Here is a 72089-nt window from a genome sequence, read left to right on the forward strand (position 1 = left end):
ACTTAAACATTCGAACTGCACCGAGTACCAACATTTCGTACACTTCGATTGTTCGAATGCTTCTTAAAGCACAACTCAAGCTACCCAAATTTTCTATCTACTCAATCTACTCGAACAACCCCAGTACTCAGTTCAGTTCGACGAAACTTCCACTGACTCATCGTGATCCTCGACAGCTCCACGCAATTTCTATTAGTCTACAGCTACTTTACTCGTCTTTTACCGAAGTCGTCTAATCTCCCCGATACTTTCTACACCATTAGTGCATATTTATCGAAACCGCGTGAAACGCGTCGGGAATTCCCTCTAAGAAAGAAAACGTTAATATCGATTCAGTCGATTGCTTTTCGCTTCATTCGATGAAGCTGACGTTCAGCCACGACAGTGACTCGTTCGAGATGATTCGTGATTTCGGCTCACACGTTGACTGCCAAACGAATTTTTTGTTTGTTTTTTAACTACATCAAATTTTATATTATACGGAATACTTAATAGCAAAACATTAAGTTGGTGCAAAAGATTTATCGTATTTGTAAAATATAATCGAAAGTGAAGTTGTATAATTTCGATGTAACTTTGATCTTAATAGAATTAGACATTAGTGGATTGCTTACTCCCTTATATTGAAGAAGTTTTGAAATTAAAGGAAACGCAGAAAATGGAATTATGGAGGAATAAGTAAAACTTGGCATTCGTAGAATTCGTGGAGTCTGGAGGCACGTATGCCTTCTTTAGATTTTTTTTACGTTAAAATATAATACAAGAATTTGCAAGTCAAACTTGAATTAGTTTAACAAGGATTTCCAACTTGAACGAAATCTAAACCGAATTATGAATTTCAACATCGAATTTGATTAAATGAATGAAGAATGCTAGATTAAAAATATTTCCTTAAAATACAGCTTCATACGAAAATGACAAATCTTTTACACCGACCTGTTATATAAAATTGTTAAATTGAGCCGGTTGTCATAGCTTGTACATTTATTTTACGGAAAGTTTCGACTTATCTTGTAGTATTAACAGTATTGAAAAGTTTACAAATGTTGTCGTTTATCTGACATACGTATTTTAACCATGGAACGACAGAATCTCGGACAGATGGTCCAAAGATACATGTAATTGAATCCAAACTGACCCAACTGTGCCGTCGAAGAATTAATTAATTAATTTTGACATCGTCAGTCATCGAAAATACGCCAACTGGTAGATGAAATGCTGTAGATGACTCCTATTAGAGTTAACGTGTTGAATGACGGTCACCAGTGACCCCTATTAGAGTTAACGTGTTGAATGACGGTCACAGGTGACCCCCATAGCAGTCAACGTATTGATTGACGGTCACTAGTGACGCCCATTAGAGTCAACGTTTTGAATGACAGTTGAATGACGGTCAAATGCGAGTGATCCAGAGGAACCAGCGTTCCTTAGGCCGCTGTAGAAAAATCCATCGGCAACGTGACTCGTTCCGACATCTTTCGTGATTACGTAAGTACGTGTTGTTCCGTTCGAGTCGTTAAATGTTCGATAAGCATTCAGTCGCGATTGCGCTCGATAATTATAATGGCACGATTACAATGATCGTTGTGCGTTCGTTTCGTATCATTGCTTGTTCGATCGATGTTCAATGCTCGATGAAATGATTACGGATTCATGGTGGAACGATTGCAATTCGTTTTCGACCGCTCTGTTCTCTTAAAAAACACGATTTAAAATTGCACGATTCGAGTGGGTATAAAATGCTGGATCGTCCGAAAAGTTCGTAGGATTTCTTACGCTATCGTGTGACATTTGCGTGTTGATCTTTGTTAATTGCAAATCGATAATTGCGAATTGATTTTCGTGCAACTATCAGAAATGGTGGGTATTGAAATTTCTTTTTTTTTTTCGGTATTGTGTTACTTTATTGCACAGGACGTTTCTGTTTTTTTTACCATCACAGAAACTATGTGGCAAGATATTTATATTAATCCTTTAGTTGTCAGAGACGTACATATACCGGGTGTCACAGCTAACGTGACCACCCCAATCCTTTGTTATTAATAATGACACAAGGAAATAATGAAGGGACCATTTATAACGTTTATGCGGATTAATATTAAGGTTGACAAAACAATTAGATAAAAATTATATGTTTGTACATTTCAAGGTAATTGTTTTTCTTTTTTTTTAATGGAACTCTATATTTCTTATCACACCATGCTGTAATAAACCTGTAGATATATTTAATAAAGTATAACAATATGGTGTGACAGAAATACGCTTTGTGCTCGTTCACAATTTTCCCGTTATATTTCTTATAGAAAACAATTAAATTTTTTATCGTCTAATAATATTTAATTTCTTATTTGTCTACTAAAAAGACAATAAAGACACTGGCATATGAAACGCTACGAACTTTTCAAACGACCCAAAGCAACGTTTAAAAGTGTTCGTCTGAAAACGACCGCACGGAATCTTCGTTAAAAAACAATTTAAAGACGAACATTCGAAAAATCACCAGGCAAAAGCGTCATGAAGAATAATTGATTAGACACGTTTTACAGTTTGGCAGCATCGTGTTCGCCTAACTCGATTGAATTCATTGATTGATCGAAGACATTGCCATTGTAAAAATTATGACAATGCATAGTATCAAATACGTGTATACATCTCAAGTATATGTATATATATATATATGATTTAAGAATGTAAATATAGTATATACGTATATATATATACATATATATAATCGACAATCTGAAAGCCACGTATATCCGGTATACGCGAATTATAGTTCGTTCCTCCGCAATTGATTAAAACTTTCGATCGATTTTCATCGAATACCGGCCGAGTTTGATAAGTCACGACGTTACCTGGTACCCAAGAAATTTGATTAACCCTCTCTTAACCAATGTTGGGTCACTTCTGACCCATCCCTATATTTTTAACGTAACGATAATAAATAAGTTACAAAATACGTGATATATAATTCAATTGACGAATCAAACACATATGTTTTACAAACATATTCTGGTTTTCGTATATTTTAAATATACGATGACTTAGAGCTTCAAATGCTGGTTCTAAGGTATGTATAACAAAAATTTCGTCACGGGTGACTGCTGACCCGATATTCGTCTTCCGTGTAGTTTAAGGATCAATGCGATCCTCAAAGTCCTCTAAACCAGAAATTGTACAACAAATTTTGTAGATAAATACGTATTCACACAGTTATGTTTAGGAAAAAAGGGTGCATAAAATAGTTATACTTGCTTAATATTAAAAATGAACTTCCTATAATTTTAATGTAAAATATGGACACAATAATGTGATAAAATAAATCTACTAAGAGTTCACTGTCATTGTGCAACTCCCTCTAATGAATACTTTATGATCACCGCAATGATGGGTCAAAATGACCTCACACTCGTTACGCAAGGGTTAAACAAGATTTCTTTGCGACATTTTGAATGATCTGAATATTCGTTCGATTTTCACTATTCTTCTTTAACCCTGCCACGACCAACCGATCTTCTTCAACCCAGTAGCATTTCATGGTTTCCAACCCTTCTGTGGTCCTACGGTTTGTTCAATACTTCAGCTTCTTAAAATATTTCTCTAAGTTTAAGGAAAATACAAAAGATTCTTAACTAATGCATGTATCTTTTGTTCCAGAACATTGCATAAAATGTATAACGGAACGGAGGTTCGTAGCAGAGTTAAATCGACCGCTGAGAAGATAGATCCTTCGAAAATCGACTTCTACGATTTCTCAAGTCACGTGACGGAGGTTTAGACAAGGATATGATCGTGGAAACTTTGAAGAAAAGTAGAATCCCCTATCACACGGTATATAATGCTAGTAATTTACAAGCAACCGCGACCGATCAAACATCTGTTACGTCCCGTCGAGATCCCTCGCGACCCAAGCGGGTAATACGTAAACGCGCCACGCTGATCGATCCTTCCGACCGTTACAATCGACAACCCAATGATAAATGATTCGTTCTCGAAGCTCGCTAGCAAGATCCTACATGGTTCCCTAGCTTCCTGGACTATGCAAGAACTTAAACAGACGGGAAATAATGAATAAAACGATCACGATGAAAGTCACGAGCTTCGTCGAAGAATGCCTCGAATGAACGACGGAAAGTAACACGGCTTTCGTTTCGGCCGTGATCTCCATTTCATGGTTGAATGTTCCGTTCTTTTCTTCCTCGTTTCTCCCCGTATGGGTTTCATTTTGGAAAACAAGCTACCCTAACCTATGTATATACAATCATTACGTTCGTAGAAGAGACACGGCCTGACGCCGTGGCTCAGTCGACAGTTCTGACGCGCTTAGATGGCGCCACGGGATTAACAAAATGGCGCGACATTATTGGCCGTTCTTGATGTTGTTCGGTTGCTTCACGGAGTCCATGTTCGGTATGTAATCCATCGCCATCAGGCAGGCGAACACCGTCATCACCATCTTCGGTTTCACCTCGGTGATGTCCTCAGGCAGCGCGTAGACCCGCGCGCCGCATTTCCGGGCCAAGGATATCGCGTATTTCGCGTTGTCCAGGTTCGCCTGCAAAACGTACCGGCAGTCGACGATTAGTCACGCCGATTCGACACGGCTAACGTTGGAAACACGACAGTGACGACATACACGCACACCGATGGGAAACGTCTTCGCGGGAACTTCTAAGGCCGTACGCCTACTGGTTTTCGATTTGTTTATAGCGTTTGCTAATGTCATAGAGACTTTGACGTATTGCTTCGATGCAGTGGTTGATTAGACCGAGGGTCTATGCGACAAGAAGATTAATGGATCTTCTGTGTTCTTTTTGTCTTGAAAATATTGTAAGTTGAGAAATGAATGATCTTCGGAGAGTTTGGGATCCATGAGCTTCATTCCAGAGAGTTTTCAGAAATGGCGGTTTTGGATAGCAGGTTTTGGTGGATTGGTCCGGAGACATCAGCTTTGGAGGATTCGTCTAGAGGCATCAGATTTTTGGGAATTCGTCCGGAGACATCAGATTTTTGAGGATTCGTTTCGAGGTATTAGATTTTGGAGGACTCGTTCAGAAATATGAAATTGTCCAGGATTTGTGCGGAGACATCAGATTTTGATAAATTGATCCGGAAACTTAAGGATTTAGAATCTCAGAGACGAATAGTCTCTTCCAGAAATGTTCGAGCCAGAAGGGGGTTAATTTCAGTCTCGAAGCACTCAGGAGTGTAGGTTGCAGATATTAGGTCCCAAATAATTGATCCAGGAACTTCAAGATTTAGTGTGTTAAGAATGAAGCTCTCATTCCGAAAGTTTAGTAGCTAGTAGCTTTATCGTGAGAATGTTATTCGCTGGTATTAAATTTCGTAAGTGAACTGGTAAACTTTAGAATTTAGAATTCCATTAATAATCTATCTTCACACAGCAACATTTCTACTGATAAATTAGCTTATATGACTTGTTACGTATTCATAAAGATACAGATTTCTCCTGTGATTCATAAAAAACTTCTCCAAATAATAAACCTTCTGCTGTTATCTTTAGCTCAATAAAGCTTGTATTAAAGTCCCAACGAGACGTTTACGACGGTATCGATCAAAAACGAGTATCACAATGCCTCGATAATGGTTAAGGCTAACAATTCAATGATTGCAATCTGAAAACAACGAATCAACGAGCGCTAACTGCGGCCATGAACGTTACGACTTATTGAATGAAAACTTTGTGGAACTAGTACAGAGAATGGGAACACATCTGGACTAACCATTTCTGGATCCCCTTGGCTTTCGAATTCTTGAATCCTGCTACATTAATAGAAGGTGCCACAATATCTTCTTTATAATTGCAGTACACCTTTTTCATCAAGAATATCATTTAACAATGTACTGTTATTACTCATTATAACGGAAGAATAGAATTGCCTGTAGAACAATGGCAGGAAGGCATACATCATGATGAAGTGCACTTTACCAATTAAATTCCGTTTTCGTTACTCATATAACTTAATACATTAACGTTCTACAATACATAGAATCTCATTATTAGACTACAGATTCTATGCCTTCCCTCATACTCAGATCTCTAAGAGTCAGTACAGTAAAATGTTTAATAAAATAGATCAAGATTTCTATTTTACTTAGATATTTAAAGAATCGTTAATAGAGTAAAAACATTTCCATTCGACTCTAGTTTCTGAAAATTAATCCAGAAAAATCTACATTAGCATTATCCCCAGTCCAATCACTATACTAGTTCCAGTCTAAACGATAAATGGAAACGACCCCCGCCTCCACAAAACCCTCATCCATCTCACCTCCTCGGTGCCTCCTTCCTTGACAAGGTCATAGTTCACCGATCCCGGCTTGATCGCGTCGATCAGATCGATCACCACCTTCCCGTCCGATATCGACGAGTCCTGGAAGCCCTTCATGCTACTCGTCTTCCCCGCCCCGTGTAACTTCGAGTTCACCCATTGCACGATCTCCTTCTCGACCATAGTGCTACCTTGCGTGTCCGCGAGCGACGTGAGGATCGACAAAGTGTACGATCTCATCAGCTGCCAGATCAAGGCCAACGTCAGCGTCGCGTTCCCGTCGTTTAAATCCTGTCCGGCGATACCGACCAGCGAGAAGTTCATCGTCTTTCCAAGCTCGACCGCGTAATTGCAGTTCTCGAGCTTCTCCATGAACTTCCGTAGTTTGGTGAACTTCTTGTGCACGCGGTTCCAATTGACAGTGCCGGGTTTGATGATGTCGTACAGCTGGAAGATGACTAGGCCATCAGCCAGGTCTGAATAGAGCCAATTGACGTGAGGCACCACGCCCATCGAGTTCATCCAATTCCTATAAGTTTTCTCCTCCCTGGTCTCCTCTAGGGACTCTAGACCCTCGATGTTGCTCTCTGGCTTGTCCAGGCCTGGATAATTATTGAACATATTTGCGACGAACGCGAGATTCAGCTTGTAGATGCCGTTGACTACATCGCTGGGCGTCACGAAGCTGCGACAGCCCAACTTAGCCGCTTGCTGGAGCATGATCTCTGCGCGTGAAGTGTGGTTTGGCTCCATTAACGCCTCCAGTGTGACGCCAGAGGTGTGCGGGGCGATTTGCTTGATCAGGTAGGTGTAGATCTCCGAGTCGGTGATGTCTGATTGGAAGTTGTTGCACCGTCTTGCGATGCCAGCGTTCTCGAGATGATGGTTCACCCATCTGAGTAGGATTGACTCTGGGGATAGTTTGAGCAGGTCCTCGATACGCTCGCCGTCTTGGAGGAGTGTGGCCAGGCCTGGACAGTTCTCCAAGGTGATTTGATTGAAGAGACCGATCCTGATGATCTGCCAGAGAAGACCCAACACCAGGTGGGGGGATCCTTTGATGAGATCGTGGGCGTCGATGTTTACTATGTTGCAACCGATCGCCTGGGCGGAGGACAGGGCCAGTGTCAGGTTCTCGTGTTTCTTGTAGAGGGTCAGGTTCTTCTTGTTGATCGTTCTCTCGTCGATCGTGTCCGGGCAGGAGTGATTGATTATTTTACTAGAAGAAGACGTCGAGGGTATTATAATAGTTAATTTTATTTGGGAATATAATGCCCATATACCACCGTGAATACTCTACTTCTCAGAACTATTAGCCCTTTCATTGAAGAAAGTTTTTCACGTAAATTTTACTTTGGGAATTTATGGCCAATCTTGTGAGAAAAACTAGTTTTTTCTTAACAAATCGGGCACATGTTCCAGTAAAATGAATCTAATGTTGGCCATGTACTTATGAGCGTTAATGCAGATCCCAGAAAAATTCTAAAAATCATACAAAAAAGTCTGTCTTTACGTACCAGAGGAGGATTCCATCCTTGACCTTCTCGTACAGACTCTTCCCTTCTGGGTCGATGGGCAGCAGATGTTTCAGGTCAGGATCATGCGACAAATTCGTGTTGATCCAATCGCTGAAAGCGAGCTGTTCCTCCAGTCTGACTGAATGTGTGGTACCCTCGCTGGACGCCTCGGAAATACCGCCCAAGGTCTCGAGGTTCTCCTTCTTCGACACGACCTGCTTGAACGTCGAACCCAGCTCGTTCGCTTTCAGCTCCTTGCACAGCTTCTCGAACTCCTCGAACGACAGTCTGCCTTTGTGCTCCGACCGTTGCTTGTCGTCGTACTCCTCGATCATCTGGCGCACCTTGTACCCGGGCATCTTGAACCCGCAGATGTCCAGGGCGCTACGCAGCTCCGTGAGGTTGATGAAACCGTCCCCATTCTCGTCGATCTAACAGAAAGAAGCTTTCTTCAGACTTGGTCTTCGTTCTTCGGAAATTGGAGAGGATGAATCTTGTGTTGGAAGCTTGGGATCCAGGAGCTGATCTTGGATTGCGAGGTCTTGTGTGTATCCTTGGATATCGGGATTTGCAAGCTTAGTTCGGAAACAGAAGATCTTGGGGGACTGATCTGGAGACCACGGATTTTGACGAATTCGATATTTGGTATTGGATTCCGGAATGCAGGGTTTCATATGTGTAGTTCTTGGGCTTCAGGATTTGCTGGGTCGATTTGGAAACCGCTGGAGTTAGGTCTTAGAGACGATTCTTCTGTTCTGGGAGAATGGAATCCTGGATCTTGAGTTCGGAATGAAAGGTCTCGTTAATGTAGTTCTTAGATATCAGGATTTGGTGGCTCGATTTGGAGGCTTCAGTGGTTAGGTCTTAGAGACGAATCTTCTGTTCTGGGAGTGTGGAATCCTGGATCTTGAGTTCGGAATGAAGGTGAGTGTAGTTCTTAGATATCAGGATTTGAAGGCAACATATTTTGAGAAACTGATTTGGAGAACTCAGTATTCAGCTTTTTAAGGATGAATCTTCTGCTCTTGGAGTCTGGAGTCTATAAGCTTGATTCGAAAGTGCGAAAGGTCAGGAATTTCATTCGTAGAAAATTCATTCAGAGCCTTTGGTGTTCAGTGTTTTATGGGTGACTCTTCTGTTCCAGGAGTTTAGAGTCAGTAAGCTTGATTCCAGAATGCAAGATCTCAGAAATTTAATTTGTAGATGGAGACATTAGAAGATTTATTCAGAGACATCGGTATTTAGTATCTTAGAGATGAATCTTCTGTAGTTGGAGTTTAGGATACATTGCTTAATTCTAATATCGAAGCAGTTAGGAATATAATTTGTGGATATCATTATTTTTTTAATCTTTTAGGTTCATATATGTTGTTCCATATTGCATTCAATCAATATACTAACAACGACAGCAATAATAATATTTAATGAATAAAAGTTCTCAAAATTCAGGATTTTCAGGATATTCTAAACTAAAAGAATATACACTGAAGTCGTAGTTTCAGGGTCAAATATTTCTAATCCAAATTTGCAGGATCTTTAGAACCATCTGGATCGATTTATAAATCATATCTTGTTTCATAAATCAAAACATTACTTTCATTCCAGATTCTAAAAGCTCCAAATTTCTACAATCGTTAAATTCACAAAGTAAAATATTGAATCCATATTTCAAGGCAGCCTCGAAAAATTCCAACTATTGCAGGAAATTACCACCGAAGGCACCGCGTAAATGTAAATTATCTGCTTTATGAATATGCACACGAATTTCTGAACGTTCGAGACCCCGAATATCGCGTGCAATCGTAAAAATTTCGTTCCTCACGCTACGAGCGAGCTCCAAAGTACTTGGAAAAATGATATCCAAAGGAATTACACGTCCATGTGTAGGTCTCTGTCTGTATACGACGTGACAGCTAAAGAGTTAAAAACGTAACGTGAATTGCAGTATTTATTTATTTCCTACACATTATAATATCACGGATGTACTGTCAGTTTTGTGTATTTCCCAGTTCCTATTTCCAGTCCCTACTTTCCAATAACTATTTACCAATAGCCATTTTCCAATTACTACTTCCTAGTACCCATTTTCCCGTACCTATTTTCCAGTACCCATTTTTCTATATCTATTTTCCAAGGCCTATTTTCCAGGATCTATTTTCCAATAGCTATTTTCCAATACCTACTTCCTAGTACCCATTTTCCAATACCTACTTCCTAGTACCCATTTTCCAGTACCTATTTTCCAGTGCCCATTTTTCAGTATCTGTTTTCCAGGACCTATTTTCCAATAGCTATTTTTGAATACCTACATCCTAGTACCTATTTTCCAGTACCAATTTTCACATACTTATTTCCCAGTACCTATTTTCCAACACAACATGAATAATCTAACGTGATCCGTGACGAACAGTTTCCAAATAAACCTGCAATATCGAACTTGTCAAATCCTAGGGTAAAACTCTTATGTACCTCTTATTCGATTAAATTTAATTAAAACGACCTCTCCTGGAATTAGCTGCATCTGCACTCGCACAATTGCAAGCGATATCACACGTGCGAACAACGGGGAACATTATCTCGCGAGCGGGTCTCTACGAGCGAACGATATCTAGGCTGTTTGCGGAATAAAATTCGTACGGGCTGGAAATAATGCAGCCACGATCGCCCGTGATTTCCTCGGGAAACAATGCAATAAGTCCCCGAGACCCGTCGTCTAAGTCATACACGGTACTTTCTTGGAAAACCGCATCGGGGTTAATCGACATGTTGTTCTTTTATCCTCGTTCCCGAGAAACCATGTCGCGGTCGACTAATTAGCATCCCAGTTCTTGCCAGTGAACCGTTCCGCCGCGTAATTACCGATGATAATTGTTTCCGTGTTATCGTCACGAAACCGCTTCGTCTTCTTCTTCTTCTTCCCGGTATGACGCGACGCGTGTCGCTTCGGCAAACACAGATTCGTAATCTGACAACGGAACTCGGGATCCGAGAATAGTAATCGATCGACGTGACTCACTATCGTTCGATTACGTTGTTATTAAAATATTCCTTTTATGGGACGAAACGGTCAGTACGATTACAGTGTGACAATAAAAGAAATCATCGACGTGCATGCTCTCAATGTTGATACATTTTTCGCAGGATGACGATTAGACTGCAGATATTGATGCATTTACAGCGTAAGGGATTATCTAGAATTTAACCCTTTCGGACCAAAATTATTTTTTTTTACTTTCGAACGGGAAAAAATATTTTTTTACATATAGTCATTTCTTAGATGTCGGAAAAATAGAGAATTTACTAAAAGAAATAAACAGAAATAATTGTTTATAAACGAAAAAGAATCGTCATTAAACAGTTCTTAAATATTATTTTTGAGAATGTATCATAATGTGTTATAAATGCTAATTAAATGAATCACTCCAAATCGAATCCTACGATCGGAAAGGGTTAATATACAGAGTGTCATGTAACTGGTTGCATAATCAGTTGATGGGTTCTTCTACATGAAAAAATAAATCGAAAACATAAAATAACCTTTTTTTATTTGAGACTCCATTTTCGAGAAAAACGACCTTGAAGATCTGCTGGATACGCGTGCAATTCGATGGACTTAGTCTAGCGTGTCTGTTCATTGCATTCCGATTCTACTTATTACCATGAATACACGCGTTTCAGATTAATTTTCAAGACGATTTGCTAGAAAACAAAGTTTCAAATGAATATTTTTCCATTAGAATCAAGCCCTACTCGGTTGTACCATCAGTTACATGACACACCGTATAATAATTAATAATTTTATTTTATTCCGATCTTGATGGAATAGTGAATATAGGAAAGAAATTTCAGTTCTTTCTCAATTTCTGTAAATTATCACGTAACAGTTTTGAAGTTTACGAAACATGTTAACTCTCAATTAATCATATCCACTGCATCGCACATGATGTAGATACTGTTACATGATCATCAATTTACGGAACTTGAATTATTTATATCGCTGAAATCTATATCTATATCTAACGTATTACAGGTAGTAACAGTATTCTGAACTCATCAAGCAAAAATAAGATTTCTGCGAGACCATAACGTTCCTCACAAAACCCGTAAAATATTGGAATGCAGAATGTAAAAAATTTATTTCTTACATCAGTTTTGTCGAATCTTAATTGCCTTAAAACGTCCGGTCATTTTTATACACTTTATAGTGATATCTTCCATACATTTAGTGTATAAGAATAAAATAACACGAAATTATGGAACTGAGCTGCGTTATCATACTGCTCACATTTACTTTGTTGAATGTCACCAGTTCACGTTGCAATATTAATAATATCTAAAAGTCCGCAAACATTACCGTTCACTCCATATAAGCGTTTGAATTAACTTTCACGTCGGCGGTCATCGTTGACCCAAAGATTGCAATGGCAAATTGAGTGCGGGTCACCGATGAGCCCCACAATAATTAATGTTTCGTCATCACAAACTGAGTTTAAAATATTTATACAATCAAACGAAAAATGTGGCCCGAAATACATCCAGCCAACACTTAGAACTAGCTCTGTACGGATTAAAAATCGAATCCACTAATTTTTTTCGGTTCACGTAAAGAGTCATAGTCTCCACGAAGGAAGAATCTATCCTCCGAAATTGAGTTGCGCTTAGTGATCGGTAATCAAACTGTTCAAACATGTTTGATCTTCTGGTGTGATGTTCAAATATGTTCTTCGACTCCTGACGTGATACTCAAACATGTTTGAACTCCTAACATAATGTTCAAACATATTTGAATCCTTGACATAAGGTTCAAACGTATTTGAATCCTTGACGTAAAGTTCAAACATATTTGAATTCTTGACATGAGGTTCAAACGTACTAGAATTCCTGATGTGATGTCCAAACATGTTTTTGAACTCCTGACGTGACACTCAAACATGTTATTGAACTCCTGACATAGTGTTCAAACATATTTGAATCCTTGGCGTAAGGTTCAAACGTATTTGAATTCTTGATCTGATGTCCAAACATGTTTTTCAGTACCTAAGATAATATTCAAACAAACTTCTAATGCAATATTATACAAGTTTGAACTCCTAACATGATATTCAAACAGTCCAAACAGAGTTCCACTCGTAGCAATTCATTCAAAACGTTTGATCGGCATTCAGTCGTCTCATCACGACCGAATTTTGCTTGCACCATTCAAACATCTTATATTCAAAAATGTCCAAACATGTTTGGACTTTATGTTCACGGACCCGTTACTGGTTACGCTTTTCACGCCCAGCGGTCAATCGATTCCGCAGTCTGCGAGTCAAGTGGTTTACGTAAAAGGCGTGACGGGGAGATACCCGCAGGCCGTTAGTCCGTCGTCGACGGGAATTGGGAGGAGTTGCACACTTACTAGGCGGAAAAAGTGCGTGAAATCCTTCAGGTACTCGTCGATCACGTTCCACTTCGGGATTTGGCGGATCTCCATGGCGCGATATTAGACGAAAAGTTGTCGCGAAAACCGACTGTGGATCACCGGGTGTGACCGCACGCGAGACTGAGCCTGCGTTTGCCTCAACACATCGTTATCAACATTATCAGCGGCTCGATAAAGGGGACTCGATGACAGAAGAAGAAGAACAGAAAAAAATGTGTCCCGCTGCGCGATTCTTCGACGGCTTATCGACGACGCGACGTAACACTTTGCGATAATCGCGGATGATCGATGGTTTTTTAATTATTTAAATCGCCCGCTTTCGAGGGAATTTAAAGAGTGCTGTTTATTGGGAACTAACTCGTTGACTGGACTTCGATAATTTAATGGGTTGGATTCAGTGTACGATGTCTGTTTGATGTGGAGAGGTTATTGCTGGGGTTTCATCTGGGAAATTAATCGTGGCACGATGATGGAGTTAACCGTTAACTTGATGGAGGGTAAATGAATGTTTGAAATTATACACGGGTTGCTGTTGTAAGTGTAATTACGGTGAAATGCGTTGGGCTTCTTCGATTGCTTGTGATTTGAGTTTATGGAATTGTAAGTAATTGTAATTGGATTCGAGGCTGTTTTTATTGGGATGTGGTAAATATTGATTCAGTGATGGGAATATTGAGTCCAATTTTGTCGTAATAGAATGTTAATTGTGAAGATATGAGTGTGCTTTGTTTTGCTAGAAAGTTTAATGGAGGTCATCAAAGATGATGGAGAAGGTACACTAGATAATTTGATTAAAAGTAAATTACACGTGTTATACAATATTTAATGAGTTTTCTTTTAATCTTATAGAATCCATGGCTTTTAATTTTTATTATCAAGACTTCTGGTACGATTTTAAAACTATGGATTTTATTTCTGTAGAATAGATAATAAGAACATTTATTTGGTTTCTAGTCTAACAGAATCATCAATGGAAAAGGTGAAGTTTTATTTACCTTTGATTCGAAATAATCGATAAGTGTGTTATAATAACGAATTATTCATTTAAACTATAGAAATATGAACAATATAAAAGTAATATTTTGATGCGTCGCATGAGAATAATAATAGCCGATCGCGGAATAAAGTAATAACAAAGTACGAGATCGATATAAAAAAATTTCGAAACACCATTTGGAAACCACGATCGGCGTAAAAAGATTAAAAAATATCCGGCAATGATGACTGAAAGCACAAGAAGATTAACATGATCTTCCATTTTTATTGCGCGTTATTCGCTCGTTGATTAGCTTTAAGAATGTCGCAAATAAACACACCCAAACTATCTTAGTGCAATACAATGGTTTACGATACGGTGACGATAACTCTTGCTCTACGAAAATTCACACAAACTCCCATTTTCATGAATTATTCTACTAATGACACAATGGATAGAAAATTTACTTTATTTCTAAGCTGATTTATCAGGTCGAAAATAAACAGTTTCGTGATTTATCGATTCCAAACTTATCAGATTGAGTCAATATGGATAAAAGAAATGTTCAATGCAATGTAATTTTTTTCTTTTTGAAAGGAGTAGGGGGTGAATAAAATCCAAATTTTTCGTCTTAGGGGGACGGGCAAAATCCAATTGTTTTCTTCTAGAATAGTGGAAAACCCAATTTTTTCCGCCCATGGGGGTCAAGGCCCCCTTGCCCCCTGGCTACACCCATGAACCTAGCACAAAATATTATTAACTTTCCAATGTTTAACACATTCTCCATTTACTACGCAATATAAGAAATGTCTGTGTAATTCTTGTTGTCAGTAATTGATCTAAAAACATGTGACACTACGTGGTCCAGTGATATGTTACCATGCAAATGATCGAGGCGCCAAGCAGTATGCACTTAATGTGTGTTACTGCGTGTACTTAAACGAATGTGCTCGATCAAACGATACGGAACAACGTCACGATGACTTAATCTCCCGTTTACTGGGTTCGAAATACCGAGAAGTCAGACACGGGGCACGTTGACCCCGCGAAATGCAGCGCTTCGATCGTGGGTAATTTGTAACCGGGTCAACGTTAAAGCACACCTTTCCAACCAGCTATTGCGCCTCGTCGACGAGCATCGGTAACAGCCTGTTGTTCTCCGGTCTCTACGTTTCAGCTGCGCTTTTCATTCCACATTTTTCCTCTCACGATTCGTATACATCACAGTTTTCCAACCATTTATAGCTCACCGTCCCCGTTTCAAAGATTCATTTTTTGTTCATTGGGTAAACTATCTCTATTATAAACATTTCTAAGTGTCATTGTGCGTGTAATCTGTGAATAAGTCCGATTGGAAATAAAGAAACTAACTAGACCCACCCAGTTCTTCTCAGCATCTACGGTGGGAACCTATGGTATATATTGTAACTGGGAAAATTCATATATTTTAAAATATATAATAGAGATGTTTCATGTATTACGAATCTACCGGGTGTTAATCAAAATATGGGACATATTCACTGAGTGAAAATACATGTCAAGCTAAGAAGGAAATGACGAATGAAGGTGACTTTGGAATCTCTGAAGTGTCCATCTTTGGAGCAGACAGATGCACCATATGAAACTACTGAAATTTGTTCTATCTTCTACTGTTTTATAATTACAATTTGGCCCAGATCTATCATACATAATATATTATTCAATAACAGACTATACCCATAATACACCTACAAGATGTAATAAATTATACCTGTAATATACCTATGAAAGGGCAATACTGTACAATCTCAGTATCAAGTACAGTTCCATAAGGATCGTGTAAAAAAGAAATTTTTATAACGTTTCTTTTTCAATCATTTTATCGTTTCAATTTTTGGTAGCAATCGAAAGTTGACGCTTCTAAAAATGGTCTGTTAAATTTTCAACTAAACTTATAATTATTATAAAGGAACAACTTCCACCACAACTTGAGATTGTTCTAAAAACAAACTTTAGACCTTAAGGGAGAAACTGCCCTTCCTATCCGAAGTGTTCCCTTTTACCAATTCGTAAAATTATGAGAGGTACTATCTTTGGACCTCTACTTCTCTGCTAATAATTCGAATTTCGAATAACTCGCGTTGCAGAAATGTTTGTCACGTCAAAAGCCGCGAAATAATGCAAACCAAAAAATCCTTTTTTTCTACTTTCTATACTCTATATCTGTCTTCCCCTAGCGAAGCCAAATGAGTGCAAAGGGTTAAAGGGTTAAACACAAGGAAGAACGGATAATTACAGTGCTCAGGAGCCCAGTGAACGCCTGCAACAGTGGTGGAAGTGGGGGAAAAACGAATTGAATGGAAAACAATAATGTCACACGCGCCCAAGCTCTGGTTGTATAATTCCAGTCGCTTACAACGCGCGTGCACGTTCACTCGAGGAGCCTGCAAAAACGCTTCACGCCCCGGCGTTTCTCGCTTTCACGGATTCTATGGACTGCGACGATCGCGATCCACGGGGATTACATGGGGCGCCGCGTGGAAGCGCATTTTTGCATACGAAACGCGCGTCGGTGTTCGCTGGAATCCGGAAAGACGACCAAACCAGTGAATCAATTGCGAGTCCTGGTACGTTCGCCGTTTCGCAATCCAGATATTCCTGGTTCTTCAATTGGAATGGTCGGTGCAGAGGTGGAGAACGCGAGATTTAATTATTTGATGTCGATGTTCATCATCTTTTCACCTCCTTAATATGTGACGCACAGAAAATTGCATATCGATAAATGACGAAGCTAATCGTGTGTAGTCTATTAGACATTAAACAGTACAATAGTTATCTAATAATACTTATGTGCAAGACACAGTCATTGTATTCAAATGTAATTTATACCACAATACACTATTACACTACAATACTACTGTTCTTTTATTTCGGAAAAAAAATAAGGATGATTTTTCAATTAATACACTCTAAAATATGTAAATAAGCTGATCTTTTTACAAATTCTATGTTACATTATTCATGGAACTGAATGTAAATGTAACAATACAAAAAAAAAAACAGATAAACAGACATTTGTATAAATTACAATATTTAAGGAGCGCCCTTCAACCCACACAAAGACTCTCCTTCCTCTATAAAAACTGTAACGGCTTCAGAATCACATGCAATATAAATAACTATTCTAAAAAAACACCTTGGACCAAGGTCTAAAATTTTCCAATTAAAATTCTGCTCCAAAATGTTACCTTAGAATATAAATTCTGTTCACGTGCACCAGGCAATGCCACGAAGTACACCGATAACAAGTTTATTAACAATTCTAATAATTTCCTAACTACCCACGCTAATTAAACAGTTCCTCCATCCACTGCACACAATGGAAACACCTCACGTTCCTAAATTACCGCCAAAAAAAGCCGCAACTCGATTCCCCTTTGATTCAATTTCGTTCGAGGGAACAATGGCTGTTCGCACGAAACACGCTACTCCTGCGGGCCTCCGGGTTACGTTCGAAAATCACGGGCGGTTCGTTTATACACGACTTGCACGAAGAATAACTGAACTTTTGCAAAAAAAAAATAGAAAAAATTCCGAACAGAATCTACGCGAGAACGTTGTGGTCGAAAAATACATCCTTGATTGATATTGTGTCAACGTTTCATTGTACTTGGATTGCTAGAAACAGAATTACAGTAATTAAAATGACACTAGTTTTTGTACTCAGCTTGAAATAACGAGCTTGGAACAGAGAGCCAACCATTAAATTCTATTTTAACCAATTAGAACCTAACAGTGCATTAACGCAACATTTCACTCCCAATTTTTTCTCAGGGAATTTATATTACTAAATTATGTTTTTTATGCTGTAGTTATGAAAGAAGATTTCAAAGACTTGCTCAATATTTTTAAACGCAATTGCAATTTCAACAGCTGTTTTGTTGTTATAAATAAATACATTCCAATATTACTCTCAAACGTCCTGGAATTAAACAATTCTGTCATTCACTGGTTGGTTTACCCTACCAAAAGTTGCCTGTATTCTGGTATTTTTAAAAAGTACTATTTTTTCGGGACAGGCCTTCTAAATACACGATCGTTCGTTTTTATATCATATTATATCGTGAGATTCTGTACGATTCGCGGAAACGGAGGGAAAAATGCAGCCGCGACTCAACGCGCTCCGCAATAACTTTCTCGACTTTTTCGCAGCTAAAGAACACCGTGATCTCATACACCTGGAATTACAAAGGCAGCCTCGGAGCCGAACGAGTGCAACCTTTTGCCAGATCGGATCTATGGTTCGTATTACGTTCGAATATTGCACGACCGGAGACGTTCGTTTTCGTTGTGTTCCGTTCGGGTTTCGTTGAACTACGCGAACGAAAGAGAACACAGGTGGGGCCCTTGTTCTCCTATCTCTTGCACGGACATACATAGGTGGTAAATCCGTCAGCTGTGCTTGAACAGACAACGCGTTTATAGAGGGATAGTACTCTATTTCACGGACAGAATCAGAATTTTTATTCGTACTAAAGTTCATTCAAATGTCAGTGATAGAAATTTCAAACGTTTATGGAAAGGCAATGTACTCTATTTAATAGACACAACCAACAATTAATTACTGCCCCGAAACCGCCATCACTTTTTCGTAAGGAGACACTCCAACTCCCCGAGAGACGGCGTAAAGATATAGAAACTGACAGGAAATATTTCAATTTTGTAAATAAACGACAAATCTATGGAAAGAAAGCCACGAATTAATTTGTACACCAAATACTTGACAAATTCTCAATCTTCTTCAAAAGATATGTGAAAAAAAAGTAACGTAGGGAAAAGGCTTCCTACCACTTGGTATTGGGAATTATTGAAATTTATGCCAAATTATCATTCAATTTAATATTTATTTCAGTACTTGAAATAAATTTACTAAGTAGTAAGAGGCCCTTATCCTACATCACTATTTCTCCTAGAAGACGAGTTTCCTCGCCAGTGTACAAAATGTATCCTTTCTAGTCTTCAGCGCCCCCTTGCTTCGAGGAGTCGCGATAGGTTAACGGACACCCTGTAGACGCGGGAGCACTCCTGGGGTCAGACACATCTCCTTTTATCCTGAGAACTGGTTTCTCTCCCGGCACGTCGCGCATTGCGCTCTCCGGCCCCCACCCCCGTCTGTCTATCGGTCCTCGAGGTTCCCTCCGTATCTGTCCTTTCGAAATCACAGATCATCGGACGACCTAACTCAGACGAGATTGAAGAAAAAAAAAGAAGGGTACCCCGTTGTCATTTACGCACGCTCCGTTAATAGACAATCTGGACTAGGCCGGACAGCTCCTGCCGTGAAACTGGTTAGGATATTGGCCTTAATGCGGCATAATGACCGACTGCGCTGTTTCTTAATCTGACGGACGACGTTGTGATCGCGAACCGTCTCGTCGTGAATAGTGTCCCAACGAGATCGAGGGTTTCTGCCAGAGATTAGAAGTCGTTTTAACAGTATGACATACGTTGGTGATCGATGATGCGACACCTGACGTCGTGTGATTGTCAACTGGTACTTTTCAGATATTGAAAGCTACTGATTTTTTGTATGGTAATGGAAAAGATTTCGTTTTTGTTGGTTTTTGACAAGAATATCTAATTACTGGTGAAAGCTACTTGAGAAAATAGGAGGTTGTCATTGTGTTAATATCTGTGATCAGGTGGGGATCCGTTTACCTGTTAACTGGGTAAGACGAGTTAATTCGACGTTAGAAAAAATTTCCTTGGCAGAGAAAGCAAGTTAACTTGTCAATGAAGAACACTTCTATGAAAGGTAAGGCGAGTTTAGTCGTCATTGGAAAAAACTTCTATGGAGGGTAAGACGAATTATCTCGTCATTGAAAAAAACTTCCAGTCTTTAAGACGAATTGACTCGTCATTGAAAAAACTTGCAGTCAATAAGACGAATTGACTTGACATTAAAAAAAAGCTTCCAGTCAATAAGACGAGTTAACTCGTCATTGGAAAAAAACTTCCAGTCGATAAGACGAATTAACTCGCCATTGAAAAAACTTCCAGTCAATAAGACGAATTAACTCGTCATTGGAGAAAGTTTTTATAACGAATAAGACGAGTTAACTCGTCATTGGAAAGAACTTTCGTATCGGGCAAAACGAGTTATTAGAAAAAGGTTATTCGATGCTCTAAATTAATTTGAAGGTCGGTGATCGTGGAATTGAACTATACAAAAATTCCTATTTTATAACGTTTCATACAAATACGCCTATTGTAAATCTACAAATCCTATAGTCCAGCAATTAAACTCTCAACAGTCTTAGAGTATCTTCGCAGCCTTCGTATACAATCCCAAGGTTCTGGCACATTTGCAAAGCATGAATAAAGAAGTATCTCTGAGTAATCTCAATGGAATGATTAACTCAACCAGCTGCAGCAGCCCTGAACGAAACTGTTTAAACTCAGAACGATAATAACCACATTTGATAGACAAGTAAATGATTCCAACAAAAATCATCAAAGATAAGTCACATCTATCATCATCTTTCAGAGATCATATGTAACCTACAATAAATAGATCCACGGTCGTAAAAAAAATCTGTCGAAATTCAAGACTACCACCTTTAAAATTTAAATTACATCCTCTTCATATTGCTAAGAATTCCAAGAATGCTAGCTTCTCGGAATAAGTAGTCATTATACACTCCCAATGATTCAGTCCATGATCAGTTATTATTCGACGCAGTCTGGGTTAGGAATTACACAGGAGAAAGAAACGACGTAAGAGGAACGAGAAAAAAAAAAGAATCATACAAGGTGTTCTCGTCGGTGTTCTACATTTCGATCATTGATTCAACGGGTTCCCTTGATCTCAAGGCAGCGATAGAGGTGACACAGCCGCGTCACGATGAGATTCCACCTACATGGGGACACGTGCGACGAGAATCTAACTGCTTTCGTGGCTCGGGGATTGAGGATCGGTTAACGATACCAGTAATGGGATCCAGTGCAACATGTAACTCACGAATCTAACAAGGGAACATCCCTGGAAAATCCCTGGAAACATCCCCAAATTTTTTTCCGTTTAAACTGGCATGAATTTGTAGAGAATTAAAAATTATTGAACACGTATTTTTTTGTTTTTGCTGAAATACGGTTTGAAGGGGTGAAACGACCCCTCGAAATTCCCTGCTCGAAACATACTTTTTACGATTATGTATAAACTAATTGTTGTATCGAAAAATATTTGACACGAAAATGGCTCAATTTTTAACGTAGAATAATATTGTATAAGAAGATGTGTTACCTTCGGTTTTTAAAGAAACATTCCCCTCTAACAATTTTTTAATCTTTTTTCAAGTTATTGAAACATCATTACAATTATATTGCGATAGAATTATAGTAGCTTTAGTGCCGTAATAATTATTTTTCATTTTTTCTGATATTCAGTTCTTCGAGGTGAAACCACCACTTAACCCAGCTATTCTCCTCGAATCAATATGACCCGAAGTAAAGATTATATTTCGATAGGTATTATATTTTTAAATATTTACCTTCAGTATCCAACGTATTTAAATTTCACATCTACCTTTCCTGTATCTTCCATTTCTTAATACCAAATAATTCCAAAATTTGAAATCTTGAAAACTACAGCAGATATAAAATAAACCTATTCTCCATAAAGATCCCAAAAATTTACCCTACAATTACCTAAAAAAAATGTTCAAATTTACCCATTATTTTTAGACCTACAAACTGGAGTACCTCACCTTAAAAGAATTCGTTTTTTCCCCACTCGCAAGGTGTTCGAAACTGTACAGTTAGATTCGAAGTTACCTGCATCATTACATGATCCCATCGCTGACCAATACGTACTGGAACCCCCGGTTTTAATTGCATAACGCGAGAGATCGTGGAAGTGTGTCGTTTCGTGCAAACGGGGCGACCGGATCGTGAGACGAGAGATAATTCGCGGGGCGCACCTACTAATTACGGAACACGATCACGGAACGGTGTGACGTTAGAACGGCGTGGATAACGATGACGATGATGATAGGCGATTAGTCACCCGGTGAAACCGTTGACATCGATTCACGAATGTTGCTGGAATTGTTCTCCAACGTCCGACGTGACACGAGGACTTGCATCGTCCATGCCCCCGACACCAGAAATTCATTATCTAGATAAAAAGTTTCGAATAACGAATAAAAGATAAAAGAAAGTATTTCGTCATTTTTAATTGTTTAAACGTGGAAATTTCAATTTTTATAATAAAATAATACTTCTTTACGAATGAATCGACGTTTGTCGAACAATTATTTAACCTCATTAACTGTTTAAAGCTCAGAACAACACCATTAGATACTGCTGCTTTTCATTGTGTATTATTCAAATAAAATTCTGCCCAACAACACAATGTCGCGGCGACTTATCGCGCGGAGGTCGCAGATAAAGCGCAATTAGACTTAATTAGAATACGACTCGAAGGTCAACGGTTGTTAATATGTAAAGAGTAATTGTTTCGATGGAAACTTGGTCAGGGAACTTGATTCCATTTACTTCCGCGAATAATTCTTCCATGAGAAATTGTATCGTTCTTCCGATGGTGAAATCGCGAATGGAAAATTTTGATTTTTCAAGCGAGAAAAGAATCACTGGTTTGTCGGTTAATGTAAAATTGTTTTGCATTGATTTTTTTCACCGATTATATGGTTTGTATTTCTTTACCTTTTCAAATACATAGTTAAAATCGAACCAATCTTCCCTGATATTAGCTCTATACTATTTTAAATCTATAAAAATATTAAAAAAGAACCAATCTTCTCCTCTATCAGCTCTGTACTATTTTAGATCTTTAAAAATATTAATACCAAACGCATCTTCTCCGCTATCATTTGTATGCTATTATAAATCCCTAAAAATAGCAAAACCAGATCAACTTTTTCCAAACGCTAGTTATAGTCTCTCTGGTATTCTGGGCGTCTAGAAATCTTAAAATGGAACAGACCTTCCAAGTACGATCTTATACACGGTGTAAACGCGGCCTAAGATCAACAATTGCTAATACCGTCCTACTAACAAGAGAAGTCTCCGACATTGACCTTTTCACTGCCATCTCCTCGAGATGCACAGACTATACGGTAGCCTTCGACTGCCTGCGGTCTTCATCTACGCATCGATTTGCCTGCAACCTCTGCCTCTTCTACAGAACATCCCGTTATTCACTGGTCTCCGTTAAAGCGAGTAATTAAGGAGGTAAAGTTAAGAGCAAAAAATAAGATAAATATCATGGGAGAGTGACACCGCTCGATTCAAACAGCTGTAAGTGGTTGAATGCGGAAGAAATGTTGAATGTTATATAAATAGGAAGATGGAATACCGTATGATAAATTCATTAATAAAATTTCATTTTATATATTCCTTATTAAAGGCAAAAATAGCCAGCCTGAGAGACCACACAATTTTTTTAGCGCAGCGCAACAAACTTTGATGATTAAATATGCAAATTCAGAATTTTTCGATGAACTTATATGAAAGTCAAAAATCAATAGAATTTTATTTTCTGTGTTAAGAGTTATATTATATTATCAATGAAACGTAACTGGTATTAAACTTCAATAAAATCATTATTTTGCTACGATTTATAGATTAGAAGTCCCCATAAATGCATAAAATGTAGAGAATAGAAGAGAGAATTACGTTCACCACGTTCGCCGTCTCCACTACGCTCGTTTTCGACCGCAAATTGATCTCGCGAGTGAAACATCACAAAGGATCCTTTGAACGAACAATCCTACAAACGCAGAATCATCCAATGATCGTGTAATTCCCACGCAAAACTGCCTGTAACAACCGCAAACACGAGAACACAATTTTCAAGACTGTTTCGACAACGATCGCCTCCGATCATAAATTGATCTCGTGACCAAAATATCCCGAATCGATCCTTTAAACGATCAATTTTACAAACAAAGAGTTATCCAATAATAGAGTAAATTTCACGAAACACGCGTAAACAGACCTGAAGAAATCACAAACTCAACGAGAACATAATTTCCAAGACTGTCCCTACAACGCTCGCTTCCGATCACAAATTGATCTCATAACTAAAATATCCTGATCTATCCTTCGAACCATCAATTTTGCAAACAAAAAATCAACCAATGATCTAGTAATTCCCACGCAAACGCGCATGTAGAAACTACAAATTTAACGAAAACATAATTTCCAAGACCTTCCCGCGGATGTTTGGACTTTCTTGCCGGTCGTTGTTTAATTTATCCGCGACGTACCACGCGATCCGTTGTCACGCTGAATAAATTACGTCTGCGTTTTACACGCTGCTGAAAGCTCGGCAATGATCCCTTAACAGGCGCCAAGAGAGAAAGAGAATAAAAAAGTTTGCCAGCCGCTTCGCAGTTGGCCTCAAGTGGTGATAATTGAACGGCTTCGAGCGAATCGTTCACGCCTTGAGGATACAAACAGGCTCTCTCTTCGTGGCCCACCGCGTCCATTTACTCTAATTCTGCCTCGTGTTTTCCCGGTAAATGACAAGGTACGCCTAAAACGTCGCAGTTAAGCAAACGGAAACAACGAACGCCACTCGCAATCGTGTGTCGTAAACAGAAATGGGCAAACTAATTATCTAGATAAAAAGTTTCGAATAACGAATAAAAGATAAGAAAAAGTATTTTGTCAATTTTAATTGTTTAAACGTGGAAGTTTCAATTTTTATAATAAAGTAATGCTTCTTTATGAATGAATCGACATTTCTCGAACAATTATTTAATCTCATTAACTGTTTAAAGCTCAGGACGACACCCTTAGATACTGCTGCGTTTCACTGTGTATTATTCGAATATTCTGTGTATTATTCGAACCCCCCATTACTGGGAGTCGAAGCTATTTTGGGACACCCTGCAATTGTTAAAATTCATTAATAAAATTTAATTTCTGATATCTCTTATTGTATTAAAACCCTAGGTTAGTCCCAAATTTTTTAGCGCAACGCAATAGACGTGAATGATCAAGTATGTAAATTCAGAATTTTATTCCCTGTGCTAAGTGTTATAATATATTAATAATGAAACGTAACTGGTATTAAACTTTAGTAAAATCATTATTTAGCCTTGTTGTGTCGTAACTGTAGGCTGTTCCCATACTACCTTTACCTGCCGCTCTAGATAGTTTCGCCGAGGAATTCTAGCGAAACGCAATTATTAAAAATCTTTTGAAAGGATGCAAATTTCTCGACGCGGACTTCCGCGGTTCTTGGGCGGACTCGGAACTTTCACGGAACAGTTACGTTGTCTTGGGTCTTGTGTTTCCTAATTTCTCGATATTGCAGAATTCTTGTACACTTTATTCCTGTCTTTCTGATATGTTTCGTTTTTCTGAATTACGTAACTAGATAATTAAGTTAACAATGGGATAATGAGAATACAGATTTAGATAATAGGATGTTACCCCCGTAAGATTACGCTCCTTGATAGCTAAAGTGAGATCTTATAGAAGATCAAACATGTTTGAACTGTTTACACGTATCATGCTCATAAAATATCAGACATGTTTGGACTGATTAAACTTCTAGTATTCATAGAAGATCAAATATGTTTGGACTGATTAAACTTCTAGTATTCATAAAAGATCAAACACGTTTGGACTGTTTAAATTTCTCGTACTCATAGAAAATCTAACATATTTCGGCTGTTTTAACTTCTCATGTTTATAGAAGATCAAATCTATTTGGACTTGTTTGTTCGCGTACCTGGCACTACTGTGTTACACGCCGATTTGATTGTCGTTAATATAAATAACGTTCCAGTTTTCAGAACAACAGCAATCCATGAATCGTCTTTTCTCTGCTGTCTCTTACTACTTCTGTCGTGTCGCACGCCACTCGATTCCGCGCATGATTTGATTTACAACACCGGCGAAAGTGAGACTGGACGCGATCAAGGTTGACGTTACGGATCAATTACTAGCGTAATTAATTGGCATCGATGGAATCGCGAATGTTTGCCGGGGAACGCTACACTAAGCATCCGCGAACTCCCGGATCGATCAAGTAGTAATTTATTTGATTCCGGTTCTTGGGAAGCATCATTAGGATGACAGGTTTCTGTTAACGATTGGTTATTCCGATGCGCGACTTGCAATTTCTATTTAAGTATCGTTATCTAAGGAATAACACGTCTCACATCTGTTTTTGCGGAGACTTCATTGAACTTTGTTGATTGAAGATGTTTCTACTTCTTTCGAATCTTTTAACTGTTTATGGTTTTATGTTGACACGGATTTGACAGTCAATTTTATTACAATGACCTGACTTATATATATATTCAATATACTAAAATAAATTTCAATACACTTACGAGGGAAGGCTCGGAAGTGTCCCCTTCCGATTTTGATGAAACTTCGTATGTCTGTTAAGCAGTCAAAAATAAAGGATACATATTTTTTTTTATCAACTGAGACGCGACTTTAAGGGATGAAACCACCCCTCGAAGTTTCGATCCGAAAATTTTTTGTTACAAATAAATTATATTTTGTACAATTTCTTAGTATCATATTATTCTACATAAAAAACTGCAAACCTAGTTTATTAGAAGTTTTCATCTATCTCCTCTGGTTTTCGAACTAGTACTTCCGGGTCGAAATTTCGAGAAGAGGTTCCGCCCCTTAAAGTCGCGTTTCAGCTGATAAAAAAAATACGTATCCCTTATTTTTGACTGCTTAACAGACATACGAAGTTTCATCAAAATCGGAGGGGGACACTTTCATATTAGCGCAAATGCTAGAATAAAAGAATAAAAATTCTTTAGATTGAATTCTTGAAAATAGCAATCTATAGACCAAGGAGTCTGTATTTTGCTGCAAATTTTAAAATCCGTAGTAGTCGTTATAAAGAACTGATCGTACATTTCTTGTTTGATTTCATTTCACCGTGAAAGGGTTTAACGAACATCATTCTTCTCGAGTTTCCAATTGCGTGCCCATGAGGATACTGCACGGATTTGTCTCTGGTGTTATTTCGTCACGCGATAAATCAACGCTGCCCAGATACGAGCAGTGTACGGTCACTCCAATTTTGGTTACGAAGTTGAGATGTAATAAATACAATTCGAAAGTAGAACGCCTTGAACCTTATAGTCTCGGGCTGTATTACTTGCGCAGAACTAGTTTCTGCGCGGATGGAAAATGGGGCAAATCGCTGTGTGATTTATCCACTCCAGTCTAACTACTGTACATATATTCAAAAGTATAAAATGAACTCCAGTCTGACTACAGTATAATATATTCAAAAGTATAAAATGAATTCCAGTCTGACTACAGTATAATATATTCAAAAGTATAAAATGAACTTCATTCGTCTTTGAAATAAAACTAAAAATGGGACACTCTAACTACTGTACATATATTCAAAAGTACAAAGTGAACTCCAGTCTGACTACAGTATAATATATTCAAAAGTATAAAATGAACTCCAGTCTGACTACAGTATAATATATTCAAAAGTATAAAATGAACTTCAGTCGTCTTTGAAATAAAACTAAAAATGGGACACTTAAGGTCAGTGTCCCTAGGTAAGTATGTAATTCATCCTCAACATACCCTAATTAGCCTTAGTTTGTCCTAATTTTTCTTCACATACACTGTTACTTAATTCTGTCGATATCATTACGTTTAACTTCGAAATAATTATAACTACCTGTACAGATTGATGAAACGACAGAAATGAAAGGAAATGGAATTGAAAGGAAAAAAGAATTATTCCAACGTTGATGAACGAATCATCCAACACTTCAAAGAACTGTTTGCCCGAGTGAACTGGTTATTGTAGTACGATGGCCACGTGCGTGATCCGTACAATTCTCATCTTACGAGTACCCTCGACAGGGATCGGTGACGGGTGAGTCAAGCTCGCATTCTTCGAAGTACGATCACCTTTGATTTTATTTCACCGGCTGATGCGCGCAGGACCTCCTTATACGCGCGTTCCCCTCTAAACATAAACCTGGTCGACGTTCATTCACCACTCGGGAACGCGACGATCGTGTCTGTCGATTTAATCTCACCTTTTACGAAGTATAATAGAGGAGACTATTTTTGGAGTGGACACGTTTCAGTCGAACTGTACCACTCATGCTTCGTTTCATCCAGGTTATAATACCTAGTGAATTAGAAATAATCCTGAATTTGATCAAATTATACCTAATGCACCTAGACTGATTCATCTTAGGTCCTGACAATTGGACCTGAACACTTCCAATACCTAACTTAACCCTGGAAAAACAGGTCCAATGAAAATAAATTTATGATTATAATTTTACTATGTTACCAGGTATTTTTGTGGTTCTCGATGTTCCAGAAATTTGGAGTTCGTACAGGTTAAGACAGACTATAAATTAGAAAACACTCATTTTTTTGGAGAGAGAAGTTTCCAGGCCTTCTAGTATTGAAATTACGGCAGTAGGATATTTGGTGACTTGAAGAGAGTCACAATATTTAAAATAAGAAAAAAAGCAAGGGATGTAGAGTAGAGGAATCAAGTATGACCGAGTGAAGAAAGGACCCTAAATTTCGTACCTCGCATTGGACAACACTGATGGACCTCTCCCTATCAAATGCTGAGCAGTCTTCGAACCCTCACCGAGGATTTACTGTATTATTTATTACTTTATTATTATTATCACTATTATTATTATTATTACTATTATCATTATCATTATCATTATTACTTAGTTTCTCTTCAGCGCTTTCCACTGAGTTTTTTCTCTATTTTACGGGTTAAACCCAAGTAAAATGGGGGTTCACTATTTTTAAGTTAGTGGATTCATAAATTTCCTGACCACGTTGCATGTGAGTAATATCACTCCTTTCTGGATATTTGTGTGTATGGATGGATGTATGTTTATTTTGTGTAACATTTCTGTGAATGATTGTGAAGTTATTACTATTACTATTATCATTATTATTATATCATCGTTACTATTATTATTATTATTATTATTATTATTATTTGTTGAAGAAAAGTAGGTCCCTAAGGCTTGACTCAAGGCGTGTCTTACACGTGACACCGGTGTAATACACCAAGTCTAATTACTCAGCCGATACACTGCAATCAAAGAAACTCCCAGCGCGCCGGTTTCATCTTTCGGCTAGTGTTTCCCATTGAAACAAACTGGATCGGCTTCCGTGGGACGCGAGGACGTTTAATTGCAACGGCGACGATTACTCAGACGGTTTGCGCAATCGTTGGGCTCCCCTAGCCGAGTGACATCGGGAACACAGCCCACTTGGAAATAAAACAATGTTCCGCGAGTCGCGAACCTGTTGCGGTTTTACAGGAAATTTAACGCTGACTCGACCCGTGGGGCCCCTCCCTGTTGCGACACCGCCGACAAAACTGGAAAGTCTACATCGGAAACGAGTCAACGTCCACAATGAAACCGCCGCAAGAAATCACGACACGCGCGTAGAGGGGACTGTACTTAGTGACTCTGGATACGGAACGGTATAACTGGGCTCCGAATGTTTATGCAAATTTAATACTCCTGATGGTCCATTTTAGAGGAACGAGACTGAAACGGAATTTTTTCACCTCCATATGGAATGTTCTGTTGAATTGGTAACCGAGTGAAAACTTAACGCTGGAATTAGCAGTCTTGAATATATAATAAATGAAATTTTAAAATGTACTTTTTACAATAAAAAAAGTTCGTACATTCATATCTGGACCTCGGAGCCAGAGTGTATTCAGTCCACTTTTTTAAAAAAATGACATTTTACATGGTTGCTGTATGTAATATTTCATTCTTTTCGATGGCAAAAATTGCCACAGTTTTTAGTACATAAATATTTATGAACGGTAGATTTTATGTGGATTTATCAGTGCTACAAGCAGGTTTTTTTAAGAATATAAATTGATTGATTAACTTTTCCATTTCGACTTTCCACTGAAAACCACTCGAGAATTTCAAGAACTGCACTATTACTAAAAGTAACTTTTGTAACAAATTACTCAGCAGTCTTTTCGACTGCTTTGCCAGGACCAATGTTAAACTTTGCAGCAGCTCTGATTTTATCGGATCTTGTATATCTGCAAGCACCATAAATACATAAAATCCGAGGTCTGGTTGTGACGATCGATCGCGATAACCAGAAAGGAGGGTGGATGAGTCAGTAAATTGATTATGGTTCCGTGAGATAGCGAAGGGTTGGAAGTCCCTCGTGGACGAAGGGATGTTTTTTATGGGAAGAGGGATCCTAGCATGGGTTTGAAATGTAAATGAGGTGTATGGATGGCAGAATATTATCGACGGGTCGCTTTAAATATTTGTGCCTTGCGATGACACTAGAACAACAAAGTTACGCATATTTCTGACTGACTAAAGTATGACTCACAAAATTTTCATTTCAGGAAAACGATCGAATATTGCTATAAACGGACGACTGGTATTGTAACATAGTTCTTTCATGGTGTTACATCGTTTACTGTAAGCTAAAGATTGAATTGTAAAAATTATCAAGGCAGAGTTTGGAAATTAATAAACAAGAATATAACTTTATAAGAAGAAAGTTTGCATTCAACGTTATTTACCGAGAGAAACGAACTCTTTTTCATGTCTGATGGAAAATTAAGGGACAGAATTTAGGTAATTATCTAATAGAGAGCTGCTATAGTTTTTAGTACTGTATACAATATTTGTAATGTAATTTCAAATGACGAAAGGGTACTGTAATTTTTTCTCAACTTTGACACTATAATGTCGCTAAACGCAGACTACGATTTTCTCATTTCTGACTAAGTTAACGAAAGGCTCACAAATTTTCAGCTGTAATGACGTAAGAAAAAAGTTCACTGGCTCCCGGACTATGCGATCGATCGTGGAAATTAAAACAAGTGAGTCAGTCGGGGTAACGATAGATCGAGTGCTCCGATGATCTGTGATTCACCGGTTGCACAGAGGATACGAGAGATATATTGTACCCCGTCGTCGCTCATTTTCATAATTAAAGTCTATTTTTACCGCTATCAATCGCAGCTTTCCGGTCCAGTCACGGCTGGCCACCGTGGAGGATCTGTGTTCTATCGGCCAGACGTTTTCGTTCGTGATAAAAAAAGAAATATTGCTTGAAATAGAATAGACTGATTCACATTTGTGACGATTATCTTGTATGAAGTGCAACCGATCAAACATTACGAAATTGCATTATTTCGAAGAATAATGTGTATGTATATGTCTATCACTTGAGAGCAAGAACGACGCAACGTATTAAAAAACGTTTATATTAAACATAGATAGTGGATGAACCGATGCGATCATTGTTTGGGTCGACACCAATATTCTTTCTGGTGCGCAGGTTAGTTCTTTAAAGTTTTGCATACTGAACAGACGTTCCTTCTAAGCCGAATTAAATAAACTAAATAATTATGGTGAGTAAAACTTTTTATTTAATAACCCATTTCCGATATTGCAGAAGACCTTGAATATTATTAAGTGTACAAATTAATTCGTGGCCTTCTTTTTATAGATTTGTTGCTTTCTAAGCAACTAGTCGTGAAAATGTTCCCCACGAAAGAATGACGATGGTTTTGAGTCAGTAATTAATTCTGCCACGAATTCATTTATACACCTAGTAGATGAGTGCAAGATACCAAGTCTCCTGGGCAAAGAAAGTTCTGATGGGTTTTGCTCTAGAAAAGTAGACTGATGATAATTGTAATTACAATTTAACCGTTGGAAGGTGGGTAGTTTTTATGCTCTGAAACCATTTAGTCCCCTGTGCATCATTCCTTATAATGCATTTTCGGTATAAATCTTTTTTATAAATACTTTCTGTGCACACTGTAGATAATTTTTCTATTTGGTATTATAAGAATATTTACTGTAAAAGATTTGGCTTAATTATAGCTTAGTATATATGTATAGAACCACCCCATTTGAATATAAGTTGGGATAAGTCTTTGACTTAGGCAACGATAACATTGTCGCAAAATCAGAAAATGATAATTCTCGATTTTGCAGCTCTTTTGCAACTACTGTTACGTGAAGTACCTTTCCACATAAAAATCAACATAAAATAAATTATCATTTTCTGACTTGGAACAAAATTACCCCGAGTCAAAGTTACCCGAACTTACGATACTTTTAATTATATCTTCTATAAACACTAACACCTAAACCGTTCCGACAAGATCTGAGAAACCTAAACAATTACTAATCCACCAAATTCAATACGAAAATAATCACAGTACCTACACGAAACCTAAAAAATTCCTCCAACAGCAAATTCAATATGAAAATAATCACAGTAAGTGCAAAACCAAATTATCGTGCTCGCGTGACAGTGTGCTTTTTATTGACTCAGCTGACAGGATCCCCGACTTTCCCAACGCAAAGACGCGTGGTCCCCCAGTTTTATCTCAGCCAACGTAACAGAACATTACCATTTAGGCGATTGCATGTTACGAGTCAGTTGCTTTATCCGTACAAATCCAGATGAGCAGAGCCACGATCTAAAGGAAAAACTCGACGTGTCCGTCGAAGGAATTGGAAATCGCTCGCGGTGTTTACTTCGACATTGGCAGCTGTACACGGTGTAATTATCACAAGGAAATGGTAAAACCACCGGATGACGAAGCACGCACACTGTGGGTAACTCGAAGGAAGTTCCCAAGACACAGGCTTGCTCCCGATCCTGGCGGTTTTCTTCGAACGCTCAACCGACGCCGCATCCGGGGAGTCGTTTTTTGCCCTATTGTTCCACCAATTCTCGTATTAATTAAAGCCGAACTTCTCTGACGGCGAGGAATTTACACCGGGAACGGTATATACGCACGGGCACAGAGGATTAACGGTCCCGTGGACATTCCGGAGTTGCGTGTTTTCGACGGAAGATCACTTTGTCTCGAGGTAAAACGGCAAACATGGTTTTGGAAGAGGATGAAGACGTTTGGTGACGACTAGGAGAGTTTTGATGAAATACTGAGTGGTTGAAGAATTTATAGACTGTACAGACTATAGTAAATGTGACTGTAATCGATTTCATGATGTCTTCCTTTGGGACGTAAATGAAAATGGTACTTCTTCGGTGAACATAAAGTTTGAAGTATACCCTCTTTTTTCAAGGTAATGTGTTAAAATGATCTGATAGACATTTGGTGACAACTAGGAAAGTTTTGATGAAATACTGATTAGAAGAGGAATTTATGAACAGTAGAAACTGTATGGTAAATGTGACTGCAGTCAATTTCATGATGTCTTCCTTTGGGACGTAAAGGAAAATTTTTCAGGAAAATGTCCGCCATTTTGTTCCTAAACAATATTTCGAAAAACCCCACGTTCAAGGACAAGATTGGTTCTTCCATTACATAAATCTTATTGAATTTGTAATTTCAGATAAACCGTTACGAAGTTACAGTGATCACGACAGACCACTTTTTGTGAAGAGACATCCGGGAAATTGCTCACCATTTATTTACTAATAAATATTTTTAAATAAAAAAATTACCCTACTCTCCAGAAACTGCAATCTTTGAAACACGAACACAATTTTTGAAAAAGTTCTTATAGTTTTTGAGAAAAAAATTCCCAAAGAACACTCTTTTTTCGGCCTCCTGACTGAGCATGACCCCATAAACCGACTGGACATGACAGTCCCTTAACAAGACCAGGGCGCAGGGAAATAAGGTGTCTCTCGAAATTAATGAGTCAGAGGGCGGATATATCTTCTTACCACGTATGCCCCGGGTTTAATAAGGTTCGGTCGGGTTACCGATCCGCGGGAAACGACAGTGTCGCGTGACGACCCGGTTCAATCCGTCAATCGCCGGGTCTCCGGTTACGTCGAGTAGCTTTTGCAAATCGAAACGCGACGCCCGAAGGTCGACCAAGATCGAGGGGTGGGGAGGAATAGAAACGTTAACCGCGGCGCGTTTCGCCGATCGCCGATCGGGTAATCGGACTCGCAAGGCAATTAAGCCGCCGTTAATGCACGTCACTTGATGTAGAGTGGTAGCCCGATTTCCCTTAACGGGCATTAAAGGTGTACAGGGTGTCCAATAAATATAGAGACCAAAATTGTACCATGTGTTAACGTTCTACAGGAAATCTTCGATGAGTGTTCAAAGACTCTTCGATGAGTGTTCAAAAGCTCTTCGATGAGTGTTCAAAGACTCTTCGATGAGTGTTCAAAGACTCTTCGATGAGTGTTCAAAAGCTCTTCGATGAGTGTTCAAAAGCTCTTTGAACAACACTCCACAACCATTTCTTCAGGTTTGCTGTTATACATATTCTTCAAGGAGAATATACGAAACATTATCATATTCATCTACATTTTTTTATCTTGTATTATCTTTCGACGAGTACGAGTGCTATTTATTCACTGTAATTGTGGTGAGTTGACCTTCAGAATCGTTGACTTCTAATATTTATCGAAACGGTTCGAAATTCGATCGAACCAGTTGATAAAAGATTATTGACTGGCCAAAAATTTCCGATACACATTTGTAAGTCTGAGAACAATTTCTTGGAACAAATGAGATCTTTTTTCTCGTCTAGTGAAACCAAGAACTCAACATTCTGAATTCCTATCGGGTGTTCAATCTACGCCCAAAGGCGTTTCCGCCAATAAAGGAACACCCTATACACGTTTCCTGTGGGCGTCAGTACAATTTGGTATTCCCTCGATGTACCCCGCGAAACGATGTTCCCAGTATTCGACTCATGCCTTATAATAGGTGGCGTTGGTGGAACAGGCTTGGGCAGTAGTGATGGGACCAAGTTCAACATATACTGGTGAATATCAATGAATTCCAAACCTAAGGTTCCTCCCAGTATGCTCGATAAAAATGACAATATAAGCTAAATTTAGTATAGGTATCTTCTTAACCTTTAACTGAAATGGAGTAGAATGTTGGGGAACGATGATGAGTATTAATGAAAGATCATGTACTTTGGATTTTGTTGACAATGGATATAAACTTAAGGAAACACGAAGTTTTTCTTACCCCTGCATCCAAAAATAATTGTTATCTTTCAAAATTTTTCAAGATGCTGTATAAGTTCGACGATACTCGCAATATACTTGCTCCCATCACTATTAGCCAGACCCTCGTATCCGAAATGTATGTATCAGCTCTCGGAGATCAATACATATTTTATAAAGCTGACCGGATACGATAACAACGGAATACGAAATCGGTGTCTAATCGGTGACAAGGTAAAGTAGATGTTAGACGAGGGGTCGTGCTATTTCTCGATCATAGAAGTATCTTTAGTCGATCATCGATGTATCTTGAATCAACCATTGAAGTATTCTTCGTTTATCATCGAGTTATCCTTACAATTAGTCTATCATCCAAGTGGACTAAGTTGGTCATCGAAGTAGATTTCGTCGTTCGTTGAAGTAGATTTAGTCGTTAGTCGAAGTAGATTTAGTCGTTAGTCGAAGTAGATTTAGTCGTTAGTCGAAGTAAATTTAGTCGTTAGTCGAAGTAGATTTGGTCGATCGATGAAATAGATTTGATTGATCGTCGAAGTAGATTTAGTTGGTCATCCAAGTAGATTTAGTCGACCATCCAAGTAGATTTAGACGACCATCCAAATAGATTTAGACGACCATCCAAATAGATTTAGTCAGTTATCCAAGTTGATTTAGTCGACCATCCAATTAGTTTAGTCGATTGTCGAAGTATTTTTATTCGTTCATCGAAGTATCTTTCCTCGATCATCGAAGTATCATTACTGGATCATCAAAGTATCTTTACTGGATCATCGAAGTATCTTTCCTCGATCATCGAAGTATCTTTATTCGATCATTGAAGTATCTTTACTCGATCATTGAAGTATCTTTACTCGATCATTGAAGTATCTTTACTCGATCGCCGAATGGACCGTGTCCGCTCGTTAATCGACTCTCAACACAAATTAAATTGCCCACTATGCGATCTTGAATCGCATCGATCGTTTCCACCGAAGTAACGTTTCGTCGCGTCGTATCTTCTAAGTGCTCGGACGTCTGGATGTTCGTCGGCGAAGGATTAATTATAAATACAGGCGTAATAAGGAGCTAAGCGTGGGAACCGACCCGGCAAAGGACGCGTGTACATACACCAGCCACCTACTATAAACACGCGCACAGCCGCCTCTATTTATGTGAGAAACCAGCCTTAAAAGCCATTCCGATCGTCTGGGAGTGGAATTAATAACACGCGACCGCTTTTATATCCTGCACGCTTGAAAACCGTATCACCGACGAGGATGATGCTATCTACAGACTTCAAGTTGATGGGTTTAAATTTTACTTCTTAAGCCACTATTTCTTCAAAGTTTGTAGCTATATAACGCCTGCGGTTGCTCACAAAAGTATCCGCCCACCCCGTGCATATATTTTACATAATCGATTAATGGGTAAAATTATAAATTGTACAATAAACTAAAAATTTCAGAGCTACTGATGTGATCTATACTTCATTCTGAGAATTCTTCTATAAGTAACACACGTGTAGTATGTTTATTAAAACTACTATTTTCTAATCATCTAATTGGGAATAGATTAGGGTGCATTCTGATTAGAAAATTGAAGAATTGCGACTTGAAGATTGAAAGACTTAGAATTAATGGAACATTGAAATTGTCTCGAAACTTTACCTAAATTATTTTTTGAACGAAGAAAGAACAATCATTGGACTTCAGTTAATTAATACAATTGCTTTCGAAGAAATTCCATTTGGAAAGTAATGTGCGAATATAGACATCAAGACCATTTCCGGGGGAGAAAGTACATTAAAATTGAAAAAAAAAAATTGATTACTTTTTCATAGACTTTCGAACTATAGAAAAAAAAAAGACTTCGGAATCGGTAATTACTTCCGTCTAATTACCTCGACGTAACTCTGATTTCACATTTTCTAGCGTCGAGTATGAATAATTGCCGATCGATTCTCTACGAAACAATGCGTCAGCCGAAAGTTCTGGAACGATAACTCATCTATAATAAGCATCCCATTGTTATAACTCTCTGATTCGTGACGTTACAACAGAGGTCCAAAGAAGTCGAAAAACATCTGATCTTGCTGACACTAGATAATCACGATTATCGATTGTACCAATAACTAACGTCATTCTTGCTTACCAATCGAACTATTTAGTATTGATAGACATTGATCAGACCATATATTAAGGGTACCCATAAGTTATTTAACAAAAAATTTTATCTGAATGCAAAATAATTGATTACTTATGGGTACCCCTAATAGTATCTATCGTATGATTTAAATAACAAAAAGAAAATACCTGAAACAATGGTTAAATACAATATTATACATCTGTATAATTATATTTTCTTTTCCATTCAATCTAATGATCGAAATCTTCGCCATTCAAATGGTGATTAAATGATCGAAAACAGATTTCCTGCCGGGAAAAGAGGCGAGACGAGGAAAAATCGTCGAACCTTCATGGAAGTGCCGACTGCACGATTTTCTCGTCATAAAGGCGACTATTCATAGGCGAGAAATTCGCGTATGAAGGGCGGAGCCGCGCGTTTTTCCTCGCGGAAACAGGCGGAACATTGTGCGATACGAAATTACGGTGAACACCGAAAGCGGGGAGAGATCCTCGGGCGTGTAACGAATATAAATTATCCGGGGTCGCGTTTCACGGCGGTGCAACGATTAACGGAATGCAAGAAAAGCTTGAGCTTTACGGCTAAAGGTTGGTTTACACATGGTGTCTCATTTAAATCGACCAACTCGAATATCTACGAAACTATTGACGATATTAAAAAATGTTTCAGACAAAAGTTAAATGGTACCAGACATTGATAAATCTGTATGTCAATATTGAGCAACATTGTTTTCAGATTGTTCCCTATCCGTTGTGATTTTAGAATATACAAAAATGATTTGTTAAAAATTCTACCATTGGTTAGCATCTTCTTTATTTAAAAAACTCAGTTTTTGACATGTAAAGAATTCTTTAAAAAGTAAATGAGTAAATGGAAAATTGAAAAATCTGTTGGAACATGTCTTTTCTACTTAAGTTATTCTTTGTTAAAGATTATAATAACCTGTTTATAGAATGGATAAATGAAAACATAACAGGATGTTTGTGCAATGTGTGTGAATATTCTGTGGATATTAAAGTAAAAATATGATGAGATTATAATGAAATACTTGTATGCAATATGAGATATATGTAGTATATAGTATGTCTGCAATTATAACAAACCACTGACACATGAGTGACAACCTCAATTAGCAGTTTGACGATCAGATTAAGTTTTGATGTGGTTCAATTAATCGTACTCGAATTTTTAAACTTACTTTACAAACATATTTTAAACAGACACATTTATAATATATATTTAAACTCTGACTCACGTTTGAAAATATTTGGAGTTGGTCAAGTTATAACACAATTTTCTACGAACTTTTTAAGTAACGTGTATCGTTCTTTTGATAATTTATCGTACAGGATGTGTACTTATCGTACATGAAATGCCGACGAAATACAAGCCAATGATTCATATTGCACAATCAACTAAATAACCGTGGGTACGTATAGATACTCGAACACGTCGGGAAATGGAAGTATCAAATAGAAACAGAAAAGGGAATTGAAACATTCTGTATCGAACTTCACCATCAATTGATATCTTCAAGTCTCACCTATAATGATCTAAATTCCTTCCATAATTCAATTAACATAAAACTAATAAATCCAATTTTTTAGTAACAGTTTAACAAATTCTAATCTAAGTTTTTAAATTTAAGTTCTAGAATTGAATTTGAATTCTAAAGTTCAAACTCTAATCTGAAATTTAAAACTTCCACAAAAACTTTCAGTACACCATTCAAAGAAATGGGTATTTTAATAGAAGCAAATGCACGAAACAGAAGTTTTCACTTTTCTCAACTCTGGAATTAAATTTAAACTTTCCACGGAACTGTTGGTGCGCCATTCAAAGAAATGTATATTTCAAAAGAAACGGAACTTTTTACTTGCCAAGAGGATCCGGCAAACGACTGAACATAGGAAAATGTGAAAAATTTCATTTCAAGCTTACATTTCGAAACCTCGACTCTGAAATGAAATTTAAACTTTTCACAAAGCTTTCAGCGCAAGATGCCAAGAAATGGGTATTTCAAAAGAAGTAATATCACAAGACAAAACATTTCACTTTTCCAGAGAATTCTGAAAACAACTGAGTGCAGGAAAGTTTGGAAACTAAATGTGAAAATTTGTGTTTTGAAATCCAAACTTTACAATGAACTTTAAACCTTTCACAAAGATTGATATTTCAGAAGAAAATTCACTTTTCAAGAAAATTCCAGAAACGACTGAGCGTAGGAAAATGTGAAAACTATAATTTCACGCTTACATTTCAAAATCTCGACTCTGAAATTAAATTTAAAGCTTTCAGTGCAAGATTCAACGAAATGAATATTTCAAAAGAAGCAAAATCATGGAATAGAATTTTTCACGAAACTTCTAAACAAGCACCGAAATCGAAAGAAAATTCGGAAACGAAATGGCCACGAAAAACTTCGACTCGACCCAGGAGCACAGCTCGTTTCGCAACGAGTCCATTTCTGAGCGACATGATCGCGGTCCATTTGCTATTCCAGCGACGCACGGTTGCATAATAATCACGACCGCGCTATTATGACAAGGTGGTTGAGCAACAATGCGAGCAGAGCGTATTGTTAGCTGTCAACGAGCTTTTACTACAGAGGCACGATGCCCTACATGGCCGCGACGTTTCGAGAAAAGCGCTCCGCAACAGGGAACAATTAATTGTCGACGATGTTTACGACGGAATTGCGAAACGTCTGGGCGGACGCGCGGGGAATACGATTATCTTGAGCAACTTCTCGCGGAACAGGAATAAAACGATCCCGCGGAGAGATGTCCTCGAGTTAATTGAGGAAACGGAAAACTCCTCCAGCGACCGTTCAGAGGGAAAGCAAGTTACGACCCGAGACGATGCAACTTCAGTCGTTTTCTTCGCAGATTCAGCAAGATTTCGAAAAAAAAATATTACAGTGGTGTCTTTATTGGTTTTGCGAATGTTCTTTCCTTCTTCAAATCTCATTCATTTCCAAAACTTCTACTTTTTCTAGTAATCTTTGTAAAACTTCAAATCTTCTTTTTCAAGTAATCTTTGTAAAACTTTAAATCTTTTTCTTTTTCAAGTCATCTTCGTAAAACTTCCAATCTTCTTTTTCAAGTCATCTTCGTAAACCTTCAATCCTTCATTTTCGTTTAATCTTCATAGAACTGCAAATCTTTTTCAAATTACTTTCTCTCGTAAGTAATTTACAATAACTTCATTAGTCTCTTAAATCCTCTGTAATATTTCGTGCATTATGATTTTAAATGTCAAAGTTTTCCTGAATGCAAAATACGAAATTGAAATTCTTACAGATCAACTTACTGAGCGTTTGCTTCTAATATACAGGGTGATCCATTTATCTAAAAACACTTGAAATATCCTCGTTTAAATTTGTCAAATCAGATTCTACATAAAAAAGGTATATTTTATTCAGCAAAAAACGTCGATAACCTTGAAATTTCTAAAGCAATTACGAGAAAGGTGTTTTAACAACCACAATATTTTGAAACTGAATATGTAATTCCATTGAAAAATAAGGCACTTTTCCTATTCCTAAAACATATTTCAAGGAGACAAAATAAACGTACCACCATGTATACTGTCGATTACCGACACCAAAACGTGTTAATAAAAATCATTACTAAAGAAGACACGTTCCTATTGACTTCCCTCGTCTCGTGAATCGGTTTTACGAGCCTGTAAATTTGCACAAATATCTGCCAGTCAAAGCGTAATTCAAACAACGCAGACTTGAGCCGATACTTCGGATACTGTATTGCATTTTATCTTGTTTTTCACTGCATTTTATTTGTCTCGAGGATGACTTTTATTTACCTTCAGGATAAAATGTCTCGTTCACGAGCACTGCGGCACATTTCTGCATTAATTTCATGCTCGCGGAGCTGTGAAACAGTTTTGGGCCCGAAGGAACGATCTCACGCTACCTGAGAAACACTCGATCCATGAAATATAATAACAAATTCCGAAGCGGCTCGCGCGAAATTCTAATTACTTGCTTTCCATTAACCGATCCATTGTAAACGCGAGAGAAACGTAGGTGGCCCGACAGTGTATCTAATTTATCCTGCTCGAAATACGAAAATAATCACGTACATACACGAAGCACTTAATTGTCTAGTTAAGTAACTGTGCTTATAACATTCTGAATGCATGTATTAATATCTGCTTGTTACAATTTATTTCATAAAGAACGTACATACTGGACTAGTAATAGTGATAACGACTAGTTAGGTTATAATGGTTCATACTGATTCAATTTTTATCTATATTACATTCGTTTTTTACCTGACTGTCATTATACATACTCCGTCGTTCGACGGTTAACTCACAGGAAATGACGGGTCCACATGATATTAATAATCAACTACCAATTTCCAATTATGGCGATGAGAACCTCATCATATTTCTTAATTAACAAAATGAAACGAGTCATTCACTGTTCGAATCAATTTCAAGGTCATATACCGCAGTCGATGTGCTCAGTGCCTACCACATATAATCTTGGAATACTGTCTATAAAAATATTTGGTTACAACTATTAATATACTTACAATTATAATTTATGAAATCTGTGGTATTTCCTTCATTCACTTCGCTTACAGACCAAGTCCACCCGCATTAACCACCCCTAATAGTTTGGAGCAGTGTATTTCCTCGATCTTCGATTTATTACACAACGGCAAATCTCAACACTTCCCAAATGTTATAAACATATTATACAATTAAAGTATTGAGATCTACTTAAATTATTATATAGTCTACTTAATTATATGATATTCATACAAACGTCTAAGTAAAATCCCAAGAATACTTTTGTCCCCAAAAGATTAATCTTTCATCCCCTATATCAAAATACTCCCCACAACTTCCGAAATTTCCTTCTATATTACTCAGTATATTCATAAAACAAAACCAGTGATCCAATACAGATTACCATACGAAATGAGCAACGTTCTCCTCAACCCTTTCGCCGTTCATTTCCGACCCATTCGAATCAACTCCAGGGATTGTCTCTACTTCATTCTATTTTTCTACCCCCCTGTGAGGCGGAATCGTAACCTGGACCCACGTAAGCATTCCGATTCTCGGGATACCGGGGTGAGTGGTGTCTATTTCTGGTCCCGTGTAAAGGGACCAACAGCACGATCCCCGTAACTACGAGAAAAGAACGACACGTGGCGTCTCGAAAGGACGCTTCGGGGGGCTGCGCGAGTGCGCACGTGCTCCTTTTATTTTGCAACCGGACCATTTCACCGACGCGAGACGAACAACTAGTTTCTGAACGGAGAGAAAAGAAGGTCCCTGCGATACATTGAACCCCGTTTTGTGAACCAACGCCAGGGTTGTTCCATTTGAAAATAGCCCACTTCTATCGAGGACCGTTTTAACGAGTCTAATTTCTGGAAGGGCAATTAGAAGAACACGAATGAAAGGTACGATGATCACAATGCAGGTGACTATAAATGGCGTACACCAGTGGTGTCCAACCTTGTGGCTTCCTTGGACTAGATTTGAAGAAAAAAAATTGTCTCGGCCTGCACATGAAATATCCTAATTGTAACGATAGTTGTTAAGCAAAAAAGTTTGTAAATAATGTACAATTATGATATCCACTATGACAAATAATTTAATTTAATTTAATTTAATTTATTGCCATTAACGGGAAAACCCATTCTATACAAAAGTTTAACAAGAAAAAAGCATCGTATAACACTATTTGTAGTAGTTTAAATATTATTTTCTGAGAAATAACGTTATTTTGTCACGTGTAGTTAAATGTTACCGAGGCTTTGTGATTTTTGCCTTAAAGAATTAGCAAATTTAACTATCTATCACTTCATTGTATTAATTTTTACCACTGAGTCTATTTGACACCGAGGGACAAATTAAGTTGGGAAAATGTGGGACGAATGAGTTAATACATACAATTACAACATTCGGTTTCCCACCGATCCAACAGAAACCTGGTGTCATTTATTTATTCCCAAGCGATCTCCCACAAAAGATTCGTACACCAGAATAAAATTATTTTTAGTTACGATTACACGACGAAGAGTCAGAGAAGAAATCCGAATTAATTAAATTCCTCCGCCGCGGTTAATTGGATGACGACACCAGCCTAGTTTCCCGTTCGATCAACGGATCTCTCGTCCGAGTGTGGACACACGCCGCGTAACCGTACGAATCGTTTCGACATTTTTAATTGGAAAGTCGTCGCGCCGTGACGATAAAAGAGTGACGATAAAGAGACGTCTAGATGCGTCCCCCTCCGGAAGAAACCGTTCTCCTACCCATCGACATTGTTTCTGACTCTCAACCCCTGCGCATCCAGGCGACCATAATCGTCACCGACGCAGGATCCATATTTACATACTCGAGGGGTGATTCCAGCAGGGTGTAAAAAAAAAAGAAGAAGAAATACTAGCCGGTTGGGGGAGGCCTGGTTGAAGCAGAATATGTTTCCTGGACATCGTATCGATGGGAGTCGACGCTTTCGTGGATTCGAAATCGTCGCTCCGGATGTCGTTATCTGATCTCCGTCTGGAATTCCGCCTATTACGTGCCTACCAGTGCGAATTCTTTTCGTCACGTTCCTTTCCGTGTCGCGCTGTTTGGTGCTCGATATCGGGGAAATGACAGGTGAGACAAGAACTAGCGCTGGAAATAGGTTCTGGGTGAGTTGGGAGAATAAAGAATGTGGTATGCTGAGTGCAAAGTTGAAACTTTGACTCTTTAAGATATAATTATATTGAGGATGTTGGTCTGAAAGGGATTTTGAAATAGATGTCCTTTGGAACAGCGGGGGTAACTGCAGGTGAGAATAAACGCGAGAAATCGAATTTTTAGACGAGTTGGGATAGTGAAAAATTTGTTGTGCTAAGTACCAAGTTGAAACTTTGATTCTTTACGATATAATTATATCGAGGATGTTGGTCTGAAAAGGATTCTTTGATAAGGGATTTTGAAATACATGTCCTTTGAACAGCGAGGGTAGCTGCAGGTGAGAATAAACGCGAGAAATCGAATGTCTGGATGACTTAGGAACATGAGGAATGTGGTATTCTGCGTATTCAGTTGAGAATTTTATTCTTCGGAGTGGTATTCCTTATTGGATGTTGGCATGAAAGGAATTCTTTAATAACTGATTCTGAAATGGTTGTCGTTTGGAACAGCTATAATTCGCTGCAGATAAAAACGCGTGCATTAAGTTGAATTTTTTGATGAGTTAGGAGAATGGAGAACGTGTAACACAACATATCCACTTGGAAGCTTACTATTGAGAGAGAAAATATCTGTAGTTGATACAGACATGAGAACCATTCGCGATAGTTACTCTTATGAGAACCCTTAGCATTAGATTTGAGAGAAACGATTATTCTATTTTCTTCTATTAACATTTTTCTTTGATCTCTAATTAACATATAAATTGTAAAACCTGCAATGATACCATTAGACTTATGTGTACAATAATAAAATAACACGATTACATACATTAACAATTTAAAAGAGGCTACAGAACGTAGTCTGACAATCATCAATCGTGACGTCAAATAAGAACAGACAAATTTACATATACGATCTCGAGTGACATTCTTCGAACATTTACCACTTTCGACTTGTCACTGATGATTGCTACGCTCGATAAAGTCATTTGAATAAGCATCTCTTCCTCCAATTATCCCATTAAAAGCATAGTACCACATGTCTCTATTATCGAGAAGATGATTAATCTCTCGACGAAACATAAATTCTCTAATTCATTCTTTAATTCTATCGAGGAACGTTTCATTATCGTATTTCAACACGGAATATTTTCAATTGATTCATGAAACAGGAATTTACTCACTTCGTGAAGCTCTGAAGAATCTGGAGCCTACATCTCGAGATTTACTCCGAATATGTTAATCTGAGCGATGTAAAATATTTACATGAAAGAAAAAAAGGAAACACTTATGTAAAGACGCTTTAATCTTCTACAGGACGCCGAAGCAAAGCACGAACACGTAGAAAGGGTGCACTGTTCTTGTAATCGCTTTAAAACTCTTTAGGCTCACAAGGACCAGCGCCGTTCCCTTTTCGAGCACCCTTGGCAGAGTGCAAATACGAAATACACCTCGATTACTTCCACTAACGACTTTCGCTACCGAAAAGCAAATCCCGCAGCACTAGAGGGGGAAAAACCAGGGGAGACTGTCACGACTGTTCCCCTCGACTACTAGTCACGAATCGGTAAACTCGGTTATGCCAAATACTCAGAATAACTTGGGTATCAATTATTACCATTCAACGACTTCAACAAAAATCAACTAACTTCTTTAATCTTGACCTTCAGTTGGCGAACATGTACTGGGTCCAATTGTGCCTATTTATGAATAGTATCAATAATACAACATAATATACAGGGTGTCCCAGGTAAAGTTTTACAAGCTGTTTTTGCTGAATTTTTTTTTAAATTAAATAGTTCAGTTGGCCCAACTTTAGTTGGCCAAATGCACCCCTTTTCAAACCGTTTTTGTTCAGCAACCACTTTAAGTAAACTATGTCTATTATTGAACTATCCAATACCTTTCGAATCAACTAGATATCGCCCAAAAATCAATTCCACCCAGAGAGTTAAACCGGTATGATTTTGATACCGGTATTATGCCATCAAAGCTATACCGAAATCGATATATTACCGATAACCGAAATAAATACCGGCATTTCTTCGGTTTCTATAAGGGCAGGGTTTATGTAGGGTTATATAAGACGAAGATTCAACCAAAAATACCGATATAATATCGGTATTTTACGTTTCGGTAGAAGTCCCTGATTCCACCCTTCATAAAGTAAATTCGACGGAATAAACCGAAATAAATACCGGTGGTTTTTCGATTTCTATAAGGGCAGGGCTTATGTAGAATTATACAAGGCGAAGTTTCAACCGAATATACCGGTACTTTACGTTTCGGTAGAAGTCCCTGATTCCACCCTTCATAAAGTAAATTCGACTGAATAAACCGAAATAAATACCGGTGGTTTTTCGATTTCTATAAAGGCAGGGCTTATGTAGAATTATATAAGGCGAAGTTTCAACCGAAAATACCGGTACTTTACGTTTCGGTAGAAGTCCCTGATTCCACCCTTCATAAAGTAAATTCGACTGAATAAACCGAAATAAATACCGGTGGTCTTTCGATTTCTATAAGGGCAGGGCTTATGTAGAATTATATAAGGCGAAGTTTCAACCGAAAATACCGGTACTTTACGTTTCGGTAGAAGTCCCTGATTCCACCCTTCATAAAGTAAATTCGACTGAATAAACCGAAATAAATACCGGTGGTTTTTCGATTTCTATAAGGGCAGGGCTTATGTAGAATTATATAAGGCGAAGTTTCAACCGAAAATACCGGTACTTTACGTTTCGGTAGAAGTCCCTGATTCCACCCTCTATAAAGTAAATTCCACTGAATAAACATTTCGAATTAACACCTCCATCTCTTCCATACCTTCTACCTCGTTTCACACGAATGAAAATTTCGTGCGCCTCCAGGATTCGAGGGAACGTCGATTAGGCTAAAAGCTGTCGCATCGCGGGCCCACACGCCACCCGGAGCGTCGCTCAGGGGTGGTCCCCTCGAACGTGCCCTTTCGGCCGCGTGCGGTTTTCGCAGGCGGGCACGTCTGCTCCGTGCGGGATACGTCGGAAGGGGTTGCGCGTTCCGCACACCAGTAACGCGATCAATAAGATAATTGAAGACTTTCTCGACAATGCCGGCGGAAGGGAGCAATTTCGCCATCTCCCTTGTACTTGAGCAAGGTCATTGTTTCCGAGGGGATTCTCATCTCGCACTCCTGAGCACCATCGTCGCATCGTTGCTTATAATTCGTATCCTGCTGGCTTAAACGCGCTGGTTGCGTCAGAAATGAATGTGGTATACCGAAAAGACAGCGTGTGACTCGTGAATCGTGAATCTTATTTGGATGAAATTGAACTCAAGGAGTTAACCCGCTCATCTTTTAATATCTTGTAATCTGTAATAATGTATGCTGTATCTTTTTAATATCTTGTAAAAAAATATTTTTTTCATACAATGAAGAACCAATGGTCTTTTGAAGACTATTTCAAATATTTAAAAAATATTTTTTTTTATTTGCTCACGATGAATGTACAACTAGCAGTAACAATAATAATGGTTTTTTAATGTTTCGAGGTCATTTAAAGAAGTTTCGTAATGCTGATCGTCGAGAAATAGTCCAGATGTTGTTGAAAGTGATAAAGTAGACATCTACTGTAGCGGACAGACGCAATTAGCGGGTTAAATATAATTCCTTTAAATCTCGTCCAGTCCTCGTGTTCTGTACAAATTGTAAATTCTGACTGACACAGGTGAGATTAACTTCTAAGTCGTTAGTTTTTACGGTCTCTTTTATAATCTACAAAGATAATCTACAATCTTTCTGTACAACACAAAAGGAGCAGACCTTGATAGCTTAATGTAACATTAAGACATAGTTACTGTAGTAACAAAATTAGTTTGTTAAATTTTCACGATGAAAATTTGTTGGATTATAAATTGTGGTCATTGAAGATAATTTGGATATTCCAGGTATGTTCTAGCAACTTAACCGCTCGCCTTAAACTATTTGTTTAAACCTGAAAGTATCAGAAACAATAAAACCAGGAGCTCCTACATCAATTTTCATAAATTCATCACGATTAACTGCGGAGAAAAAAAGGTAATAACAAAATATCCCATTCCAATACTCTGATACATCGTTAACCTGCAAAGGTTCGATACCAATTCCTCGATATCGCCAAAGCTTATTAAAAACGTTTCCTTCGTTAAATAACCGCTAAAATCTCTATCTCCGATATTGCAAAAACATTGCAAAACTCTCGTATCCACGATAAATTAACTCTTGTCGAACGAACAGGGAATCGATGATTTAAAAAACGTTCTCCGAAACGAGACTGCACGGTTAGTCAATCAACCGTGAAAAGCGAACTCGTGAAGAACAAGAAACAACGACCTGACAACGAGACACCGTAGTTACGAGCTTGGACGAAAAACGGTATACGGTCTTAACGATTACAGAGTGAAATATCTACAAGGAAATCGTTCGATTTACGGTGAAAAGGAATTAAAGCGAACTTAGGTATTCGTGAACACGAGCACGTGACTGCCATGATCGTCACGTGCCTTCTCTGTGTGCAGAGGTATGCAATTAACCTTTAAACTGTCGGCTTTTTTTCATAAAAAACATGGTCTTTTTTGCCAAAAATTTGTATACATATATTGAATTATTATTGAAAATATTTATGAAATAATTATATTTATATAAATAATTATATATTTGAAAATATTTGAAATTCAGAACATTTTAAATCATAATTTAAAATCATAATTTAAAATGTTCCTTCTGGAATGCTCCGGAATCATTGACGACATGGTCCCTGGAGAGCTGAGTTTATGTTGGCATAACGGTATTCTCGAAGTTTTAGTGACACCTATCAGTACTAATTAAAGCCCGAAATTTCGGTTCCGTTAGGAAAACGAATCCCAGGGGCCGGTACAGCAATTGCCTGATAAATGACACTATAATATAAGCGATAGAATAATACTAGTTCCCTCATGAAATTATTATCTTGTAAGTCCTTATTAGGCAATAGATACAGTCCTGAAGGCCCACAGAAAATATTACATGGAATCTTCAATCTTCTAATTTCGAACCAGGTAATACTAATATTACACGAAGATCTTTTATCCCATAAATTTGAATTAGGTACCAAGTATAGTCATTCACGTATATCCACAATACCATACGGAAATTTTTTCCTCGTAACTCGAAATTAAATATCGAGTATAGATATCTTCGGTTCTGAATTGAGAACAGTGTTATTTTAGGTTAGGACCGGTCGAAACAGCCGACACAACCGGTTGGCTTTTCCCTATAACAGGTGTTATACGTCTGGCTTAGGTATAGGTCCCATGAGGTTCAGAATATTCTAAACGAACCTCTTGTCCGTATAACTCGGGCAATTGTGGCGACAGATAACGTCTAATTCGCGACATATTGTAACGGTTAATGGACCGTTTTTACTAGAGTTGTTCGACAAGCACGCGAGACCACGGAACGGCGACTGTTACGTTTCCACGGGGGGGAACTTACGGGCGAGTGTGGTGTGGCCACACGTGCGTAAACATACGTAGAGCAGAAGTGAAAAGCGACCGGGTCACGACATTCAATATCGAGAGTGATACGTGCTCGATCGATTCGAAATGTTGACGTTTAACGTCGACGGTGACGGTAATACGTTGACGACCGAGCCGTCCGTATTACGATCGCAATTTTTTTTTTCCCTCGAGCGAATTACCGACGATGATTCACGTATCGAACGGTGATACTCGCGGCGGGGACCTTCGCTGATTCATTCGTACACTGCATAGTTTAATCGAAAGGATCGCGAATCACGTCGGACGGGTCTATAAATCACACGGAACAAATGGCTGCTTCGTTAATCTCTTAGAGCTGAAGTGAAAAGCGTCTATAGGTGGTAGATGTTATTCGGAGCTCTTTATGGTTAGAAATTGGACAATGGAGGAAATTAAAATTTACATTTTCTTATTTCGAACCAGCTCCCAGGTACACAGCCTATCCCTACTAATGGAACCAACACCTTAAAAAAATTTTTATTTTCACATTCTTCAGGTATATATTTTCATAAGAGGATTGTCAATAGGGTTACCAACCGTCCAGGAATTGAAGTTGCTGTACAGAATCCAGATTGAATGTCAAAATCCCGGAATTTCAGAGAAACCTATCTACCAATATCACCTACACTCCAAAATAGTTCAAATAAAAAAAAACATAAAAAACTGTATTATAATTTTTTACTTATCTTTTGTACATAAAAAATATTTCCCCGGATTGCAAACGTGATCAATGGCTGTTTGCTAGGGATGAAAAAAAAGAAATAAAAATTAAATTCTTCTTGAATTTCTTTTGCTATTTGCAGGATTATCTGCCGGAAAAACTCCATACAGATAGCTCAGCTTGAAATGATACAAAAAGAAGGAAAACAACCTCGCTAGTCCACTCCATCCTGTCGATTGTGTCGTACACACATACAGTCTGCTATGTGCGTGTGTTTACCGGCTCGAGTCGGAACAATATTCGCCACGAATGCCAAACACTCTACGCGTATACGGATATTGGAGCTACAGTTTCGTGCTTTAACGCAAATACCCTTAGAAATGCTTAATACGTACAGTCAGTGTTACGTGTCATTGAGAACTGAATTCGAAAAAAATCTATTCGTGAAGGTTTCATGAATATCCAATGGAGACAACGAAAATTTGTATTTTGTATCCACAATGAATCGACAAAGACAAAAAGTTTAAATCTCATAAGAGATTAAATAAAGTATTAAACACTCAATTTTCCACGTTCCCTGACAATTGTATGTTCCCACGTTTCTCCAATCTTTTTTAAATTGACAGCGCGAACAAGCTTAAACTAGTCAAAAACACCGCCCTAAAAAGCTTCCGTCTAACTGACAACGCGTCGTTGCGGATGCATCAACTAGTTTATCATACCGTGTGCACACCTCAAAAACCATCTCGTATTTTTTTTACCCTGAACAGCGTACGTAAAACCTTTACTGATTACGCACCGAGCAAAAGTCCACTTATCCAGACTCTCGTAGTGAAGAGGTTAACCGAAAGAATTTCAAAACGCGTCAAACCGGGTCCACAAATCACCCGCAATCAACGGCCACTTGGCCAAGGTACACGCGATTGTATATTGTACGGGTAGAGTAGCAACGTCGTCAGAAAAGGCTTGGCATAAAAAAAGAAAAACGAGTAAACTGACTGCAGGGCGGCGACACCCAGCGTAGTCTCCACGAGGGTGGGTTTCCACGAAAGCATGCTGATAAAACCGGCGATCGATAAGAAGCCGGGGGTAGCGCGTATCACGGCCGCGTGCAACATCGATGCAAAACCATAGTAACGAGATGGTCTTATACGGCGTGTTCCTGTCAAACGTCGTCGGCCACGAACTGAAATCGAGGAAGTTAAAAAGTCAAGAAGGACTCACAGCCTGAAATTGCTCCAGCAACTCCTGCCGGTCGTCGATCGCAGTGGCCATGTTGCGCTCGAATATATAATCCTTTCGTCTTTCTCCGCAGTTCTTGCGCGGTGGCCCTTCTGGCTTCCTCTCCGTGTGCGTCTGGTCCTCTCCCTTCGGCTCCTTGCCTCCTCTGTGTCCCCGTGGTACGGATGCGCGGGGGCACAAAATAATCGGTCAAGTCCTCGTGGACACGAGTCGGTAAATTCTCCACCGAATAGTACACGCAAATTGTTTTATTCAAACGGGCTTACTAGGGGCGTTCTCTCACTTCGCGTGCGCGTTTTCTGGTTACGACGCGGTCACGAGCAAGCCAGACACCGCAGGGAACACGTCCCTCTATCACGGAGTCGCAACGAACACTGAAGCGCCGTGCATCATACGGCATACGGGAGCGCGCGCCAGCCACGCCGAGCGAACACGGAAACGGCCGAACGGCCACGAAGGGACCGCCGTCTTTGACACCTTGGGACAGGTCTGTCAGGTCACTGCGGTGGCGGCTCGTCGGAAACACACCTGGGGAGGACGATCGTCGTCGAAATTACAAGTCCGTCGGGGCTTATCTGCCTCGGCTCACGAATTTTTTTTATCGTATTTACTCTCGTTTTTATGCCCCGTGTTTTGAAGTCGAGCACTCTGAGTGGCGAGACGTGTTTTCGAATGTATGTATCGCGAGGTGTACATTTTGAACCGGAGAGATTGCGATTTTATCCGCTAGCCGACGCCGGTGTCACCGTTACGGCTAGACTGTACGAATTGCTCGTGCGAATTTGAATTTTTATAGGTTAATTTTTTAGACGTAACAGAAACTGTAACCGATTTTTTTAGATTATGGATGCTTATGCAAATTTTCGAAAATCAGAACCAATGACATATTGATTTCTCTAATTACAGGATTCTTTAATCTAAAAGAATGGAATAAAGACAAAGAAAGTCAAAGATAAAGTAAAGGAACTACTCTGTTAGTCTCGGTTCAATTTTTCTGTTGTTCCGTTGTAATCACTTATATATTTGATGAATGTATGATAGTCTAATTATAATCACTGTTTGAATATACACAACATTTTAGTTTACAGTTTTCTGTAAATTAGCTATGAATGTATTTAATACCGAACAGAAAAAAGAATTAATGTTTGTGTAAAATGAAATATTGAATTTTCTATTGAATGTTGTCGAATTTGTATGTATCAAGATTGTTGTGAACGTTTCACGTTTCGTCGAATCCGTTACAATAGGACGGAACAAAAGGTTCCATTATTTGGAGCTGTTCCCTAGCCGACTGTCACAGCGTTCCACTTTTCAGAACCTGAGGGCGGAAGTTGTCATGTTCGACTCACGTTGGGCTGAACAGAAGGCTCTCTGTGGATGATCTCATGTAACCCATCACGAAACCTAGTTATTCGAAGAAGCACCATAAACTACCCTTCAACTTATCCTTCCAGACTACTCCATTTAATAAATCCAAGTTTCATACAAGCTACAAAAAACTTTTCCCTCATGCACCATTCGAATATCCATTACTTACTACCGCTTAAATTAAATTGAACCAAAGTTGAAACACGAATCGGAGAAGTATGTTCACCTATTAGTAGATTGCAATATACGTTAAGTACTGACGTTAAATTAATTTATGAACCTTTATAATCTAAAGCATAATTAAAATTTGTAATTCGATTTCTTGGTAAACTGGTCCAAACGGTGTACGAGGGTTAATAAATATATTGTAATTGGACAGAAGATATTTTTACTTTTTTCAACAAATACAATTCCTCAGTTGAGTGCATCCTAATTTGAAGTATATTAATCACGGTTTACACGAACATAGTTTATAGTGATTAAAACTGACTTTAATATTAGTTAAATGTGTAAAATCTATAATAGTGACTGTATGTACAGCAATCGATATCATATTGTGGGTCACGATTGACCCAGCTGTCGACGTTGATGGTTCATAATCCTAAGGACACCTTGAGTGTGGTCAAATAAAACAAAACAGTCTCTATAAAACAATAACCATAAAAACGAAACTTAACAGCTTATACACAGTATAATAAAAAAAAAAGCTTATACACAGTAAAAATTCCTACAAGTTTAAACATCCCTCTCGAGACCAATCAAACAGAGAATGAGAATTAAAAACAGATCACATATTTCTGAAAGTTATTTTACATTATCGAAGATTCGAATGAAATACATTTAACTGACATTAAATAATGAACAAAAGAAATATGTTTATGATGCGGGTCGCATTGCTTCTAAAGCCGTTTGCGCGCGCGTGACAGAAATATTATACGAGTGCCTTGCACCATAAAATTGCAGTACACAGAGTGAAATATTGCAGACTTCCGTGTACAGGAAATTGTGTGCACGATCATCCGCGGAATAAAGCCAGTTACCGTAAACGAAGATAACTGGTTTCATCGGATTTAACTGTTTCCGACGTAATTTTCCTTAACCCTCTACAAGCCCAACCTCTTTCGACACATAAAAAAAAGCAAACAAGTAAACAATACACGGAAAGTATGAAACTCAAGTTATAAATATTTGATTACACAACAATAATTTTTCCATTTAAAATATATTAACATACATCTACTGTTCATAAATATTTGCCCATCCGTACAAGATACACTTTTAAAAAAAAAATGCCAAAAATTTTTCAATTGATCTAATTTCCTCTGCGATAAGAACCATATAAGGGAGAAAAAATTCATGATCATTCGTTGACAATCACCAAGGTGAAATGTAAAATAACCTCAAAGTAATAAAATAAAGTACTGAACAATTCTAAAAACCGTCAAACTTGAATGAAGAAATGATCGTAATCGATAACTTTTACACATGATCATTTACGAAATAAATTTCATTAACCAGAACAAAGATATCGTTTCTTATCTGATCTACTCGTCAGGACGCCATTTTCTCCAAAACAAATATTAAAAACGAATAAAACACGAAAGCTCCGTATTCGACCGAACGGAAAATCTTTATTTTTATTAAATTTATTTTTATAACCACGCCTCTTTACCGTTCCCATGACTATTTATCGTGCACGGATAACCGTCGCGGTTTCGCTTCGAACGCGATTACTTAAATATGGCGAACGGAAACGAAGGACAAAGAGGTGTTGAAGAGACAATAGTTTAATAAATTCGAGATGAACAGAAGACGAATTAAGCCGCGATTGTACAGTATAATGTAGTGAGTAATCGAAAAACGTGCAAACGGAGAAGGTGAAGGAAGATTCATTTATGTAAATGTAAATGAGGAGGGAAGATATGAATGAGTCTCTCGTCGTCCGGGCGGTTCATTCTCGCGGAAACCAGCGAACAACGAAATCCCGCGGCGGTGAATCATTTTTTTTCCGTACACGACGGTGCTGTGCATACATCGAGAATGAAAAGAAAACAAAAATTTTTAGCTGTGAGTCATATGCTCGGGTTGTCCGATGCGAAACAGAGTCTGCTTTCCATGTTTGATCCGATGTCGAAATGCGTCTCGCTGGTGTGGCCGAACAGATACATACATACGCGCGATTCGCATCGTGTATTTTAGGTGTATCGAGTCGGTTGCGTTAAAACAGACATTTCGACTGCATTTTATGAATCATTCTTCCTCCGATTAAAAGTCTTCGAAACTGATAAACAGCGCAGGGTTTTGTGCACTTATAATATGACATACGAATCTTCAGTGGAAGTGAATATATGTTTGACGATATTTTTTAAAAACTGTATAGAATTGCAGAATGATTTCAATTTATACAGGGTGTTCAAGGAAAAGGGTCTAAGAATTTAGATGCATTTAGTACTCGCTGAGTATCCAAACACTGCAGATCTTCTGATCATTTTAAAAAAATAAATTAAACTAATGAAAAAGGACTTTAAAGTGGAAATGTTTTCAAAAATCATAGTTCAGGTCAAACTTAGGACTAGGGACTTTTATTCCCCCCGATGGACTCGAAGTGTTAATAACCTGGTAAGACAGTTTAAATAAAAAAATATAAAAAGCCAAAAAAAAGGGATTCTCTATAAAATACAACTACACGGAAAGATTGAAACCTAAAAATCAATATTGAAGATATTACGATTTGTATAGCTGTTGTCCCTTCAGGCTTCAAGACTCACGTCACTCACGCGTTACAATTTCTTTTTATCCCCCGAAATGTCAGTTTCCTTTTCGCCGAAAGCCCTGTCCTACCCAAACACCGCGGATCTTCGTCTGATCCGGCTCTCGGCCGACTTCCCGTTCCCTGCGTCATGTATAAACGAGAGAAATTCACGTCTCCCCCAACTTTCGTGTTCCGCCGCTCTTTATTGACATTCTATCTCTCCCGTCGGTCACACGGAACACGCCTCCACGGGCATCGACCCCTTTTAAGTGATGTTACATCACGGGAGACCAGCCAACGGGGATCGACTTGTCAGAACTCCTCGGTTTTCTGGAAGGATTTCCCTGACGCCCCTCCGCGCCAATCCACCTGGCACCCTGACAATCCAGAATCCATTCCTCGCCGTTAGAATGAAATTATTTTGACGTACAACATTTTGGAAAAAGTCTATTTAATGCACATTTGTGTCTGAAAATTCAAAGACAAATTAGGTTTGAAAAATACGAAATCACTGTGTTTTTGGAGTCTATGTTATAACTAGACTGCGGATTTTATGCATTTGTAGCCTGTAGGGGTCTGTAAAATACAACAAAGGACAAAACTTTCATCAGATCCAAATTTTTTGGTTTATTCGGAACCGAATATGATGCTCGAGAAAATGGGGTAGTTTTTTTTTTAGTACTATTTAATTGCCATACCATCTGTTTAAAGTGGAACACAGTGAAATATCTTTGAAATAGTTGAATAAATCTTTGTCATAGCCCATTTTCAAATGTACTTACTTACAGTGGATGACCAAATTATTAAAGTCAATATTTGTTTGTGTTATGCACAAATAAAATTACAATATCAAGGTTTTTATATTGGATAATTTGTAATAAACGACTATCCATTAAAAATACACCAAAAAATTAAACTTAACTTATGTAATTATAAAAAATACAAGTAAAATCGTGAACTTATACAGGTTACTCTAATAATTTTGATCGCCCACTGTATTTCGTGCAAAATGGCGGGCACTTCGAATTGAAATTGATTTTCCTTTTTTTTTTGTACAAAAGAATTAATTGGAACACGTAAAAGCTTGAATAGAAGAATTCGTGGAGAATGACTTGAAAGATGAGAATTGTCGTTCAGAAAAAGAACACAGGTGAACGTTAAAAGAACAGCGCAACCTCTGTCACAGTACTGAATGTACATGTACACATATACATTGAATATATTTTGTATCGAGAAAATCAAAGTGATATAATCTTACAAATAAGGGCTACGTTAACGCTACTTAGCCTTAAATTACATTTATCCGTTCATAAATATTCGTCCGTCTACAATGATACGCGGTGTGAAGGAAAACTAAAACTATATTATATCCGGAACGTCGTACAGCGAAATAATTAGATTTCACGCGATACGACGATCACGGGCGAAAAAGATTTTTTTTCGCGTTAGTGACACAACCTCGAACTAGATTCGACGAAAAAAAAAAAAAAAATAACACAGAAGCGAAGGAAATGAGATGGGAACACGAACGAACGAGAATGTAAAAGTACGAAATCTTCGACGATATTCTACCGACTAATACAAATTTTTGGTGGAATTTCAGGGATCTTTCTGCGAGGCGAACCTTGGAATAACTAAAAGTGCGTTCAGTTTCTCGCGAACGATTCTGCACGAATTTTCTCCGAAATCGCGTGGAAATAACGAGGAAAATTATACTGAAAAAGAAGACAACGTATTGATATTATTGGACTGGACTGCGGATGTTTATGCGATCTTCTATTTTCATAGTGCATATGTATTTTTCAGAAATCTAAATTGAAAAAGCTCTTATCCGCCATATTTTGCACACGTGTTAGTGCTGTGAACTCATAAACACCCACAGTCCAATGATTACCAGACCTCGTACCAGAAATTAAGTAACTCATTTCGACTAAAAAAACTTGTTCCCCGTAAGTAATCGTCACACGGTTACGTCGAACAAAATTAAACCAACGCAATACGAACTCGATCAGACTCTAACCGCGAAACAATACGCGCCATGTTGGATCGACAAAATACCGCGATCAGTGAAACGAAATTTAATAAAACGATTTCTATCCATATCACAAGTCAGGAGCTGCAACGGAAGTCCTTACTAAATAAACCAAAAACGAAACAATAACTACCTATAACTTTGCTTTTTAAACGATACAATGTAGCTAAAACGATCAACATCGAACGTATCGATCGCGTAAAGCTTCGCCACGCGAATATTTCCAATGGCCGCTCTAATCGCGACGTTCGTTTTACGAAATGAGAGTGAACGGTTTGGTCGAAGTGCATATATAATACATTTTTTTTTTTCTTTAATAATACACAGTACGGCGTCCGGATCCAGCGAACCGTTTGACCGGCAAAGATCAAAGTTAATACTAGACCGCTTTCCGCCTATTATCGGGAAGTCTAACGCAACGGATGATTCTCATGCGATGATTATTGGGTAGACTGCGGATGTTTGTGCAACCGTCTTACGAAGAATTTCTACAATCATTATGAATTTCTTTTTTTTACAAAGTTAACGATTCTTATTGAAATCTTGGTCAGGGAAATCTTGTTACATTGTTCTTTGTTTTTTTAATTGTTCTGAGCACGATAACATCCGCAGTTTGAGGATTAATGGAACACCTCGGGGGACGCGTATAGGCACTTGCCTTCATATCTTCAAATTAGACGGTCAGTTACAGTAGAACTTCGTTTATACGAATTTCTCTTGGATAAAAAATATATCAATCATATGGATGAATTCTTGTTATCGTGCACTTGGATTGCACAAGATCTCTATAAGCTTTGTTTATCAGTGAAAGGGGATTAAATAATTGTAGGCAGGTTTGAAATGGCCTGGACCATAGCCAAAGCAGAATACTACAAATTAACGTTAGAAACAAACAGAATGTTACAATTGTGAAATCTTTAAATTAACTAAATATTGGTCTACTAGTGAGAAATTATTGTTTCACAAAGTATTTGTGAATTTAATCGCGTTAACACGTTAACTGCCAGACAATCGACCTATAAATAAAATCGAACGTACAATCTTTTTTAATGAAACTGAAACTTATGAATCTACATTTACCACAATAGTAATTCTTTTTAACCTTCTAGGGTTAGATAGGTATTAATTAACCCTTCTTATATGAACAATTTTAATCGCAAGATTTTAAATTACGATAATATATAATTTTAAGTAAATATTGCCTTCAAGGGATTTCCATGTTGCATTTACGAATTAAAACAGTGTCAAAACAGAACCAAAAGAATTAAAGTAGATCCACTGAATACTCAACCATAAAATGTTTCAGTTCCGAATTAAAATTCGTGTCACCCCCATGTGGGTGACGTGGCAGTCAAAGTGTTAGAACACGTAATCATTGCAGAACGTCGAAGGAATCAAACATACAATGAACAAAAAAAAATATTTCCTCACAGCAGCTGTTTCAAAATAATATTTTGAATTCTTGTACTCTGTCCTAAATATTTTCGTAACGGTACTACATCCTCTATCGCGTTTCGTTCTCAAACAATATGTTTTTCATCGTTACATACTTTTTCTTCCACTCGAAATATTCATTATAAGAAACTGAAGTGCACCGATTCTTATCAAACGAATCAACAATGTTGGTGGAGAAAAGAACCAATGACCCCTTGTGTTATCCGAAATATCGACTTATTCTAATCACCTTATCACTCAACGTATCCGAATGAACGAAGTCCTACTGTATTAAATATAGTGCACTGAATGTGTCGTGTTTCACGATAAAGTACAATGTTCGAGTATGTCCATCCTGCGAACAGCGACAGCCATAAGCGATCACGCAGACCCGATCTTCCCTCGAGCTGTGTTCGTCACAATGGATTTTTAATGATAGTGTGCCTCGTGGATGCCACCTTTCCATGCCCTCCCACCATTCTTTTTTTTTTTTCGTGTTTTACAGATCGCTTAATTACAAAATAATTCTAAGTACCTTGTATAAAATACGCGTAACCAATAATATTACGTGTACCAACAAGTAATTCATCGTTCTTGTTAATTGTAAGGGAGTAAATCGAAAATTCGAAATATCTTCCCGATCTTTTGCTGAGTAACCATAATTTAGGACATTGGAAAATAGATATGGATGTAAATTGAACAGTACAGTAATGTCTCGATGAGTGCGACGAACTCGAGTCCGCTTCGAAACATTCGTAGCAAGGCGGATAGGTTTTTAACTCTTTATACATTTTTTTTTTGCACGAAGTCGAGCCTCTGCTTAGCTTCTGTTTACTTTGTTTTGATTTGTTCCAGAGGGGAACCCTCCAGTGACGGAAATAACACCGTGTCGCATTCATCGAGGAATTACTGTATTGACCAGTGATGAGCAATCATTTTTTTTCAGGGAGTCCAAAATTGAAAACCGAATAATCAAACCTGGTCTTCGTAATTTTAGCGAAAACCAACATACTGCTGCAATTGTAACCTTGAAATACCTAATATATTAATTTGAAAATTGTTAATTTTCCAGGTAGAACTTTTTATTGTGGGTCATAGATGAATAATTTAGAGGCCCTAGGCGAATAATTGGGAGGTTATAGGTGAATAATTTGGGGGCTATAGGTTACTCATCGCTAATGTGTAAAAACTCAGGTTTTATAAAAACGAATGATGATTTCGTCAAGAAACAGTGGATCACTCATTGGTACACCGAATACACACACATCTATACGTTTATTACGAAAAGGAAACATGAAACTCGTCATTTGTCTAATCGGACAGCGGAAACACTATCGTTAGAAATTCACTGTGTTCCCGCGTATATTACGGCCGGACAATCGAATGGATCATCGAGCCCCAGTGTGTCCTGTACAAAAATATATGTGTACACATAATGTCTCATCGATGCTTCTCGACACGCAGTCTGCTTTAACCGTGACACGAAACATACTTGGATGATTTCTAACGAATTACAGTGAATTCTGTTAACCGATTGATCGAGCGATCCATATCTTTCTACTGGCCGTCAGTGATTTCATTAACAGAATTCTCAATTCGTAATTGTTACCTGGTTTTTCTTTTCTTGCCAACAAATTTTACCGAACGTGCCAAAAGAACCGACAGATTTCAGGTAATTTCGTAAGTCCTGATTAGAATGTGGATTAAATATTTTTTATAACAGGCTTACCTGCATGAAATATAATAATGGAATCATATTTATTACATTGTATAATATAAAATTTCAAAATCATTGATGTTATTTTATTTGACAAGTGAATAAAATCCTTAAAAGGAGAAATGAATTTCTATTTAAATTCTGTTCGAGCAAATTACCTCAAACAGATGTGACTGTATGAAAATCCGCGCTCTAGTCGTGAAAAATTAGTGAAGCACAAAAAAGGACGTAACGCAGAAACAGTGTATATAAACAAAGACACGGTTAAATTATCTTTTAAAGAATATGTTATGATACACCCTGTATATTCCAGTAAAAAAACTTGCACGTAGCAATTTGGAATTACACAGAGGGACAAAAGTACAAAAGTATTCTCACAGCAAGAATTCAGCAGTAAAAAGACCTGTTTCTTCTATATTATCAATTGTATTCGAACAGACTATTAGTGGTGCAATTCACTTCTGCCACTGTATATTGTTATATAACAATAAATATACACTTGCAATTATATAAATAATCACAAATAATACACTTTCAATTACATAAATAATTGCAAATAATATACTTTATATTAATAACATTATTAATAACATAGAAAATATAGCTCCTTTTATTTCTACATTCTTATCACACCGATACATTTAACCCTCACTAAGCTGCACAGAAAATCTGAACCAGTTGTTCAAAGATAAACTGACTTTTACAAACAGTCGTGTCAACAAATCAATTCAAAGGTTCCATGGACAAGATTCACTCATCCGAATGAAAACGTAGACTTATGAAATCATCTGATATTTTCAATCCTGCTTCGTCGAGGCAGACTTTGACCCAAACGTAAGTGAATATTAATATGTTATACGAACGTATATATATATATATGCATATCCATCGATATTGTTCCATGGACAAAGTCTGTGTCGATGACAGAGCATCCATGAAAACACACTGTCGGCGATTTTAACACGTGACTCTCAAAATGTTCGTATGTTCCGGCCACGGATGAATTTCTTTAAAACAAACAACTGTGCCGTTCCAACACGTAACACGTATTCGTCGAGTTTAAAGTTTTGCAATGGAAGCTACACTCCAATGACCCCCGACACTTCCTTCATTTTCATTAACAATTTTTATTTATATAAAGTTTCCCGCGTCGCCTGGCTCTTTTCGCCGATCGATCTATGATAAAAGTTTTCGTATCTCCTTTCTTCCATCTCTATACACAAAAACGCACCCTTTGCACCGCCGTGCAAAGGATCTACACCACGAGCTGAGACAGAGACACGCACATAACACATTTGCACCAGAACGGTAAAAACGAATCGTGGTACTTTTCATTTATTTAAAAAAAAAAAAAAAAAACTCAGTTCAACAATCACATTAAAAAGTAACTAGAAGATCGATTTATCGACTATCATACGAAGCATGGTTTTGTACCAGAGTCAACATCGAATCACACAAAGTCTAATGGCTTCTTTTTTTTTTTCATTTTACATCGACGACAGGGCGATGTACATTTGTCCCTATCGAGTGCTCGTTTTAATAGAGAATGAGATCCATATTCGTAATGCTTACGGACATTTATAAAATTTATTACGGATATTAGTTTATCGTTTATAGACACAACGATCTCTCGTAATACTTTAACGTACAAAGTAAACAAGTCAGCATTCGATTATGCTACGCCGCGGGAATGCGCTGCCGCGTCGCGTTGGACGTTAAAAATATTCGATAAAAGTTTGGCGTTTATGTATAAAAAAAAGAAAGAAAAAAAAAAGAAAAGAAAACAACAGATCGAATATTGGTGTCGAAATCAATCCAGTTATTGTTTAATAAAATATGTATATATATATATAGGAGCAAAAATCATGTAATTCGGACGATCACTTAAACGCCGGTTGAAATCGTAAAACTAAAATATTTGAATAATACTTCGAGTACAAAAACTTTACTTAGGCCGTTCCGTGAAATCAATTAATCTTCGGCGCCGTCTACACGTTTCGGAACTTAAAACGAAAATAGAACGAGGAGAGAAAGAGAGCGAGAGAGATAAATGACTCTCGCGACTTGTTACTAATTATAAGTTGCATACTCTGGTCCAAAATCCGATGAATTTACTTGTGGAAATCACTTTTCAGGAAAAGCAGATTTAGATATGCCATTGTATCTGCGTGTCAATTCTTTTCTTTATACAAACTGTACCTTATCTCTATCTATGTTTCAATCTAATTCATCTTATACATATATATATGTATATATATATATTTATAGTATCTATATCTTAATACACACATCTCTTCAGTCTCTATCTGTACATGCTACAACGGACGCGCGAACGAACCTCCCCTATTCCATTCGCCGCCGTTACAATTAAAAGCTGATACAAAAAACCGACGGAATCTTCCTCGAAGTAGAAGTAATCCACATCTGACGATTCCATTCTCTTTTTACTTCTACCATCATCGCTATCTTTCTTTTCCCCTTGTCACACTGGATCGGCCAAAAAATAAAAATCCGTCAGATCGAACAATGCCCCTTTTTCCTTTCGCATCCATCCATCCTTTTACGTTTCCAATCAGAATCATCGCTGCCGCGCGCCACAAATTGTATTTCACAAAACAGCGCTTTTCTTTTTTTTTTTTTTTTTTTTTTTTTTAACCACTAAGTCGACCAGTTGCGTCGGTCTGTACCTTGTCAACCAAATTCCCGCGGACACTGGACAGCGAGCGACAAGAGAGAGAAAAAACGGTTTTACAATCAAGAATCGCGAAACGCATTTTCATCGAACCTCTACGTCGAGATCCGCGACGGAAATCTGTGCACAGATATATCACGGTTCATCCGCGATATTCTTACATCGTGATTCTCCTCGGTGGTACACGGTATCTAAACTTGAATCTTTTAGACTCGAATACGCGTCAACGAAAATCAAGAACACGGAAAGAAAGAACTGAACGGGAGATCGAATGGTGTAAATGAACGGTCACGTGAGTAGAACTTTAACGCGTGGAAAATAATTTACAACGAACAGAAAAAAAACGAGCGTATATCGGCGTTACTCGGACAATAAATCCTCTTTTGACAAAAGGATAAACCTGTCTTATCTCAAAAGCAATAAAATACAATGTCTGTACACACACACGCACGCATCACACACACATATACACATACGAGACGAAAGATGGTCGTTCAGAAAAAAACAGTGCGTCAAATGAAAAGTAGAAAAATATTATGTGTTCGTGCTCGTGAAAAAAAAAAAGAGGATTATAATTCGATAAGTGACGTAATACTTTCGTTTTATCTCCAGCAACCACCGCTCGCAACAATAACCGCATAGCGCACAGGATGACCTGCGGTAACCAATCGACTGGGGGTAAAAGTGATAGGTAACATTTGAACCGTTTCGGACTGTCGGTTCGCAGCCGAAATTATTTTGAAATCGGTGAGCATCCCTAGCCTTTGTACGGAGCTTAACGAGATAAAGCGGGCTAGTAGGTCCTCACGAAGGATGTCGTCGTTTCTTGTATATCCGCTTCGCTGTCTGTGCCCTGGTATCCCTGGGATTGAGAAAGGGAAAGAAGTGCATCCAGGCCTAACGATTCAGCTAGCGGATCTGGCGCTCTCGACTACAGTATAAATAACACAAAGAAAAAAAAACCAGTGGAGCTAAAACTAGAACGTAACACGCTACTTGGCAAATAAAAGGTAATAACAGAAGACACAAAAGTGAACGATACAGAGGGACAGAAACGTTACGAACAATATAAGCGATACTTTACACTACAGAAAGGACAGCAGGCGTAAGAACATATGATAAAGCCAACAGAAACATCATTTTACATAAGAATAACAAATAGAATTATCTGGTCTAAAAATAGCACTGATAACGTGTGGCTCAGGCTATTTATGTAAACGTACCGTCGAATTCTGTTCTGCCTCCTTGCAATTGCTGCATATGTAGTCGTCTTCCTCAGCGATTTCTGTACGATCCAGTCCGACACAATGCATGTGGAACCAACCTTCGCATCCACCGTCACATTGAACCCAATCAACTTCCCTTCCTACCATTCAAATGAATGTATATTCTAACAATAACAACTGCACCGAGATACGTTTAAAACAGAAAGTATTCTTACCGCTAGGTCGCAAGCAATTGACCGCAGCACAGTCGTCTTCTTCGTCTGAAGTGTCTTGCTTGGTCTTCTTCCTGTTACCGCCTCTTTTCTTTGGACCATCGTCGCCTTCCTTGCGTTTCATCTGGAACACGTATTTAACTGAAATCGAGCTAGACGATGTTCAAAGAACTGCGTTCATTCCGCCGATTTTAAATCCAACGTCTCGAATTTAAACTTCATTGCAATTTCAAATGCATATCATTCAACGTTATTATCAGACAAATTTTAATTATCACCGCAGGTATTAATATCAATTGTTATATAAAAGTTTTAATTCGAGGCAAATCACATTTGCAAAGTTAAATACCTTTCGAGGGCCACGTTTGATTGGCACCGGGGAGCTAGCAGACTTTTTCTCTTTCTGCAGCACTTTTCGTTTCGCCAAATGTTTCTCCTCCATCTTCTGCCGTCCGAGTTTCTTTAACAACTCAAACTCCTCGGACTTTCGTTTTCTTCCGCGTTTTTTTACATCTTTCGAATCCTGGTTTAAATTCGCTTGCATCTCCTCGTATGAGGCGTACTTACGAACGGTGGTCGGTGTGTTTGTATGACTTAATATGCGCCAGATGTGTTGGGTCTCATCCAACGCAACCTCCAACAGATCGCCTTCCATCATTAGTTCCCCTAAGCGTGACCTCGCCGATTGTGATAGCATAACCGCGGTTTCGGCCGAGTCATTTGACTGTGATTTACGTTGAATTTTAGATACTGAAAGAACAAGATACGTAAATGTGGTGAATACTCGATTTTGAGTAGAAAAGGTCTGTTTCTATATAAACAGAAATCTTACTATAAGAATATGTGTGTTCATTACTATTGAACGTACTACAAGTTGGCTCGTCATCATCTATGGTGACCACGTCGTCGTCGTCGTCCTGAAATATATACACGTACATATAAATTTATTGTGCATTCATAAAAAAATTTCAGCTCACGTTGTCTGGCAAATCAAATTAGTTTGGTTCTCCGTTTACACCACAGACAACGTGCTATAATTAGTGCTGTTAACACTCACCGCAGTACTAAGCGTGCTATCATCGGAGTGTACACCGCTAAGTGGAGTAATCGCTTGCACTCTCTGATGTAGTTCAGGATTGTTCGCCGCTTTTTTCAACTCGCTGCTAATAATCTTTTCTGTCTTTTCCCTCGCAGCTGCTTCTACAAGCTTTTGTGATAACACGGACAACTTTGCCAGCGCCGATGAAATTTCGTCTGTGGCCAATGCTTGTCGAGCTCGATCCTATTAAAAATGTATACAACATTATAATTTGTAACGATATTAATGCTAGTTCTTTTCACACAAGTCTCACCTGCCAATTCATCGCTCGTTCCGTGAGACACTGTAATGCTTCACCTTCCGGTAAACGAATTGGAATTTTCTGAAGACTAACTAACAGTGCCAAAATTGTTTCTAATCGCGGCCTCCGTGACCTTAAACAACAGGGACACAAAAACTTAATTTCTCTGGACATAGGTAACTTTCCTTTGTACGACGTTTTCGGTAATGGTACGCAATTAGCTGAAACATACAAGTACGATTAAACCACCTTTAAACTCCGTACAAACCGGTAAACGTAGACGAAATTTCACTTACAATGGAACCAATCTTTACAAAGCTCGCATTGAAGCATGAGACCAAACCTTGGACGCCAGCAAACACAATACCTAGAGTCGTCCATTTCGGTTTTAATTACATTTCTCTCTCTTAAATTTCTCATTGCTTCCATCTCACGTTGTTCGGCTAACTTAAACGCGGCTACAACAGTAGCCGAATCATTGGAATCATCCAATTTCGTATCACAGACGAAGACAGGTCCGACGGATTCTTCACTCTTATTCTTCTTAGCTTTCAGTGCTTGTATACCAACTCCGATTCGCGGCGACAAAGCTTCCATTAAAGTGCAATGAGAGTTTTTCCTTAGGAATGTTCTTGCTGTCCTTTCTTTCCAAGTCTTTGCTTGCGAAAGAGTAGACTCCAAAATTGGAAGAGCATCCAGATGCAATGGGACACTTCTGCCTTTCTTAATTAACTCATCCAACGTATCGTAATAAGGAAAATTCTCCCTTGCTTGCATCTCTTCCACCATTTTTGTCCAATTCTTTGCTTTAGTCAATGTATCTTGAAGAACGTCCAGACTTGGTAAGTAAGCCTCTACCTCGTCAGCTTCATGAAGAAATTCCTCTAAAGACGATATAGTTTGCCGATTTTTGGTATGGAGATATATTTTTGCTTTCTCTTCCCATTTATCAATCGCAGTCATCAATGCTTGCAGCAGTACAGATTTTGGATCTTCTTGTACAGACTTAACTTCTTCGAGCCATTGTATCTGCGCTAATTTCTGTGAAGAAGAAATGTAGAATTGTACTACTTAACAGAGTCATGATGTTGACTTAAATGTGTTAGGATCGGGTGTACTTACTTGTTTCAAATGACTAAGTTGAGGTAATTCAATACAAATAGAATCCCCGAATTCAATACATTTCTCTAACTGTTCAATATCACAGTTATCTTCCTTATCTTCCAATTCTTCTGCCTCTTTTTGAAATTGTAATACTTGATCGAGTATAAATTTTACACCGTCAGATTCCTTCAGGTCACAGCACAAATTCGTTATTTCTTTGTAGAAAAGTGTTAATTCTTCTACTGTGAGTTTATATTTAGTTTCGACAGATTGTCTTGTTCTGTTTGAAAAATATTCAAATTACTTCTCTTACATAATACACACATTTTACGCACAAACTGAAAAACAGTCATACCTGGTACGTTGCTTATTATTCAAAAGTTGTTGTGCAACACTTGCACACTTTTCGGCATCCTGTACAGCAGTTGTTAAAGCCGTTAATAGTTCACTTTCTGGAAATTTCTTGTTTTCTGCTTCATTTAAGAGCTCTTTTAACTCAGTTAGCTCAATTTTATCACTTTTCTTATCAGGATCCATCGCATCCTTTACTTTTGTTACCCATGAGTCAAAAGACTCTGCTTTCAGTTTCAGCTTTTGTAACATAATTGGTAATTCGTCTAATGTGTAGCGATAACGTAATGTATGCTTCTCTGGGGGGCAATCACAAAGTTCTGTGAAATGTCTCAGGCAAACTAACTGTGAACTCTGGCAAGAACATGTAACCGCGCTCAAGAAACAAGTCGTTTTGCACACTTCGCACTGTCTCTCATCGTCCGGTAAAAGTTCGAATGCTTCGCGTTCCGCTTCCGTTACACCCTAAAAAAGAAATTTTTTAACACAAAGATCATTTGTGCTGTCGTTTTAACATTCTCACATTTTAAAGGAATCATTAAAACAGGATGAGACTAGCAACGAAACACATGTAGCCATCTGTAGCTGAACTGACTTCAAGTTACAGATATATTTTACAAATATACTATTCATTTAAGGTGATCATTAGCGCATTTCGATAAATTCGTAGGAAAAACGGGAAAATTCACTGGATCGACAGAAGAAACGTAGTGCCTGTTTAGCATCATGGCAATACTTTAAAAACATAACCTCTATTCACCAATAAAAGTTACATAATCAAGAGCAGAGACACACCAAATAGGCATCAGCTAGTCAAGGTCGTTAACTAAAGAACGATCGCACAAAAACTATTTTAACGACAACGAACACAAGCTAACCGAATATAACGAAATATATGGAGGCATTAATGAGGAATATAACGTGGATGGCGGAGCTCTACTGCAATGACCAATGGTTGGCAATATCAAACGCACACACACGTCTTTTACCGCGTGTTCCCGCATGGTTACCCGTGTGTGTATGCGTTTGCCGACGTGTGCGTGGTACACTGTGTACGTGCCAATCTGTGAACTGCTTCGGCACACACTATACTGTTTGACCTAAATACATTGGTCCGTGCATTCAGAAATACAATCCGTTCTGTGTATTCAACTCTTTTGGAGGCAAGATTTGAATGTTCAAAATATTATTAAACGCGTGTGGAATTCTTTTGTAACCAAATTAAAGTAAAATTCACTTAATTTAATGTGATAGAAAACCGTCGTCAAATATTAATAGAATTACGGAATTAATTAAATAAATTATTTTTATTAATGGTTTGTTTGCATTTTACTTCTAAGATTTTATCCAGACTTTTATGAGTCGATACGCGTTCTTCGATAAAACTGAATTAATGTTTGTTTTATTTAAGAATGAGGTATACAAAAAAAAATAAATGACACATTATATATGAATTAATATGCAAAAGCTCCTCAATGGTTTGTATTGTTACCAGAGCTGGAGATCTTGTGAAATTATGATATTTATTCATCTAAATTAACTTTTAAAAGTCAGAACTCACCCACTCCAGTAAATTCTTTCTAAGCTTCTTCTCATCGTCCACCATTTGTAGCATATCATGGTAAGTTGCAGTTGCAATGCCTATGTCCAATGAATCCGGATCTAGTGACATTTTGCATACCAGTTCGTCGTGAGAAAATACACAAAATCGTCTTAAATTTGAATAATGTGATATACAGTCCCGTCCAATTTTAAGCTATTAAACAGACAACAGAATCTATAAAGCACGTATAATATTGAAATTGGCGATACAAATTTGACAGGATAGTATACCCAATCAGCGGGTGCGAAATTAACAGCTTCAGCAAAGTTATATCCTTGATTGAAGCCTGCATGATACGCTCTAGGAAATGTTACAACAAATTCACCAGCATGTTGGTCAGTTCTGAATACTGGAACACCTATATAGTAAAATACAAACAATATTAGTAATAACTGGTACTTTTTGATGACGCATTAGAGGTATTAGATTTGTGCATTACCTTCGCTTGTTAAAATATTAGGGTTCATGATAGTCACCAGTTGATGGAGCAAATCTGGTTGACTATGAAAAAGTTCTGGTGCAGCAGATTTCATTGATTGTTCAAATCGTTCTGCTTGAGAACCTGGCACACCATACCAAGTTTTTGGTTCTCCCCAATGTAAATAATTAATTGAATAGCTCCAGTGATCTTCGTTATGCCAGCAAAATGTTGCAAAACACATACCAACATACATCCATGGTACTTTCATACCACTGATGTCAGCATTAATATGACCTAGAACACTTCCATGTAACACTGGCAAATTATTTAAATTCCACGAAGATTCAGCATATTCTTGATCGCAAGTAAATAAATTAACGCTTGTTTTAGTTGGAAAACCAGATCCATGATCCATTGTGTGTAAATCTGCTCCATATTCAACCGTAACATCTTCATCGATTGAAGAAACTATTCGCCAAAATTCTTTCTCTACCAAAGATGTTGGCACCATCTATGAAGAGATAAGTTTATTACTAATTTGTGTAATTCAATTAACTTTGTAGCATTCTATTAGAGGACACGAGTGAGGTAACATACATGCACAGGCATGTTGAAGTAGTCGCTCTTGAATTGATCAGCCATTTCTCCAAATTGTTGGAGAGTATACTCTCTTTGCGCTTGTTCAAAACCAAATGCTTCCATTGGTTTAGAAACTTCCTCAGCAACACATTTTGGGCACCGCCAATCACCCTTTGGTATCTCTGTCAGTGGTGGCATTAGACAGAATGTATGATAACTATCATCGCATCCATCACATAAAAGCATGCTTTCTTCATTGTCACCTCTTCCACAATTGTGACAAATATATTTTGCCAACTACAGAAAAACATGTATGAATTTGATGAAACTATTTATACATGATTGTAGAATACAGTGCAATGTGTACTTACAGGGTCAAATTCATAAACGAGTTTTAACCCCCTAGTTTTATTCGATTTCTTTGCTTCTTTGGTATTAAACCCAGCCATTTTTGGACCAGCTCCATAAAATTGTAATTTCTTAAGCTCTTTACTATTGTCATCGCCATTTTTACATTTGAGTCCATCTTTACAATCGCTGTCAGAATCACATTCCTCTTTGCAATCCTCTTGTTTAATAGATACTTCTGGTTTTTCTTCCTGACCAGTAAATCTCTTAGACCGACGTGAGAATTTCTCAGCTGGAGGTTTGATTTGTTGTCGTGATATGATTCCATGTGGTTTATAATCCCGATCCTTTTTTTCACTTACATTGGAGTCTGGTTCAATTTTCTACGTAATGCAATGTATGTTAAGTATGTATCGTTATTTATTACTCTCAAAATAACATTAACAGAGACTATATATAATAACTTACAATATCTGTTAAAGTTTTCCCTTGTTTAAAGACGTCAAATGGATATAAAATTCTTTCATAATGATTCTTTAATATACTTCCTACACTACGCCCAGATGGGTAACCCAATTTATTTGCAATTTTTGCCCACCTCCTATCTCTTGTCACTGTTTCAATTCCACCTGCACATAGTGTGAACATATCAACATTGTTACACTATTTAAACTTTCATTATTGGCCTTCACAAATAAATAACAGAAACAAACCTTCATCTGTAACTATTTTGTGTAAAGAATACAAATCAAGAGCTTTACGTTCAACAAGAGGGATTTTTAATGAAGATCCTTGAAGCTCCCAGAATTTTGCAATTTGATCTAAGAAATTAAGTTTTATTCTAGTTTTTGCCTCCAATTCATTCAACCTTTGTATCCTTGGAACAAATTTGAATTTATCCACATCAACAGCAAATGGTGGCTGCCAATTCTGCAAGCAAGACATTCATGACAATAACTCACATATCATTAATGTTTATTTGTCTTTTAATAGAGTGAGTTTTTTTCATTAAAAAGTGTTTCTTATATCTTTTTTGTTATCGCATTTAGCGTATAAACAAAAATAAAAGCGAAATTTACTTGTGTTTAAGAAACAGAAGCACACATATACCTCAAGAATCATATTACTATTGTTTACTGTAACTTTGGAATTCGTGTATTTGCGCGATAATACTTATAGGTCCTTGGATGAATCGATTAGTTTAATGAAACAAAAATATACATATACATATATGTATTAAGTATGTAATAGAAGCAAATACTAGAAAAATGGTTACAGTTTCGAATCGATACCGACCTGATATATAGGAAAAAAAGTAAATGAACTTTTTTATACTCTATTATCAAAAATTTATTGACACAGGTAGTAACATAAATATATGTATCTAAATAATCAATAGGTGCTTTCGTAGCTTCATCTCTATCATGACGCAACAACCATGCAAGATCGGTCCAATTTTTTAAGGACACCGAGTT

The 72089-nt window shown here is 37.9% G+C and overlaps 2 protein-coding genes across 2 annotated transcripts in view; both read right to left on the bottom strand.

Annotated features, from left to right (window-relative positions):
• Positions 1-3936: 3936 nt before the first annotated feature.
• On the bottom strand, positions 3937-51791 carry LOC107187949 (plastin-2). Its single transcript, XM_015576161.1, has 4 exons — positions 51418-51791; positions 7811-8241; positions 6294-7512; positions 3937-4555 (listed from the first exon to the last, which is right to left on the bottom strand). The coding sequence occupies exons 1-4, from the start codon at positions 51466-51468 to the stop codon at positions 4361-4363; spliced, it is 1896 nt and encodes a 631-aa protein (XP_015431647.1). The 5' UTR covers positions 51469-51791; the 3' UTR covers positions 3937-4360.
• Positions 51792-63397: 11606 nt separating this feature from the next.
• The window catches only part of LOC107189101 (lysine-specific demethylase lid), an 11236-nt gene continuing 2544 nt past the window's right edge, over positions 63398-72089 (bottom strand). Inside the window, exons 2-18 of the mRNA XM_015577545.1 lie at positions 71328-71544; positions 71083-71243; positions 70638-70997; positions 70285-70563; positions 69706-70198; positions 69497-69624; positions 69225-69419; positions 67668-68128; positions 67331-67592; positions 66505-67249; positions 66221-66429; positions 65926-66150; positions 65701-65785; positions 65218-65618; positions 64872-64992; positions 64654-64796; positions 63398-64361 (exon numbers count right to left, since the gene is read on the bottom strand). Of these exons, the coding sequence (XP_015433031.1) occupies positions 64224-64361; positions 64654-64796; positions 64872-64992; positions 65218-65618; positions 65701-65785; positions 65926-66150; positions 66221-66429; positions 66505-67249; positions 67331-67592; positions 67668-68128; positions 69225-69419; positions 69497-69624; positions 69706-70198; positions 70285-70563; positions 70638-70997; positions 71083-71243; positions 71328-71544 (4623 nt within the window). The 3' untranslated portion in view covers positions 63398-64223. The remainder of the gene's footprint in view (positions 64362-64653; positions 64797-64871; positions 64993-65217; positions 65619-65700; positions 65786-65925; positions 66151-66220; positions 66430-66504; positions 67250-67330; positions 67593-67667; positions 68129-69224; positions 69420-69496; positions 69625-69705; positions 70199-70284; positions 70564-70637; positions 70998-71082; positions 71244-71327; positions 71545-72089) is intronic.

This window comes from Dufourea novaeangliae, unplaced genomic scaffold (assembly GCF_001272555.1).
Source record: "Dufourea novaeangliae isolate 0120121106 unplaced genomic scaffold, ASM127255v1 scaffold16, whole genome shotgun sequence".
In the NCBI taxonomy this organism is placed as follows: Eukaryota; Metazoa; Arthropoda; class Insecta; order Hymenoptera; family Halictidae; genus Dufourea; species Dufourea novaeangliae.

Excerpts from the sequence above, each read along its gene's own strand:
- LOC107187949 (XM_015576161.1), bottom strand. The coding sequence starts at position 51,468 with ATGGCCACTGCGATCGACGACCGGCAGGAGTTGCTGGAGCAATTTCAG. Across the intron at positions 7,513-7,810 it reads AAGGATGGAATCCTCCTCTG|TAAAATAATCAATCACTCCT; the intron begins GTACGTAAAGAC and ends GTCTTCTTCTAG. Across the intron at positions 4,556-6,293 it reads AGGAAGGAGGCACCGAGGAG|GCGAACCTGGACAACGCGAA; the intron begins GTGAGATGGATG and ends TACGTTTTGCAG.